This window comes from Papio anubis, chromosome 8 (assembly GCF_008728515.1).
Source record: "Papio anubis isolate 15944 chromosome 8, Panubis1.0, whole genome shotgun sequence".
Taxonomy (NCBI): domain Eukaryota; kingdom Metazoa; phylum Chordata; class Mammalia; order Primates; family Cercopithecidae; genus Papio; species Papio anubis.
The window spans coordinates 74,980,199-75,051,181 of record NC_044983.1 but is presented as its reverse complement, the minus strand read 5'-3'; the positions used below and the strand labels follow the sequence as shown (position 1 = coordinate 75,051,181).

At 37.4% G+C, this 70,983-nt stretch overlaps 2 long non-coding RNA genes across 4 annotated transcripts; both read left to right on the top strand.

Moving 5' to 3' along the window:
• The first annotated feature begins 13,955 nt into the window (after positions 1 to 13,955).
• On the top strand, positions 13,956 to 47,846 carry LOC110743967. Of its 2 annotated transcripts, XR_004185859.1 has the most exons (3): positions 13,956 to 20,102; positions 39,097 to 42,050; positions 45,597 to 47,846. It is a non-coding gene; the product is annotated as an uncharacterized LOC110743967 (long non-coding RNA). The 2 variants fall into 2 exon arrangements; XR_002523869.2 differs by lacking the exons at positions 39,097 to 42,050; positions 45,597 to 47,846 and adding an exon at positions 23,334 to 23,573.
• An 8,820-nt stretch (positions 47,847 to 56,666) lies between these two features.
• On the top strand, positions 56,667 to 69,492 carry LOC103886913. 2 transcript variants are annotated; one of them, XR_002523868.1, is made up of 4 exons: positions 56,667 to 57,180; positions 57,568 to 57,652; positions 68,011 to 68,056; positions 68,667 to 69,492. It is a non-coding gene; the product is annotated as an uncharacterized LOC103886913 (long non-coding RNA). The 2 variants fall into 2 exon arrangements; XR_002523867.1 differs by lacking the exon at positions 56,667 to 57,180 and having other exon boundaries at positions 57,429 to 57,652.
• Positions 69,493 to 70,983: the final 1,491 nt, after the last annotated feature.

Sequence of the window (70,983 nt, the reverse complement as noted above, 5' to 3'; positions counted from 1 at the left end):
TCTACATTTTGCTCAAATGTCACCATCTTTGTGAATCCTTTCTTGGTCACTGTTTCTAACATTGCAATGGTTTCCTCAACTCTTGTCCTGCTTTTATTTTTTCCTTAGCATGTATCAGCATCTAATATACTATCTATGTTCTGATTTTCCCACTGGAATGTGAACTCCATAAGGGCCAAATTGGCTGGTAATAGTGTCTCACACATAATGGATACTCATTGGATATTTGTTGTATGAATTAAATGAATGAATGAATGAATGAATGTGACCATATTTAATTTCCCTGAAGATGCAGAGCTTAGTACTGCCTGTAAGTCTCCATTGTAATATCTCTGTTCAAAATTAGGCATCTGTTATTTTAAAGCTCTATATTAACAATCTGAAACTCAAATGTATCTCCCACGGATACAGGTTTTAGTTTGAACCTTCTATAATGACATTTCCCATTTTGTTCAGATGTTCTGTGTGCTCCTTAAAGGTTTCTTCTGCCCATGGTTCATATACATTCCTATTTTTGTTCACAAATGATGCCATGATACCAGACTACTTGGTGACCTAGTCGTCCTTCATTTTGCTCTCAAATGGATGTGGAATTGAATGATACCAGTGTTGCTTCCTTGATGCGGTGAAGAGAAGAGTAACTAATTGGTGTTATCTAATTGGTGAGTCAGTTTGCTGACTGACGATGCCGTTAGTGGCATGGTGTCATCTCAAACATGAAGTCAGAATGGTAGGACATCACAAAGGCCAGTAAAGGATAGGAGAGATCGATAACTCCATAAATTTTACAGAGCTTACGCATGAGCACTCTGTCACTGAGATCTTGCAGAGTGAAAACCAATCAAATATAGAGACAGATCAGAACATCAAACGCTTGAAACAGTGGCAAGAGCATTGATTTCAGTAAGAAACAGATTTGGATTAAATCCTGCCTCAGCGCTTACTAGCTATTCCATCTTAGGCATGTTTCCAAGGAAATAGTTGGGCTGCTTTGATTTCAAAGAAACTTAATAGTGCTGTTGTAGTCTCTGCCTGCTCCTGCTCCCCAGGTAGTCCCTGACCTTCTCTGTCCTGCGATGCTGACCCGGCAGACTACCCAGCTGGGCCCCTTTGCCAGTTTAATGTTGGTGGAATTTGGCACCTACAGGAGATGAGGGAGTGACAGGAGATAATGCGTAGGGTCTTCCGTCCCTGCTCCTTCCCTGCTTCAGTGTTCATGTCTGCCTATCCAGCATCCCCCAGGAGCACATTCCTGTGAGTCCAGCTTTCCTCTGTTGCAGTCTCACTGAGCTACAGTAACACCATTTCCTCTCTGTGTCCCTTTAGCCAGAGGAATGGTTAGAGCTTCCCACTGTTCATAGCATCTGGGAACCTATATCTCTGTAAATATTAATCTCATTTAAGTTTTTCTCTGAATGTCTGGGCTAATTCTATTTCCTTCCAGGAACTTTTCACAGCAATTCAAATAGGCTTAATGAAATTGCTCTTACAACTTGAGTTTGGAGGAATGGTACATCCAGGCTTAGGTTTGGTTAGATCAGGTTCAAATGATGTTACTGGGGCTTTGTCTTTGCTGGTGATCTCTGATTTTATTCTGCATAGAAGTGTGTGGCATACACCAGGCAAGATGACCACCAGCAGCTTTAAATGCAAATCCTCTTCTCTGAGCAACTCAGAATGGAAGCTTTCCTCCCAAAGTTTGTATAGAAACACATAAACAGATGTCTTAATGGCTAAACTTTGCATATGTCCACTCTTACAGCTGGGAGAGTGAGGAAGCCGTGACAGAAAGTTCCCTTGGATACCATGGAATGGGGAAGCATGGTTGAGATGATGCTGGTGGATAAGAACAATATGCTCACAACATCTAGCTTTGATATCTCTAAACTGGAGCTAAGATCTATCTCATAGATTTCTTGGTAGGATCAAATAGCATAATGGAGATTTCTTGGCATTTGATTGGCACACAGTAAATGGTAGTCATTATGATTATTTGAGCTATGTTAACTGTGTGACCTTTATTTATCACCAAATTTCAGTCTTTATTTCTATAATTGGTATTACCATTTTATGTTTTCTGGGATTAGTGTTCATTGCTCATGAAGAAATAATGGAAACGAGATGATTTTCAGCTTCAAAATATTAAACATTATAATTGCCTATTATTTTATGATTTAAAAATGTTTTTACATACTTTATTGTTTAAAATATAATCAGCAACCCCATGAGCTGGGCATGATTGTCACCACCACCTTTCGAAGAAAGAAATTCAGATTTAGAGAAATTAAATATCTTGTCCAATATTGCACAATTGGTACACAGCAAACTTAGGACTCAAGGTGAGTTATTCTGAGTCTAAACCTTGTATTCTTTCTAGAATACTATATAATTATGAGTTTGCTTATAGAAAGTATTAAATTTTTTAAAGAATCAAATATTCGAATGGCATGTTTTGAAATTTAACAGTAGTTTGTCTAAATTTGGGCAATATTTTTTATGTCAGGAAGTATTTTATGAATCAGGAAACATTTAATAAAGCATAAGGAGCTATACCATTATAAGAAATTTTGATTTTGATGATGGGGATGTTTTATGCAAACATGAAATGCACATGCTAGTAAGTATGTAGGAACATAAAAAAGATAAGTTTCACCTTCCTCTCAGTTTTGCTGACCTGCAGTAAAGACACCAAATGGAGATGGAACCTCCTACGATTTGTGTCTTATAGAAGTCATATTTTACAACTATTGTTCTTTTGAGGTTGTGAGCTTCATGTCGTTCCATGTGTTTAAAAATAGGTCAGAAAACCATTTTTTTGTGATTTGGCAAGGATTTATTTGTATTGATTAGGATAAGTGAGAAGATCAGTAATTTCTACATTGGGGCTCTTAATGATACAGATTCTTGGGCCCTTCCCTGGAATCAAGGAGGTCACTGGACCCTAATTTGTGAGTTACTTTTAAAAGCTCTTTTAATTCTAAGCCAATAGTTACAATTAAACCATTTGGTGGGAAGGGGGAAACTAATATTGATAAAGCATATTTATATAACTATTAAGTTTTCTGATTTAGTGGGTAAACACAGAGAATCCAAATCTGCTATTTTACATCAAACAAACTAATATTATAATGCAGATTCTGATAACCACATCTCTAGAGAAAAATGCTTTATTCTTTCAGTTACTGTTCACTGTATAATAACCACCTCTCACTTCAAGTCTTAGTGCCTTATTTAATTTTGATATGCCCTGGGGCGACTAGGACACTATCAAGCCCTCATTCTTTGCTCCAGGGTTTCTTAAATTACCTGCCTGTAAATCTCAATGTGCAGTTGCCTTCGGTTCCCATGGCAACCTACTTGATGTCAATATATGTTTGAGCATAACCAGGTCACTTGGAAACCAGAAGATATCCCTAAACATACAGTAATAAATAAAACAAATGCAAAGTGGATGTTCGAGCATTATTATTTATTTATTGTTAGGCTTACAGATGAGGAAAGAAAAAAAAGTAGATTGACAACAGGCTTTAAGATGTGTGCTGAGGTCTGGGCTCAGCTTTACAAAGCTAGAATGAGAAAGTAGATTTTTGATCTCTGAGATGACGAATCGTTGAGTTGACTGCTGTTGGAATAAGAAAAGCTCTAGTTGCGTATGACATGTTGAGTTTGTCAAACTCTTTGTGATGCGCTGCATTCAATAAATCAAATGCAGAGGCATTAGTAGTGGGCTATGGCTCTGCTAGCTGAGGCTTTGGAAATCGCAGGATGCAACGTCTCAATTTCTGCTGTGGAACTTGATAATGGGGCATTCCATAATGAATTCCTTACAAGGAGACTTGCGTATGAGAAGGCAGAAAGCACACGTATCTAGAGCTTCAGTCACTGCAGGTATCAGGAAGAAAGGCACATTTAGAATACACCTTTACACACATAATTTTTTTTATTTACTCCTCCAGAACTTTTGAGGAATAATTTGCATACAGTAAAATGCAAATATTAGAAATGCAGCTAAATGATTTTTTATAAATGCATCTACCCAAGAACACATCACCTCAAATAAGACACAGAACACTTCCATTGTTCCAGAAAATGCACAACTACCCCTTTTCAGTCAATGTCCTTTTCCCAGCGGCAACCAATATTCCTATTTTTATCATCATAGATTGATTTTGCCTATTCTAGAACTTACAAATAAAATAATACAGTGTTCATTATTTGGGCATGGCTTCTTTACCTCAGCATAAAGTTTTGAGGTCCATCTAAGCTGTCCTGCGTATGGGCAGTTTCTCTCATTTTATCGCTGAGTAGTATTTTACTGTATGAATATACCAAAATGTAATTATTTATTCTTCTATTGCAGGTTATTTGGGTTGTTTTTAGTTTTGGGCTAATATTAACAAAGTTGCTAAGGAGGATTTGTATACCAGTATTTGTGTGGAAAAAAAAATGTGCTTTCATTGGGTAAGGACATTGCCTGAGTGAAACTGCCAGGTCATAGCAATTTCATAGTGCATGCAAACATATGCCTTTGTTTAATTTTATAAGACACTGAGAAGCGGTTTTCCAAAGTGTTGTACCATTTTACACTCACAACAGCACTTTTTGAGAGTTCTGGATGTCCTATATCCTCGTCAATATCAGATGTGTCATTCATTATATATGTAGTTGTAATAGTGAGGATCTAATGATGTTTTTGTGATTTTAATTTGCATTTTTCTGATGACTGATAATGTTGAGCACTTCTTGTATCCTTATTTGCCATTTTTATAACTTCCTTTATGAGTTGTTTTCTCAGATCTTCTCTCAATTTTTTTTATTGGCTTGTTTGCCCTCTTTTTTAGAATTGAAGGAGGTCTTTATTCTGCATGAAGAACCCTTTTATAGATGTATGTGTTGTGAATGTTTTCTTCTAGTCTGTGTGTTGTCTATTCATTCTTATGACTGTCATTTGATAAACAGTGTTTTCATTTTGAGAAAATCCAATTTATCAATTTTACATTTTATTGTTGGTTATTTGTGTCCTACTTAAGAAATCTTTACCTAGCCTAAGCTTGCAAAGACATTCTCATATTTCTTCTTTTCGAATAGCACCTTCCAATAGAATTTTCCATTTGCCCTATTCAATACTGTAGCCCTTAGCTATGTTGGTTATTGAGCATTTGCAATACATGTACTGTGATTGAGTAGCCAAGTTTTAAATTTCATTTAATTTTAATCAAATTTAATTTTATATGGCAATATGTGGTTATTGACTCTTGCATTGAATACCATAGTTCTGAAACCTTTGTAATTTTAACTTCTACATTTATATCTATAATCTATCTCAAATTGTAAATGTTATTAATTTCATTATTTGTGTTATTTGAGATAGCAGTAGAAATTAATTTTTCTCTTTATTTGTTTATCCAGTTGTTGTTCTAGTACCATTGAACTGTGTTGTCCAAAACAGTTGACCATTTATGCATTAGTTTATTTTTGGTCCATAGATTTATATCTGTCTTTGCATTCAAATACAATATTGACTCGGTAGAATCTGGTAATGTAAGTTCATCAATTATTTTTCTTTTTCTAAATTGTTTTGGCTTTTCTAGTACTTTGCATTTTAATATACATTTTAGAATCAATGTGCCAATTTCCACAAAAATGCCTTTCTGGAATTTTGATTGGGGAAATCTGCATCCATAGGCACTTTAAAGAAAATTCTAAGAAACCCCTTTTCACAGACTGCGTGTTTCAACTACTCAATTTACCATTTTGTAATCAGTGAGATATTGTCAGGTCCTGGATGAATTCGAGAGATTTATAAAGGGACAGATATTTATTGAGAATTATTTTTCAGAAATATTTTTGTTTAATTCTTACAATAGTCTATCCATGTTACGGTTGAGAAAATGTATGTAGAAAGATTAAGCAAAATTCTCAAGGACACAGGCAGGACTGAATTTTAACCTAAATTTATCTGATTTCTCCACTTGCACTTTAATCACATTTTTACTTGCCCAATTACAAAGAGATAATTTCTTGTAAATGACATATTGACAGTTTTCAGTTAGTTTCTCACATTGCTGCTTCCACTCCTGTAACATTTCTCCAGAGTTAATTTTGGGGTGAGGAGCCCCGCTAATAGCTCAGTCTCCTTTACTGTTTGGTTAGTAACTGGGCAGTTGTTTCATTATTATGAGTCTGTTTAGGGACTCATTACAGAATAATGTGAACATGGTCTAGACATGACCGATGCATATGAGCATAATACACCTAAATGTACCTAATGGCATTACTTAGCTTTGAATAATTGTTATCTGTTGCGTCTGAGGACAAAAACCAAACAGAAACTGATAATGGTTTCTAGAGTGCCTCTAATATACAGCTTCTAAGCCTGGCACTCAATTCTTTGCATGTAATGATCAGTCAGAGTCATTTCCTTCCATAAAATCATGGAAGTTTAAAAGACTATGATCTTGAAGCTCCTGTTTCTTTGTTCTCTAAAAGGAATAAGTTTCTTTAAAATAACTTTTCATTGTATATCAAATACATGCCTTCTTTCTTTTTATAATTTGTATCATAATAACTAGCTTTATTTTACTTTAAAAGTAAAGCTTTATTTATTTTAAAAGAAAAGTCAGGAACTAAAACCTAGTGACACGTTTTTGTTGTTGTTGTTGTTGTTGTTGTGTGTGTGTGTGTTTATTTTTTGAGACAGAGTCTCGTTCTGTCACCAAGGCTGGAGTACAGTGGCAGAATCTCGGCTCACTGCAAGCTCCCTCTCCCGGATTCACGCCATCCTCCTGCCTCAGCCTCCCGAGTAGCTGGGACTACAGGCGCCCGCCACCGCGCCCGGCTAATTTTTTGTATTTTTAGTAGAGATGGGGTTTCACCATGTTAGCCAGGATGGTCTTGATCTCCTGACCTCATTATCCGCCCACCTTGGCCTCCCAAAGTGTTGGAATTACAGGCGTGAGCCACTGCGCCTGAACAACCTAGTGACTTTATTGTTGGCTATGTTTTTAGCCTCGTTAGAACTCATTTTATGTATTAATAGAAAAAAATGTACAGTTATTCTTTTCTAGGATATTGGTTTTATCTGTTACTACTAGGGTCCATCCTACTGTGGCAATCTACCCGATATCATGGCCAATCTGACCTTCAAGAAGTTAAATAGTCTTAGGATTGCTATTGTTTAGTGTAGCCCTGACATAAGAGTAGCAACTGATTGGAATAAAACTTTGTTAGCTGGGCCCAAGATACAGAAACAGAGAGCTAATTATATATTTTTCTTTTTTCTCTTCTCTATAAAATACCCTGCCTTAATTTATACAGGTAGGCTCACTTCCTGACAATCCTTTGGTCTCATCTTCATTTCCTTCTTTCATTACAGATATTTGTATGTCTTACCTTTTTTTTTTTTTAGCTTGTTCTATGTTATCCCTACTTGCAGTAGAGGGGTGATCTATTTCCATCTTTTTTCCTCTCTGTTTGCTGATGCTGTAAAAGCACAACCTTTTTGTTAGAGGCAAAGATAAAGAAATCAGAAGCAAGAGGTTCCAAGTTAAGATTTTGAAGACAGATTATCATACAATAAAGATTTTTTCTTTTATAACTAGACACTTTTGAGTGATTAGGGAGAACTCGAAAGACATATAGGCAGTATTGCTATTTTTTTCAAAATTAAGTATGTTTAGGCTTTGATGGAAAATAACATTATTTGGGTTTTCAGTTGGAAGAAGCTAGATGTGAGGGGCCTAAGTAGCCATTCTGAGGCGGAGAAAACTGGTACTTCATAATGCTCTTTCACGGTCAGGTGAGTGGGAGATATTTTTCTTGAATTACTGCGTTCCCCAGCATGTGTCAATATGGGGATCAAATTAGCTTTAGTGGTATTTGAGTACTGGAGTCTCAGCGTAAAAGTTTGCATAGCGTGGTCAGGATATGGGAACCATTCACGCTTGAGTTCCATAGGCATCTGAGCTGAGCCTCACCTAGCACCAAGCTGGGTAGATGTTTAGTTGTGAGTGTGGTTGTGTAGCTCATATCCATGTACTTGGCTTCAAATTATCCAAAGAATGATAGAAAGATTCAGATAGATAGAGCTGGAAGATCATATGGAGATTTCTCAAACAACTAAAAATAGAACAACCATTTGATCCAGAATTCCACTACTGGGTATCTCCCCAAAGGAAAAGAAATCGTTATATCAAAAAGATACCTGCATGTGTATGTTTATCATGACACTACTCACAACAGCAAAGATATGGAATCAACCCAAGTATCCATTAATGGATGACTGGATAAGAAAAATGTGATATAATATACATATACATATACACACACAAGTATACATGTATATAAATGTGTATGTACGTATATGTATACACACACACCATGAAATACCATTCATACATATACACACATATATGTGTATATGCAAATATGTATATGTATACACATACACACCCCATGAAATACCATTCAGTTATGAAAAAGAATGAAAATCATGTCTTTTGCAGCAACATGGATGAAGCTGGAGGCTATTATCTTAAGTGAAACAACTCAGAAATAGAAAGTAAAATATCACATGTTCTCACTTAGAAGTGGGAGCTAAATAATGTGCATGCGTGAACATAGGGTATGGAATGGTAGACATGGAGAATCGGAAAGGTGAGTGGTTGATGAGGCTCAGAAAGAGAAGTGGATGATGAAAAACTATTTAATGGACACAGTGTACACTATTTGGGTAATGGCTACACTAAAAACCCAGACTTCACCACTAAGCAATATAGCCATGTAACAAAATTGCACTTGTACCCCTAAACTTATACAAATACATAAAAGAGAGAGCTGGAATTCTAATATCAGAGAGGTGAAGTCCACCCCGGAAACTCAGCAGTTAGGAGGCAGAAATTAAGCTCAGGAGATCTTACCATGCCAGAATTCTATGGGTAAGCTGATACAGAATGGAAATAAAGCAGTGTAGAAAAGGATATGAGATTTTGTGCTAAGTTCCAAATATTTAGGGGTGATGAATTTGTGATGGTGAGTGGTTGGGGTTAGCTTAAATATTTGAAGAGTTGGAGAGTTTTAGGATTAAATGAGTTAAGCCAAGAAGAGTATTTAGAATAGTCACTGGCACATAGTAAATTCTCACTAAATGTTAGTTTATTTTAAGATGTTTGTAATTTTTAGCCCATATCCTACTCCCATTTCATATAGCAGCATAGTTGCATATCATATTACATAGAGACAATTTGGGCTCTAAGTCATGCTTTTTAAGCTTTTCTTCCCTATAGTTATATGCAATTATCCATTATTACTTTCTGTTTCTCCACTTCCTCTCCTGAGTCAGAGGAAGAGGTTATTGATGGTTCTTCATCCTCACTTAGCTATACAGAACACACACACACACACACACACACAAATTAGATTTTGTCAACATTAAAAACATTTTGTTTTCAAGAGTTAAAAAATAAAAAATCAAGCTACAGAATGGGAGAAAATATTTTCAAAACATATATCCAACAAAGACATATATCTAGAATATGCAAAGAACACTTAACAACTCTTTGATAATAGTACAAACCTCCCAATTAACAAGTAAGGCAAAGATTTGAACAGTCGTTTTACCAAATACATTTTGTATGTATACAGTAAACACAAAAAGTGCTCAGTATCTTTACTCATTAGGGAAATGCAAACTAAAAGGGGATACCACTACACAACTATTAAAATGTCTACAAAGAAAAACACTGTGAATACTACGTTGAGGAGGGTGTGGAATAACATGAACTCATACACTGTTGGTAGAAATATAAAATGATACAACCACTTTGGAAAATGAGTTGGCAATTTCTTAAAAAGTTAAGCATACACTCGACCATTCCACCCCATGTATTTACCCAAGAAAAACGCATGCACCCATTCAAACATTTGTACACAAGTATTCATAACAGTTTTATTTGTATTAGACAAAAATGGAAACAACATATAAATGGATAAACACATGGTGGTATATCCATGCATTTTTCACTACAGTTCGAAAACACAGTTTATGACTTGATCAAAACGAGTTTAATGGTGACAACTTAAAGTATGGGGGCATTTTTCCTGTCTCTGGTGTGGTGTGCGCTGCAGCCTGGCAAACTCTTACCTATATTTGAGATGCTGCTTGGTATCTCCCTTTGGTGATCTCTTACTCTTTGACCCCATCACAAGGTTCATTACTGCCTACTTTGGGACACTGTTATGATAAGTCAATTTACTAAATTGCGTAGCTGATAATTTTGTAACAAAGACTATACGTTATTCATCATTGGTTCAATTTTCTCAACTACTACAAGAATAAATAGATGAATGTGTGAATCCCTAAAGAAGAGCTACACATGCCTCAAATGTTCTACTGGTGGGTGTGTGACCATACATAACTGGACTGTCCCATCTGGGCTGCTTAGCTGGTCTAAGTTTGGCTCAAATTTTTCAGGAAAGTCATGGATTTAGATTTAAACAAAAGATTTTCTAGAACATAAAATATTGTTTCCTTGATACAGGACAATATCCTGAAAAGGTCAGAGTAATAAAAAATTTGGAAACAAAAGAGTAGCTTTGCATAAAATCTAAGGTGCTAAACGTCATTAAAAAGCCAACTTCTTGTTCCAGCCTGGCCCTCAGGCTGTGTCTTGTCCAGAATACCAGGTGGGGTCAAGGACTCGACCACTTTTCCAGTGATACAATAAGGGCTGGTAACTGACAAAATTCAGCTTAACAATTTAACTTGTAACCTATTGGGACAGAAGAAGCTAGAAGAAGCTTTTCTGAGAGTCTGATGAAAATTAGCAGGTTTCTTTTTAATAGATTTACCTAGGTATACTCATAGTTTTACATGTAATTTTAGGGACTTCGCTCTTCTCCAAACACTTATGATAAAAACCCTGCATCAAATAATAATAGGATAAGGTCTCATCAGAATAATCAGGATAATTTGAGGAGAATTTATTAACAAAGTATATTAGATTCTTTGACTGAGGTAATAAATTATCATAGACTTGGTGGCTCAAAATAAGAAAATATTATTCTTAATTCTGGAGACCAGAAGTCCAAAACCAATATCACAGGACAGAAATCATGGTGTTGTCAGGGTCATGCTCTGGAGACTCTAGGGGAGAATCTGTCTGTGCCCATTCCAGCTTTGGGTGGCTTCTGGCATTCCTTGGCTTGTGGCTGCATCACTTCAATCTCTGCCTCCGTGGTCATCTTGCCTCCTCCTCTTCTGCCTGTATCTTTTCTTCTGTTTGTTACAAGGACACTTGAGATTGCCTTTAGGCCCACCCAAGTAATCCAGGATAATCCTCCCATTTCCAGATCCTTAATTTCATCAGATCTGACAGATACTTTTTTTATATAAAATAAAATTTGTGGGCTCTAGAGATGATTGGGTAGCCATTATTCAACCTCCTACATGAAGGGACTATTGATAAAATAGGCAAGGTCTAGTAGGAGATCCACAGGGGAGGAGACTGGCCAGGACCATAGGTTCTGCTTCCACACTTAGGACTGAAAGGGTGAATGAAGGTGTGGTTACTGGAGCCTGGAAGGAGAGAGTCATACAGAGAAGACCTCCTTGAAAGAAACGATATACCCCCCTTTTTAAGGGCCACCACCAGCTCTAGACAACTTGGGAAGGAGGGTGGCAGGGAAATAAGTGACCTGATCCCACCCTCTTCTTCCTCTCCAATCTGTTTCCCATCAACAGCACTCAACAGGAAGCAAGTGGGCACCGGCTCATACCTATTGATAGAATTTATGCAGGTTAAACTTCTCAGGGTAGACAGTGGGTAGAGAAGAGTGAAGAGTAGTTCTGGAAGGGTAAATGGAAGATAGTAGGCATTCAGCACAGTGGAGCATTGTGTATAGGAAATTTTCATAGTTTCTTTTGTTGCAGATGTGTCAGATTTGAACATCTATGCACTTGCAGAGTCATTTGTCTTTCCAGGCAACCCACCAAAATAACTGCCAGGACTCTAATGCAGCCTGGAGAGAAGGTACTTTTGTATCTTTTGTTTACCAATGTAGCTGGTGGCTCTAGAACAGTGTCTGGTACATAGTATATGGTCGATAAGTATTTGTTGAATAAATGGAACTGAAATATAGTCTACAAGTACCTGCTGGTTACCCTCCATGTTACTTCATATCTCCTACCAGGTACTTATTTCCCCTACTGTCTCCTTTGCCTAACACAGCTGCGGTTGCTGCTGCATCCTCTGTGCTTTGGCAATGGCACAATTCCCTTCTACACTCATATTCCTGTTGCAGGCTTGGTTCTTCTAGCTCCATTGAGCATAACTGACTAATTCAGACAGGTTCAGCTTCCTTGAGAAGGTTTGCACAATTAGAATTAATTCTATTACATGAAAATTTTGAAGGAAGTGGAGAGAGGACACCTTTATCTATAATGGTTTGGGTAACTGTCTTCACTTGGAATTTTAAAAAAGGAATGACTACAGGAATTGGATTTTTTCCAGCCTATGAGCAGAAGCCTGCTGAGAGAATTTCTCACAGTACCAAAGGCCAGGAAAGGACCTAGGAGTGTAACAGCCTCTGAAGGCACAGTGTTACAGGAGCTCACAATAGCAGACTGAGCAGGACACCTGTCTCTTGTCAGTCAGGATAAAGCTCCTGAAAGCAACATGGGGCTGAGAGGCAGGCTAGGTGCCACAGGGTCTCTGTGATGTTGGCAAGTCTCCTCAGGTGCTGTCAGATTGGAGGTCAACCACCTCCATCACTCACTTTGATTTCCAAGGGGCTGCAAACTCTTAGAGTTGCAAGATGGGGAGCCTCTTTCAGTAACCATTACTGCCTTTGTCATCAAGATAAGGACCCTCAGAATATCAGATACCTTGTGATCCACTCCCTTCCTACCTCCCCAGGCTCCTCTAAATTTATCCTATTCTCCAGCTGTAATACACTTCTCCAAATGATGTCAATTGTTTCATGTCATTTAGCACCTGTATATTTGTGTTGCATACCACTTCTGACTCCAGTGATTTAATTGAAATGATGATTTAATACCCAGGACATTTGGACAGTCCCATCTTTTTTCTGGATCTAAATTAGCCAATCCATTTATCTTCATATTTTACCAAGTAGTGAATTGCAACACACACACACACACACACACACACACACACACACACACACCCTCAATGACATATATTTGAGCTTTACCTAACATTGAATTTTACCCCAACCTTAAAGTTAATTAACATCTCTGAAGTTGGCTGCTTCTCTTAAATTTTATTACTATCTGTGACTTAACCTCACACCTGAACTTACTCTTGACCATCACCCAAATCCCAGCCTCAACTTGTTCCTGAGTGAAAAAATGAGTTAAAGCAGAAATCAGTGAATTAATCGCCATATGTAAAATTCTGCAGGGAGTGTAAACCATCGTTCTTAGAGGAGTTGCTTAGCTGAGCTCATAGGTGTAGATTTTGGCAACAATTCTTGAAGGACAAAAGGATAGACTTAGTATTAAATAAGATAATTTCTAAACTTAAAATAGCAATTCTCTTTAAATAGGACAAAACTCAAAAAGGGTTAGGGATGATTCCTTAAACATCACTTAAACAGAAAAGCAGACAAATCCAGGATGATAAATGCTACTCAGAGGCTGTATTATTCTGTTCTTGCATTGCTATAAAGAACTAACTGAGACTGGGTAATTTACAAATAAAAGAGGTTTAATTGGCTTACAGTTCTGCAGGCTGCACAGGAAGCACGGCTGGGGAGGCCTCAAGAAACTTACAATCATGGCAGATGGCCAAGAGGAAGGAGGCGTGTCTTACCTGGCTGGCCCAGGAGGAGGAGAGGGAAAGGGGAGGTGCCACACACTTTTAAACAACCGGATCTCATGAGAAGTCGCTTACTATCATGAGAAGGGCAAGGGGGAAGTCCATACCCATGATCCAGTCACCTCCTACCAGGTCCCTCCTCCAATATTGGTGATTACAATTTGACACGAGATTTGGGTGAGGACACAAATCCAAACCATACCAGAGGCTAACTAAATTACTCCTCCAGCCTGGCCTTGACATCTTTTTCTGCCCAGTATTGCCCTTGATTCAATAGGACTTGTGTTTCCCATTTGGTGCTTGGCATACTAAATACATGTATAAATTACTAAACTGAAATTAAACACCATTATTCTAGGCCTTTTTAAAGTAATTGTTTTGAAAATCTGAGGAAAGTCACTTTTCCCCCAGAAAAATGCATATAACTACATACACATGTAATTTTGCCTTCTATTTCAGAAACTTCAGTGAGCCACGGACCCAATATTTAGAAACCACGAATTAGAGATATTAACTACTCTAGGTAACTGGCTCAGAGAGGAACTCTGTTTATAGAATATTCTCCAGGCCAGTTCTCCTTCTTCTGATATTTTTAATTCTGGGTTTTTCTTTCACTGAATACTCTTGTAACTCTTATCTCTGTGGTCATCTAAAGAGCATCTCCCTTAGGTGATCTACAGCAGAAACATCATGAATTATGTAGACTACACTTACCTGAGGCTTCTTTCACTATTTTTAGTTCTGCGGAGGGACATTATATATCTGTCCTCATGAGATGATTTTGTGAGATAATTAAACCAGTTTGTGGCCAGATTCTTGCAGCTACTGAGCATCTTGAAGTTGTAGGCTTCTCTCATTCCCTATATACATATACACACATATCACCGTCACCAGCACTATATTTAGAGATATCATCATTTGAATAAAAATACCTTTGACTTATGTACGCTATCTCTTATATTTCACTAAAATGGATAAAGTAGTAATTATACTCATGTTATAGCTTAGACAACTAAAGTATTGATCATATAGTCAATTTCTCAACAATTCACCACAAATCTGTGATGGCTAAGATTAAGACCCAGATCCCTGGTACTGGAATCACCAACTTTTCCACCAGTATTCCTAGCTGTGATTTGGGTCTTTTTGTTTTTTATCACCCAGTCCAACTCAGTCCCAGAGGGCTCCATAATCCTTCACCATTATGCCCTCTGAGGAAAGGGCATTTCAGCAATGGCTTTGTATTACCCCATGTAAGGTCAAATTCCAGGGCTGGCTTATTCACTTCCAATGGAGAGTTGCTCAGTCACATAAATTTCAAATTCCTTTAGATTTCTTGCACAATCACACTTTCCACCCTTCCTTTGCACCTCAGGAGCAGAGTTACATTCTTCTTCGGTTTATACCCTAGAAGATATTTTATCATTGCTGGTCTCTACAACCCCATGTCTGTTTTTATCCTCAAATCTCTTCTCCTAGGCAACCATTCTATTTAATATGTATCTATTTTTTGATTTGTGTATTTTCTACAAAACGTATATTGCTTTGTGCATGTGTTTTTAATGTAAGTTATATTATACTATCGTTGCGTTAGGATAATACCAGATGCAATCATAAATAATGTCCAAATTTTAGTAATTAAGCACAGTAAAATTTCTTGTTCACAGAACAGTATTATTGGTGTTGCTGGTTGGGTAGCTCTTCTCCATGCAATTATTAAGAAACTTTGTGTCTCCACCACCCAATGCAAAGGCTCCCAATATCACCCTGAGAGTGGCTTTATTCAAGACAATTGAAAAGGGAACAGAGCATGGAGAATTGCCAAGTGTATACAATATTGTTGTAATCCACTTCTCTTTTCCCTGGTGTTTCAGGCACTAATTATCATAAAGGATTCCTTTTTAACCACTAATTCTTCAATTACCATTAATACTGCGCCCGGGAATTATGGAATACATGGATTGTGTATTACATGGATTGCCTTTGAAATGGAAGGCTTCTTCAGAAAATAGTCAGTAGCTGAACAAACCTTCACTCATGATTTTCATTTATATATTAATTCATTCAACAAATATTGCTTTTGAGTTCTTCACTTTGTCAAGTACTGTACTTTTTTTTTGAGGAAAAAAGTCTTATATGATAATTTTACATAAAAATACAATTCCCCAAACAAAAGAGATGATACAAAAGTTTTACGGTTTATTGAAAGTATCAGAAGAAATACTGCTTGAGCTCAGAAGAGGGTGTAAATAATTTTGACAAAAAATTTAGAGAAGGGTTTATATTTATATTTATTGCATTTAGGCAGGAGAGGAAGGAGGGAAGGACATTGCAGAAAAAAAGAGTAAGGTTACAAGGCTTGAAGGCATGAAAAAGCAGAGCCCGTTAATGGGATGGCTGCAGCATTTGGGACAGGGGACAGATATGTAGGATCTGAATGTCAACTTAGCAGTGTGGACTTAATTCTGCTACCAGAAGTCTAGAATCGTAAGTAGTCTCTAGAGAATACCAGAGTTCAAGTGTAGTTTTGCAATTCAGTTGAAATTTGTACACTTGAATTTCCTGATTTGTAAAATTCCCTTGGTGATAATGCTTGATTTTCACCTGGCAATGTCATTGTGAAGCTAAAAAAAGGGATGTAAAATTCTCTTACACAGTTTACAGCTCTTTATAGCCAAGAGCTGTTATTATTTCTATCACTCATTGGGAAATATGGCACCTAATGAGCTTCAGCCATTATGCTGTGCTACCTTCCCAGAGTTTACATCTTGTGATGCCTCTTATGCAGTTAAAGATATACACAAAGCAAGCCATATACTATTTACAGTTAAATATAAATAAATATGTTTTTAGCTGCATAAAACATGACTGTGTATATACTAAATTTATTTTAGTGGTTGCTGAGGATGGCGAAGTTGGATTTAGGATGATGGAGTAGATGGGGCTTTGAATGTATTTGTCATTTCTTCTGTGAAAAAAGAACTTGAACCTTTATAACAAATGATTATCAGCAATATATGGTGTTTATTTATTTTTTTGTCAAATTAGTTATAGTTTTAAAATTTCTTACAATAGAAAGTTATAATTAGCTTTCATTGAATAGGTTGCAGAACAAATGTGTAAAATATGATAAATATGATCCCGATTTTGTAAAACACACATATAAAGGACAAAGAATATACAATGATATGTTAGCAGTGGGTTATTTTTGGGTGGTGGGATTATAGGTAGGTCTTCTTTCCCTTTTATGCTTTGAATAATAGTTATTACAATAGCACAACAGTGAAAATAACGAAAAAGTGATTAAGTTATATTCCCCCAAAGCCAGACCTGATAGATCCATACAGTCTAACTTTAGAGGGAATCATCTTAAATTCTTCCTTTCACCATCTCCTCAATGAACAGTCTCTGAATCTTTTTTATCTTCTTCATTTGCACCACTTTTCCCTAGTTCAGATTAACAATGTCTCTGCTGAAGAGTAACAATAGCCCTGTCACTAGTTTCCCTGTTTCTAACTAATTCTTTCTAATACACCCTGCACAGGGTGGCTAAGTTGTCTTTCTGAAGAGCCAGGCTCTTCATGACCCTCCACTTCCAATAATCTTCAGGATAAAGTTCAAATTTATCAGAAAGCACATTAACACCTTCTTGGCCTCATTTTTGCTTTAATTCTGTGCCTCGTATCTCCTGCAACATCTTCACCTTGACTCCTTTCTCCAGTCATAGCAAATACCCCTGGAGCACAAATGATAGGAACAAGCTGGTGCTTCTCCTATAATACACTTGTCTCCTTCCCTGGTTCTCACCCTACCCCACTCTCTGTCCATTCTGCTTGGCTGACACCTCTCCTCATCTTTTACAGGTTAGTTATTTTATAAAAAACATTTACTGAACTATGCACACTTAGCTGAGATAGTGGCAGCCTTCTGTTTTCCCACAACTTATATTCGTAGTATTATACTTATCCCTCTGGGATCAATCACTGATTTTTCTGCCTGTTTCAGAAAAAATCTGAACCAGATTTTAGGTAGCTGTAGGGTAGGAATTCTGTCCTAGTACTTTAGTGCCTAATCCTAGGAAGTGCTTAGCATTTTGTTGAATGAATTAATATAGTTTGGCAGCTAGCTGCCTTTTTAGACTGGATTTTAAAGAGGACATCCTCCTGACACGTTGGTGAAGGACAACTGGGCAGACTTGCCAGGAGGATCTTCCTGCAGTGAGGAGGCTGGGTTTGCATGACTCAGCCGCAGATCACTTTTGCTTCAGATCCTTCTCACTTCTGCAGTACACGGGAGAACTGACCTACATTCAGAATCACTTTATAATTCCAGAATTAAACTCAAATGTGTAATAGGAGAGGAACTTGACTCAGTACAGGCAAACAACAGTGTTCAGAAATTCTGGATATAGAATAAAGAACTGAAGAAGCAGGAGTTTCTGACAACAACAGTTCAGAAAGTAGGACAGTGTAGACAAAGTTCCTTGGAGGAAAAAGGGATTCAATGACTGGAATTTTTGATCTTTTCCACATAGTTCCTTATGTGAAAATGATATTTTTGAATCTTTTTGACTATGGGGAAAATGTTGGTGGAATATTCCCTTGCTTGGAGTTGTTCTGCTATATGTGCATTGGTTGTACCCAAGGATGATGCTTAGTAGTTTTGAATACAGAAAGCTATAATGTGATACCAGCAAAAGACATAAATCTAAGTCCAGCCATGGAGGTGGGAATTACTGTCAGGTTCAACTTTGGGTTGTGTATTCTAATTATATAATATCACGAATTTATCAAGCTGGACATAGTATATGTTCGTGATCTAAAATGACTTCAGATTTTTAAGAAACACCAAGCAAAACTCTTCTCCATAGGTCTTCTGCTCTGGAAGAATCAGCCCCAGAGCTGATGCTATGTCCTCATCAAAATGTAGAACTGGCTGCACTGGAAGACACCCTTCTCCTTCTACCAGGGACCCAGACTGTCACACAAGGTAGACAAAAGTTCCCTGATGACCATTCATCCTCCAATCACCACCATGGACACCGAGCCCAAAGGTGATGAAGCAAGAGTATCCAGCAAATATCCAGAAGCTGAAGGCATTTTTAATTTCAGTCTCAAGTTCATTCTTGCATTCATTCAGACATTCTCTCCTTTAAGACACATTTTTTTTAAAAAAACTAATTTTCTTGGCCAAATCTCAGACTGGGCTTTGAGATGTAATCAATGCCAATCTCTGCTACAGTTTGCTTCCCTCAATTTCTAATTACTTTAAAAAACAGCTCCCTCTTTGCTTCAAATTAATGTTTAATAAAGAGATGCCAATCAGATCTTATTATCAGTCTTCTTATTTTTAAGTAAAAAATGATTATTAAGTGATGGTGCATTATGAAATAATAACTGAAATAATATTAATAATTAACATACTCAGTAGTTGCTGTGAGCCATACACAGCTTTCAGCATTTTAAATACTCAAGTAAGTTTACTACAACTCTATAGGTAGGTGTTATTATTATTCTTGTTTTTTAGATGAGGAAACTGAGACACAAAGTAGTTAAGTAATAGCTTCTTCTAAATTTATAGAAAACCCTATAGCAATAGTTAACTAGGGCAGGTACTACAACTAATAGTAGCTAGAGAAATCAAGCCAGAGATCTTAAGTGACTCTTATGAATAGAAAAAGATAAAGAAAAGTTAACAATAAGGCATTTGTGGTTATCTCTGGATTATAAGAATGTGGTCATTTAATCTTCTTATTGTGTTACCTGAATCTTTAACTTTCTACCGTGCATACATAATGCTCATGTGTTAACCCATTTTGTATAGTGATAACATAATACCTAAGAATGGGTAATTTATAATGAACAGAAATTTATTGGCTCAGAGTTCCTGATATTGGGAAGTCCAATATCAAGGTTCCAGCATCTTATGAGGGCCTTGTTGCTCTGTCATCACAAGGCAGAAGGTGAGAGAACAAGAGGAGGCTGAAGGCTCCTTTTTATTATGACACCAGTCCCAACAATGAGGGTGGAATCCTCATGGCCTAATGACCCCTTAAAGGTCTTTTCTAATGCTGTTAGAGTGGCAATTAAATTTTGACCTAAGTGTTGGAGGGTACAGATGTCCAAACCACAGCAGCTTATCAAGTAATAAAAGTTTATTATTAATAATAAAGATAACCTACTGGAGACATATATAAAACCTTCAAATTATAGAAGAACTGTTGGAGCAGAGAAGAGAGGATAACACCCACCGTTTGGGGGTCAGGTAAGGATTTATAGAGAAAATAACCTGGCATTGGTCTGGGAAGAACGAAGAGTTTATGTGGCAGAGAAATGGTGGGAAGGACATACTAAGCTGAAGGAATGGGGTTAACAGAGATAGGAAAGAATAGGACTTGCATTGGATGAGAGTGGGAGGTAGGGTATCAGGGAGTCATTGGGGAGATGAGACTGGCACCCTAGTTTGGATTGAGAAACACAGGCTTTAGAGGCAGAAGTTCTGGGTTCAAACCCATCATTGCCACTTTGTCCGCTGCATGAACTTGGGGAAGTCACTTGGGCCTTTTCTACTTTGATTTCCTCTAGTTAAATGTGTATTGTGGAGATTCCTGTCATGCTACCTCAATGGGTTATTGTGAGGCTCAAAGGAAATGTAATATTATAAAGATTATATAGATAGACATTATATAAATGAAGGCATTGTCTACAATACCTATTGGAAAATGTCTTGCTCTGTTGATACATTATGCTCTGACTCTCAGCTGCTTTCTGATCACTTAATTCTTTATCATTCTGGGTCTTGCCCCTATACATTATGGTAAGCTGGAGGGACCAAAAACTGCCGCTTACATTCCTTTTATCCCGTCCACCACTCAGAACAGGGCTTTGTTCTTCATTGTTCAAAACATGCTCTTTGTGGTTTGATGGCATTTTAATCTGTGTTGCTACGCCAGTATAAGGGCCATTCATAGGTAAATAATTGTTTTTTCTCTGGAGATGATAAAGGTTGGTTAATTGGAATATTTGCATGCCTCTCTCAGTCTCCCTGATCTGTAACCTACTGTATATAATTATATAGAACTTTCCAAAGAATAGTCTACTCACTGCCCCGATTTTCTCACTTCCCACTACTTTTTATTCCATAGCCTCTGGTTTCCATCTTTTGAAACTCTTCTTATAAGGTCACCAGTGACCAAATAATCATCAAACTAAAGTGGTCTTTTTGGGATTTACTTACTTTGTAACTTTGTTTTTTCAGGTGACACTGCCAAGCACACAGACTACCTTTTTTGGCTCCTGAGACCCCTCATGTTCTATATAATGTTACTAATTCCTTGCAAGACATCCTCTTTTCCTCCACAATCTCTCTAAAATGTTGGGGAGACTCTTCCCCCTGCATGTACTTCTTGACTAATCTTTTCTGTTATAATAGTTTATTCCTCAATTTTGTTGGTCAACCAAATTTACATCTATAGCCCCAAATATTTTGACATGGTCTGGCTCTGTGTCCCCACTCGAATCTCATTTTGAATTGCAATCTGAATTATAATTCCCATGTGTTGGGGAAGGGACCTCCTGGGAGGTGATTAGATCATGGGGGCACTACCTCCATGCTGTTCTTGTGATAGTAAGTGAGTTCTCACGAGGCCTGATGGTTTTATAAGGGGCTTTCCCCCACTTTGTTCTGCACTTTTCTCTCCTGCTGCCACTTGAAGAAGGGCGTATTTGTTTCCCTTTCTGCCATGATAGTAGGTTTCCTGAGGCCTCTCCAGTCGTGCAGAACTGTGAGTCAATTAAACGTCTTTCCTTTATAAATTACCCAGTCTCAGGTGTTTTGTCATAGCAGCGTGAGAATGGACTAATAGATATGTCTAATGAAATACAAACTTGTATGTGCAATTGCTGCCCTTATATCTCCTCTTAGCTGTCCAAAAGACACTTAAAATTTATGTTCCCAGAACTGAACTCATTTTTGTGTCACCTCTTATATTTTCTGTCATCTGGAGGCAGTAACCTATGCAGTTATCCAGGTTAGAAACATTGTTTTTATGTTGTCTTTTTCCTGTCTCCTACATCCAATCATTGTGTATTCCTGCCCATTTTTCTCCTGAATATTTCTTGAATTTTTCCCATTTCCTTTGTTTCAACTACTACTACCTTATAGAGATAAATCACTTTTATCACTTATCACTCATCGTCATCTCTGCCTGGGTTTGTCAATAGATTTCTGATTGTTTTTTAAACCAATTTATTCCCCACACTACTTTTGAAACCACCTCCATGTGATACATAACTTGTCTGCTTAATGCTAATTAGCAACAGGATAATGCCCCACTTTCTTAACATGGTACTTACATCTCTTCATGATCCGACTTTTACCTATGTCTCCAGCTTCAAATTAGCAACAGGATAATGCCCCACTTTCTTAACATGGTACTTACATCTCTTCATGATCCGACTTTTACTCTATGGGTGTATTTGTAGCCTGTGTGTGGGTAAAACGGGGTTCATGTGTCAATGCATAGTAGTGCCTCTCTTCCACTCGAGGTGTACCAGGTCCACCCCAACGACCTGGCCCTTCTCTGAGCCTCCTGCTCTTCACCAGGTCCAGTTTCTCCTGGAGCCTTTTCTGTGAGGTGGGTGGGGTATTATCTTTGTCAGCAGCAAGGTTATAGTGTCCACTCTAGGTCATCTGCTGCCAGGGCCCAGAGTTGAGGTTGAGGGATGTAGCATAGATTGATCAATAGTTGGGCCATTTTTTTCTACTATTCCTGAACTTGTGAAGAAGACTGATTCCTGATATCTGTTCCCTGAGTCCATGCTGACCACTTCACACCCATGCCAGAAAACGATTTATATTAGTCTGCTCAAGCTGCCATAATGAAATATCACAGACTGTGTGGCTTCAACTACAAAAAAATTGTTTTCTCACAGTTCTGGAAACTGGATAGTTTAAAATCAAGTTTTTGGCAGAGTTTGGTTTCTAGTGAGGGTTGTCTTTCTGGCTTGCAGAGAGCCACTTAGTCCTTAGGTGGTTTTTCCTTTGAGAGCACAATCTCTCCAGTGTCCCTTCTTATAAGGAGCTAATCCTATTAGATCAAATTCTACCTTTATGAGCTCATTTACCTTTAATCACCTTGTGTCCCTGTAGGCCTATTTCCAAATACAGCCACATTGGGAGTTATAGCTTCCATGTATAAATTTTGGGGGGATACAAACATTCAGTCCAAACACAACCAATTTTCATAAGTCTGTGGAATGGTAATCACCAGGCTGAGCTGGAATGACAGCTGACTTGTGAATGCTGCTGAAATCTGCAGTGGAGGCAGGTCAGGCTCTGGGCCTCAAATGTAGCGAGACGTAAACTTTCAACTAGTAGTGAATGTTGGGTAGGAGAGAGGAAGGTATAATTTGGATTTCATGACCTACGTAAAGTTATATTCCTGTTCCAACTTTTTGTTAACTGTGACTGGGCTCCTTATTTACTTCCTTGTAGGTGTGGAAACGAAAAGGCCCAACTTTTTAATGAATGGCTCAAGAACTTTCTCACATCTCTTCTATATTGTAGTTACTATACCAGCCAAGCAGATAGATCACTTCAGGTTCTTTAATATACAACTAGATCTGCATTAAGAAAATGAAATTAGAGGATTTGATACTAGAGAAGCAGATCTGGACAATGGATCTAAAAGAAAGTGCCAACTAGGCTGGCCTCTCACCTAATTTGGAAAAAAAATGTATAAAGTACATGGAATCAAGTAAGAACATCACGATATTTCTCTTATAGTTTGTAAAATGCAAACTAAAGTGTTTTACCCTTTTTAAAACCAAGATAATTATTTTCTCTTTTCTCTAATGTATTTAGCAGTAAGATGCTTATAGTATTTTAATGATTGAAATTCATGGTTTAATTTCTCATGCAAAGTCATGTTCTTTGAGTCTTACTGTTTATTTGTCTTCAGTTTTGTTTTGTGAACAATCATAATCTTTTCTTCCTCCCACTCTCCCTCCCTCCCCCTCCCCCCTTCCTTCCTTCCTTCCTTCCTTCCTTCCTTCCTTCCTTCCTTCCTTCCTTCCTTCCTTCCTTCCTTCCTTCCTTCCTTCCTTCTTTCCTTCCTCCTTTCTCCAGTTTCCTTACTACCTCCCTTCTTCCTATCTCTCTTTCTCTTTCCGTTCTCTTTCTTTCCTCTTTCCATCTCTCTCTTCCTCCCTTTCTCTTTTTACAAACTCGTATTTGTCAGTTTTTGATTTTTTTTAAAAAATAAAAGCTTTTAAGGAAATGATCAACTAATATCATTTGAAGTCTAAGTTCATGCTGTCTCTTGATATTTATTTAGGTATTTCTGCATTGTCATTGAAGGCTAATACGTTTTATAAGTTTTATATTTCTGATTCTTAAAGTTTAGGGGTGAGGGCACACCCTCAAATTGGGGTTTTTGTGATGCATTATGGTGGTGAGGGGGCCAATGTCAAATCCTTAATGCTTAATTTGGAAAAGGATTTGAATGTAAAGGCTCTTGAGGGTAAATGGCTTATCTTCTTGTCCTTGACAAATGATATGAGAAGTGAAGTGATCTAGAGTTACATTTGTCAAGCTTTAATGTACATATAGAATACTTAGAGGTCTTATTAAAATTTGGACTTTGATTCTGTAGATCTGGGGTGAGGGCCAGGAATCTTATATTAGTCAGGGTTCTCCAGAGAAACAACCAATAAGATAAACACAGAGACACACAGACACACGCACACTCTCTCACACACACACCCACACACACACATATACACACACACATATAAATATACATATATAAAATGTAAGTTAAAATGATATACATATTTATTTATTTAGAATAATTGGCTCACACCATTATGGAGGCTAAGAAGTCCATGATCTGCCATCTGCAAGCTGGAGACCCAGGAAGCTTGTGGTGTAACGCAATCTGAGTCTGAAGGCCTGATAATCAGGGAACTGATAGTGTAAATCTCAGTCCGGGGACAGGTGAAGATGAGGGGAGATGTCCCAGCCCATACAGTGAGACAGAATAAAAAGAGGGAAAGCATTTCTTTCACCTTCTTCTACCTTTTGTTCTACTTAAGGCCTCAATGAATAAAGTGATGCCCATCCTATTGGGGAGGGCCATCTACTTTCTGAGCCCACTGGGTTCGAATGTGAATCTCATCTGGATATACCCTCACAGACACACCCAAAATAATGTTTTATTTGGGCACACCATGGCCCAGTCAATTTGACTTGTAATTAACCATTAGAAGTCTGCATTTCTACCAGCCCTCAGGCGCTGCTGATGGTTGTGGACCGTGGATCACATTTAGAGGAATAAGGCTCTAGAGCCCTGTTGTCTAATAGGGTAGCTCCTAGTACATGTGATTAGTTAAACTACAATCAGTTAAAATTAAAATGAAAAATAAAAATTTCAGTCACACTAGCTATAATGCAAGGGCTCAACAGTCACGTGTGAGTAATGGCCACCATACTGAATATTTCCATCAAGGTAGAAAGCGCTACTGGACAGTGTTGCTGTGGAGAAAATAATGTTACATGACATACTAGAAGATTCATGCCCAAATCTCACTTTTGTAACTTACTAGATTTATCAATATTAGATTTCCTACCTATAAAGGTGTATTTCCTCATCTGAAAAGTGACAATAATAACGATAACTTCCTCAGAAGGTTTGGGAACACTTGAATAAATTAGTTAGCAAAGTGATTGGCATATTATAGATGCCCCATAAACTATATATCTAGTTGTTAAGAGATACTGCAGCTCTGGAGCCAGACCGTGTAGGTTAGAATCTTGATATCTTGATATTGCCACTTACTGCCTCTGCGACCTTAGTTAAGTTACACAATGTCTTTGAGTTGCAGTTGCTTTATCTGTGAAATGATTATAATACTAATAACCTACAAGATTTTTAAGAGCATGGAATATCTGAATATATGTAAAGCTCCTTGAACAGTTAGTTTCTGGAATATAGTTCTAGAAACAGGGAAGAGCAAGAAGAAATAAGCAATGAAGTGTTTTTGACATCTAGACCATTTAGAAAGGGCATTCTTAATTCAGAGAATTTGTAGATGGGTTTCAGAGAAACTGTGTGCTTTCTGAATTTAAATCAATTAAAATGCATATGTATTATGTGCATTTTTCTGAATTCCTGACAGGTCTGAGATAAAGAAAAAAGGAAAGTTTCTGTTTTTAGAAGGGCTTTTATAACTGAGAGAGCCCTTTATTCAAAAACCACTTCTGGTCAGCAACTCAACCTCCCTGATGACTTTTCTGAGAGTAGAGTTTGTACTTCGATTTGGGGTTCTGAGGGCTATAAGAAATTTATTTTCCTGGAAATTAGAAATTTTGCTTCTGTTCTTTGCACGTCAGTTTCATCATCTGTAAACTGGGGTTATTGGATTGGAGGATTTTTAAATAACACTGGAAATCTGACATGTGTTATGACTCTAATGCAAATGAAGTGCTGTTAGTAAAATATTCACTATATCAGGAAATTTGGACAGATTTAAAGTAAAAGCTTGACCAACATGGCTTTATCAAATCTCTTTAACATTAAACAGAAAACCTATAGCAAGGAGCTCTCGAAATGTTACCAGATCTCTGAGCAGGGAAGCGCTGCTTGCTGCCTAGCAACCTTTGAGGCTGTAGAGTGCAAATAGAAAACTGCAGGACAGCTGAACCAAGCAGCTTCAAGAGGAGCCATAACGAGGCAGCTCGGTCTTTTCTGCAGAAGGGATGCTTTAGGATACAATAAAGCAGTGCTTAGACAATGCAGCAGAGTTTTGGGTGTGGTCAAAATCTCTGTTAGCCACACTGAGTATACAATAAACGGAAGTGTGACATCCTTTTTAGAACAAGTAAATCTGAAATAATTGGAATCTAAGATTTATAGTAAACAGGGACATCTCTGCTATCAATAGCTTCAGCTTTAAATAACTATTTACACTTATGTGATTTTAATCATTTTTGCCACAAAACATTTGTACATAACAACAACCAATTCTTTTTCTTTCGAACTCAAAGATCTACGAAGTACATACTTTTTTAAAATGATAAGTTTAAGTATAAAATTGCTAGAGACCACATCCTGAGTAATCTTATGAAAAAATAAAATATTTTTGATTTATTCTCTTTTTATTCACACTTGTATGTGCCAAAACATTTCTTCACATCCCAGTATGCTTTCTTAAGACACGATTTGTTTTTGTTCCTGCTAACATTTCCAAATAAGAGTAAAATTCATCATAGTATAAAAAATGCAGGCAATCTAATTATTTTCTAATCTAGATGAAATTTGTAAACCACCTATCATCTGCCAGTCCTATCATGGTGGAATATTTATATATGGTTCAAAGGAATGGGAAGGAAATTGCTGCTTTCAGGATCTTTCTGGTTATCTAGTTTATTTAGAATTATTCTCATGTTCTCGTCATGATTTTATTCTCAGCTAATGTTACTGACCCAAATATTTCTAAGTGACAGATTGTTCTGTCTTAGGCATGAAATGTAAATTGCTTTCTCTTGACTGTCTGAGTCAGGAGTCACATAAAATCTTTCCTGGAACTCTGATTAAGACGGTAGTTGTCATCCATCTCTGACTCGTATGTAGTGTGTGTTTGCCTTTCATTTGACCTCTGTTCTAGTTAGATTCAGGATCTTTTTTTTTTTTTCTGAATATTACTAATAATATCTTTAGTTTACTAATACATATCAATCATAAGCTGACAACAAGGGCCAGAGTAATTAGAGGATGTGCAGAGAGCTCCCCAATTCCCTGACAGTAGCACATATTTCTCCAGAGCTTTTGGAGTGGGAACAAAGAAAAGGAGGTCAGTATTTAACAATGTAAGGAGTGTACAAAAATAGAAAAGTTTCATCTTGGTTAATTTTCTTCCCTTACCTCTACCCGGGGAATGGGTTGGATGAAAAGAGATTGCCTCCAAATACTTTGAGATTCATTACTTTAACAGCACAGACAACTAAACCTAAAGGTTTTAAAAAGCCACACTGTTGTGACTACAGTGTGAGAGTTCTTTGGGGCCAAATTCTGTAGTTTCGGTAAAGCTGAAGGTATATAGTCTGATCTCTTAGAGACATCCTAGCATGATAATTAAGAGTATGGACTTTGGAGTCAACAGATTCGGTTCGAATTCTAGCTTGTTTTGACAAATTACTTAACCTTTGTATCCTAGGTTTCTCTTTTATTAAAAGGGTGCTATGACAATTACTTACTGAAATTGCATGGATTAAGTGAGATAGTGATCATAAAGTACCCAAAACAGTGCCTGATCTAAGATAAGCATTCTTTAGGTGGTAGATGTTATTAAAAATAATGTAACTAAAAACTTTCTTCTGGAATGAATCCAGTATGAAACTGTCGAATAGCAAAACCCCAGTAAAATTAGCAGTAGACAATATTTAATTACAGCTGCTGGAACCAAAGAGGAATAAAGTGTGACAAGGAAACAATTGTGAAGGAGGCATTGGTGATGAGTGAGAGATTTTTTAGAGTAGTGTCCAAAGAGGATTTTTTCCTTTCCAGGGGCCCCTAACCAACCCTGCTCTTCTCTCCAGCAGTACATGCAGCATCCTGTGGTAGACATTACCCGAGGGGGACATGCAGTGCTGCAGATGTACCTTTATCACTTCAGCATTGCATACATCATAACAAACGTAGCTACAATAATGAAGATCAAGACATGACAAGTTAAAGATTGCACACTGAGCAGTTAGAGAAGAAGAAACAAATACATTTCACAATAAGCACAACAGCTCTGATTTAATGAAGTAGACCAGCATGGGTCAGCTTGGGACACAGATCAACATGGAATGAGGAAGCAGATGAAAACAATGACTCAGAGCAAGAGTTATGAGAACAAACTAGAAATGACTAAGCTTGGCTTTAGTGATGAATGGATACTAGCTGTAATTGATGAATGCAGAGTAAAAGGATGTAGTTTAATCCATAATGCAGATGAAATTCTTCTCAAGTGGTTCTTTTCCTTACTTTTTAAAATATCTCAAGTAGGTAATTCTGTAGGCTCTTGAGTGAAGAAATACTATCAAACTCCTCCTTGTTTTCTTTTTCATATTTTTTCCTAAGGAGGAAAAGTACTTGATAATTTGATACAAATTATGAAAATTATGAATAAATGAAATTATTTGAAATGTACTTAGTAGAAGGTAAAATCACTGAAGTAAAACACAAGTGGTTTAGAAAAACTGACTGTGGTCCTGTGTCCACCCCAGTTCATCATAGTTCCCTTCTCTTGGATTTTAAGAAAAAAGTTCCAGCTAACAATTTGCTGTTACACTTATTTTCTTTGCCAGATATTTCTCTTAGAGACTTTTTGGGTAGGCATGGCTATGTCCTCGGGACAAATTCAAATGTGGACTGCCCTGGCCACAATACACCAAAATAGCATTGTAATCTCATCTCAGTTATAACACAGTTATGAGAATGGTTCAAACCTTTATTCAATTTTTGGAGGATAATTCTTTACACTGAAGATGGTTGGAAAGGCATATGTATAAAAATAAATGAAAGCTGCATTTCCTTACTGTGAGATGGAATACAAATAGAAGTACTCTCAGTGTGAACTTGGTGTTAGGCAATGCTTGAGCAAGAACATTAATCAGGACTTTTGCACACTATTGTGACTTTCAGGTGAGATTTAAGAATCTCTTTTTATCATAAGAACACTACTTTGTTTTCTGAGAATATCTCATGCTTCTCTTCTTCTACCCTGACTACACAGCCTTAAATCCAGTCTCGGCCTCTTTCTTCACTGACAGTTGCTACAGAGACACCTGCTGAAGGATTGCTTAGAAGGAGTTGAGAGCTTGTAAAACCTATTTGAGGATTTATCTCTCTTCTAAATGGAAGCATTTTAAAAAATATTGGCAATGGCCGGGCGCGGTGGCTCACGCCTGTAATCCCTGCACTTTGGGAGGCCGAGGCGGGCGGATCACGAGGTCAGGAGATCGAGACCATCCTGGCTAACACGGTGAAACCCCGTCTCTACTAAAATACAAAAAATTAGCCGGGCGCGGTGGCGGGCGCCTGTAGTCCCAGCTACTCGGGAGGCTGAGACAGGAGAATGGCGCGAACCCGGGAGACGGAGCTTGCAGTGAGCCGAGATGGTGCCACTGCACTCCAGCCTGGGCGACAGAGTGAAGACTCCGCCTCAAAAAAAAAAAAAAAAAAATATATATATATATATATATATATATATATATATATATTGGCAAATGGAGGGCTTTGGGAAGATCTTTAAGCAGTTGAACAAGTATTTTGGCAACAGGAGAAAATACTAGGAATAGAAGTGTGAACTCAATATTTGTCGCTATCCTTAGAACAGTTTATATTTTTCTAAATATTGGCTCTTGACCCATTCAGGAAATCAATTTAGTGGCTTAAACTATACAATTAAAAAAAATAACATTAAATAGAAAATAACAAAAAATATCGAAGTGTATCTCACGTGCTGTTCCATGAAATTTGTTTACAATGAATAATACAGATTTCTGCTCTGTGAGTAAAAAAGTTTGAAAAGCCAACCTCCCTAAAATATATCTTTCATTAAGTTCCTCAATTACATATTCTACAACCTTAGATATGAAGCCACTTCGGAATTATGATCTACTTCCTTCTCCCTGACTTTCACTGCAAAAGAAACTCCTAAAGATATTAGATATCAGAAAGATATAGACTCTCATGGCCTTGACAATAACTCTGTTGGTTATTACAGAGAGACCAAGAAACCCATGTGGCCATTGGTAACATGGGGCTTTGTCATGGACTGAATCAGATCCCCTCAAATTCATATGTTGAAGTTCTAACCCCTAGTGCCTCAGAATGTGACTGTATTTGGTGAGGTTAGAGGTAATTAAAGTTAAATTAGGTCATTTGGATTGATCCTAATCCAATATGACTGATGTTATAAGAGAAAATTAAGACATGGACACACACAAAGGGAAAACCATTGAAGACACAGGGATGAAGACAGACATTTATAAGCGAAGGAGAGAAGCCTCAGAGAAACCAGCCATGCCAGTACTCTGACTTCTAGTTTCTAGAATTGTGAGAAAATACATTGTTGAAGCCACTTAGCCTGTGCTAGTTTGTACAGCAGTCCTGGCAAATGAATACAGCCTTAAGTAAGGCCTATTTTTATTTAACCATGGTGGCACAACTTGATCAAAAATTTGCTTTACAACTTCCTTTATTGTTTTAGCTCCTTTCATGAGCTGTGTTCCTTGGGTTTAAAAAATGTACTAGCTGATATTACTGTATTCCCTAGTCAAAGGATTAATGTTTACTCCTGAATTTAACCATGGATTGCCCAGGGCACATTTTTGAGTGTGCCAAGTTAGGATCTGAAGAGGTAACATCAACCTCGTTTTTCCAGCACTCACTGGACTTATCCAAATTGCTTGGGGTTGGCTCTCCTTTTTTTTTCTGGAAACAAGGCATTTAAAGTTATTATCTTGAATATCTTGCTTAATATGCATAGCTTTGGACTGTCTCCTTTCCCTTTCATTAGCACTTTTTCCTAACTCTAGGAGTGCTGTTTATCCATCTCTTCTTCCAACTCAGGAAGTCTATGCTTGTTTATATTTCATCCTTCACCCAAAATAGAAATTCTTGCCCGTCTGTCCTTTTAAGTATTCCCATTGCTAGGCAGATCTGTACTTTCACCCTGCGGTTCCATCCCCCCACCAACTGAATATCTTTGTAACACCATTTCACTGAGTCCTTGAAAATCCCTCTTCTGTCGTATGCAAATTTCCATCTTCAAACTCATAACATGATGCTTTTTCTCTCTTCTTGATACCACCTAACCTGGCTTTCTTGCTCACATCACAGTGAGTTTGCAGCCAGGAAGGCATATCTTCTCAGCCATGCATCCTCTTTGCTTCTTTAGTGACTTACTCACACCTTGATTGTAACACCTGTCATATTTCCATAAGTGTTTGTTTACATGATTGTGTTTCTTGTGCCTACACAGTTACTCTTTGGAAGACGGGGGTTTGTATTTAAGAACTTGGCCTTTGGAATTGGATTTGGTTTGAATTCCTGCTTGGCAACTATAAATTACATGAACTTGGCAAGTTGCTTAACTTTGATTCATCTGTGAAATGCAAATAAAAATTATACTGCTCTTTTAGGATTTGAGAATTTAATGGGATATATTAGTCAGAGTTCCCCAGAGAAACAGAATCAGTAGAATTTATATACACATACAGAAAAATTTATTATAAAGAATTGGCTCACATGATTATAGAGGCCACCAAGTCCCAAGATCTGCAGGGTGAGTCAGCAAGCTGGAGACCCGGGAGAGCTGATGGTGTAGTTCCAGTCCAAAGGCTGGAAGTAAAGACCAAGGAAAAAACAATGTTTCAGTTTGAGTCTTAAGGCAGGATAAAAGTCAATGTCTCAGTCTGAGGGCAGCCAGGCTAGAAAAGAACTATCTCTTACTTGGGGTAAGATCAACCTTTTTCTTCTGTTTAGGCCTTCAACTGATTGAATGAGGTCCACCCCCATTAGGGAGGGGAATCTTCTTTACTCAGTCTTTTGATTTATATGCTGATCTCATCAAACACTCTCACAGAAATATTTAGGATAACATTTAACCAATTATCTGGTGACCATGTGGCCCAGTCAAGTTGACATAAATAAGTAATCATTGCATGACAGTAATGACTACACTGAACTTGGCACATGGCATGTCACATAATTGCCATTCCTTCTATAAATGTGTATGGGCATTCCCATCATATCTATGTATCCCAGGTTTAGGGAAGTACCTGTCCTGTGCTTGAGAAATGTTTGTCAAATTAACGAGAAGACAAATCCCACTTCAGAATTATATTATTTCTAGCAGATTTTGTCTGAGGATAGTGTTTTAAGGTTCATCCAAGTTTTGCATCTATCAATAAATAGTCCATTCCTTTTTGTGCTGAGTAGTATTTCATTGTGTGGAGGTGTCACAGTTTGTCTAACTTGCCACTCATTAAAGGACATTTGGGTGGTTTCCAGTTTTCGCCCATTACAAATCAAACGTCTATAATAATTGTGCATAGTTATTTGTGTAAATAACTTTTAATTTCTCTGGGATAAATGCTCAAGGTTGCAATTACTGTGTCATATGGTAAATGTGTATTTAGTTTTATGAGAAACTGCTAAAGTATTTTGCAAAGTGACATTTTACATTCCCATCAGCAATGTATAAGATATCCAGTTTCTTTGCATTCTTGCCAGCATTTGGCATTATTTCTATGTTTTATTTTAGTTGTTCTAGTAAGTGTGTGCTTATATTTCATAGTGGTTTTAATTTTTGCATTTTCCTAATGGCTAATGATATGGTTTGGCTGTGTCCCCACTCAGATCTCATCTTGAATTGTAGCTCCCATAATTCCCATGTGTCGTGGGAGGGACCTGGTGGGAGGTAATTGAATCATGGGGGCAGGTCTCTCTCATGCTGTTCTTGTGATAGTAAATAAGTCTCATGAGATCTGATGGTTTTATAAAGGGGAGATCCCCTGCACACGTTCTCTCTTGCTTGTTGCCATGTAAGATGTGACTTACTTTGTTCCTCATTTGCCTTCTGCCATGATTGTGAAGCCACTGCAGCCACGTGGAACTGTGAGTCAATTAAACCTCTTTCCAGGCTGGGCACAGTGTCTCACACCTGTAATCCCAGCACTTTGGGAGGCCGAGGGGAGCAGATCACCTGAGGTCAGGAGTTGGAGACCAGCCTGGCCAACATGATGAAACTCTGTCTCTATTAAAAACACAAAAAAATTAGTAGGAGGTGATGGCACTGTAGTGCCAGCTACTTGGGAGCCTGAGGCAGGAGAATCGCTTGAACCTAGGGAGTGGAGGTTGCAGTGAGCAGAGATCATGCCACTGTACTCCAGCCTGGGTATCTCAAAAAAAAAAAAAAAAGAAAAAGAAAAAGAAAATAAAATCTTTCCTTTATAAATTATCCAGTTTGGGGTATGTCTTTATTAGCATCATGAGAACAGAATAATACAGCTAATAATTTTTTTTTTTTTTTGAGAGAGAGTTTCACTTTGACAGCCAGGCTGGAGTACAGTGGCGCTATCTCAGCTCACTACAACTTCCCACCTCCTCCGTTCAAGTGATTCCCCTGCTTCGGCCTCCCCAGTAGCTGGCATTACTGGCATGCACCACCATGCCTGGCTAATTTTTGTATTTTTAGTAGAGACGGGGTTTCACCACATTGGCCATGCTGGTTTTGAACTCCTGACCTCAAGTGATCTGCCTGCTTTGGCCTTCCAAAGTGCTAGGATTGTAGGCATGAGCCACTGAGCCCACCCATAAACACTTTTTATATGCCTACCTGCCATACATATCTCCTTTTTTGTGAAATGTCTCTTTTCCCATTTTCAAATTGAGAATTTTTTAACTTTTGAGCTTTAAGAGTTCTTTTTTTTTGTTTTTTTTATTTTTATTTTATTTTTATTTTTATTTTTTTTATTATTATTATACTTTAAGTTCTAGGGTACATGTGCATAACGTGCAGGTTTGTTACATATGTATACTTGTGCCATGTTGGTGTGCTGCACCCATCAACTCGTCATTTACATCATGTATTCTAGATACAAGACTTTTGTCTGATACAGCGCTTGCAAATATTTTGTCCCAGTCTATGGCTTATCTTTTCATCCTTTTAACATCCATCTGTTGAAAAATATTTCATTCCGTCAATGAATTTCTTTGCATATTTGTTTAAATTTCAATTTGCCATATTTGTGTGGGTATATTTTGGGGTTCTATACCAACTATATTCCATTGGTCTATATGTTGATCTCTCCACAATATCATGGCTACTGTAGTTGTATGCTAAGTCAATATCTGATAGAATGATTTGTCCAATTTTATTCTTTTTCATAATTGTTTCAGTTATTATAATTTCTTTGCCTTTCTATATGAATTTTAGAATAAGCTTGTCTACATGTAAAAAGATCTTGTGAGGGTTTTGGTAGAATTTGCATTAAACCTACCAATAAATTTGGAGAGATTTTACATCTTTGTGATGTTGATTCTTCCAATCTATGAACACAATATGTTCATTTACTTAGATTTTTTAAAATTTTCTATATCAGTATATTGTAATTTTTAGCATTCGTATCTTGTAGATGATTTTTCTTTTTTCTTTTAGGTTTTACTTATTTCATTTTCTGGATGATGATATTGTGTTTTAAATTTTGTTCCCCGCGTGTTTGTTGCTTACATATAGAAATATGATTTATATTTGTGTGTTGATCTTGTATTTTGTGACTTGCTAAACTCACAGTTTCAGGAGTGTAATAGTCAATTTTCATGCTGCTGATAAAGACATATCCGAGACTGGGCAATTTACAAAAGAAAGAGGTTTAACTGGACTCACAGTTCCACATAGTTGGAGAGTCCTCACAATCATGGCAGAGGCAAGGAGGCAAGTCACATCTTATGTGGATGGTGGCAGGCAAGGAGCTTGTTCAGAAAAACTCCTCCTTATAATAACCATCAGATCTCATGAGACTTACTATCACAAGAACAGCAGGGGAAAGACCTTGCCCCCATGATTCAATTACCTCCTACCGATCCCTTCTACAATACGTGAGAATTCAAGATGAGATTTGGGTGGGGACACAGCAAAACCATATCAAGTAGGTTCTTTTTATTTAAAATGTGTTACCTAAAAATGTGTAGATTCATTGGTATTTTGTACATAGACAATCATGTCACTTGCACATAAACGCAATTGTATTTCTTCTTTTCCAATGTGTATGTGTTTATTTGGGAAATAATATTGTTGCTCCATACAGCATAAAAATCTTTTCAAGACCCTTCTCATAACAGCTATTCCTGTTAGATAATATTAGTGTTGCCCGGTTGATGGGAAAGAGCTTCAACCTTTTGTTGTTGTTGTTGTTGTTAACTACTTTATGAGAAAAAGCAATTTCTATGGGAAGCTTAAATTGAAGAGCAAATGTCATTTACTTCTCTTTTCACATGTTTGTGAGGACAGATTTCTTGCTCTTTCAAAACAAAATCCCACCATGAGTATTGGCCTGCCCTGTTCTCACCTAGCTGCAGAATCTGAAGATTTTACTCAATCCCTGGATTAGTCCATGATCAATGTGAGCCAGGCTCCACTCAAAACATTCAAAACAGTGTCTGGCAACTGGGATTAAGATTTCTTAGCTGTGTTAGGTGCCTGTTGTCCTTCTGTGAAATTTTCACTGATCCTCCCATTCAGAAGGGTTAAGTTTTTTGTGAGTTCCCATAAAATACATAACTCCTTGAGAGCGCTTTATCACATCCTTGCTCTGTCTATCTCTCTATCAACTGAGGGGGATACCTCTTCCCTAACTTTTTTTTCACTGAGGCCGTAAGAAAGAGTTCTGTAGCATTCCTGGTTTATTTTCAAACTTCTGCTGAGATAGGAGCCTGCTCCAAAACATATACTCCTTGGCAGAGCTCATATACTTTGGTAGGTTTTTATTTTATTTCTTTCTTCTAATTGATGGATATACAAAGCTACTGGCTTATATTAGGAATGTCAGACAAAAATGATGTCCCTGAAACCAAGACTAGATTCCCCACCTGTCTACCGTCTCCATCAGGGTCATGAGGCAATGCCTCGACCATGAGATTGTGACTCTTGGAAAGATCCACTGCTCCACATCAGCTAAAGAGACACTATAATCTGGATAAGCGTACCTTCATTTTAGAAATTACTAAGTCTCAATACTTGTATATTTTCTACTCCTCCATAATTTGTCTGTGGCGTTGTATCCTCTCTCACAGATGAACAAGGGAAATAATATCTCTGCCTATTTTTGAGATTGCTGAGGTTATGGAAGTTCATTCTCCACACTTTATTAAGAAAAAATGTATTTTTTTCACTTGTAATTTTATTTATTTATTTATTAACTTTTATTTTAGGTTCAAGAGTACACATGTAGGTTAGTTATATAGGTAAATTGCATGTCGTGGGGTTTGGTGTACAGATTATTTTGTCACCCAGGTAATAAGCATAGTACTCAATAGTTAGTTTTTTGATCCTCACCCTCCTCCCACCCTCCATTCTCCAGTAGGCCCTGGTGTCTGTTGTTCCTTTCTTTGTGTTCATGTGTACTCAATGTTTAGCTCCCACTTGTAAGTGAGACATGGTATTTGGTTTTCTCTTCCTGAATTAGTTTGCTTAGATAACAGCTTCCAGCTCCAACTGTGTTGCTGCAAAGGACATGATCTTATACTTTCGTGACTGCATGGTATTCCATGATTTATATGTATCATATTTTCAGAAAAAATGTATTTAAAACAACTGCTTAGCCTGAAACAAATTGTGGGGTCTCTTATTATGGGATGCCCACTAGCTAGATTAAAATACAGTTTCCTTGTTCAAAAGAATAGTATGGACCTTAATATCTACCCAACAGTAAGGTAAATACTTAAACAAAGTGATGTATAAGACATGGTTTCAGGCCTCTTGGAGTGTGCAGTCCAATTGAGAACACAAAATGCACAAATAGAATTCATCCTGGCTCTATGATAAAGTTAATCGCGATGTAGGCCCTCTTGATGCCTTCTTAATGTTACCCTTTATTCTGGAATGTTTCTTCTGGGTAAATTTCTAAGCTGTTATTTTTTTGCTTTAGTTTTCCCTCTGTATGTACCAAATGAGTCATTTTTTAAAGTGTGACATAGTCCCATCTGGTAAGCAAGCAGATGTTGAAAGGTGGTAGGATGACCCTGCCAATCAGGAGCTCTGCAATGACTTCTCTGTCACTAGTTGTCAGTCTGTGAATCCTTTTAACTGAAAAGTCAGGATAAAAAATGACTGCTGTGTGGAGTTTCCTGTTGCTGTGTTACCACACATCATTTGCAAGTGGGTTAGCTACAGAAATGCCAGTTACCTACAAATCATTTTAGATTGCTGTGAGCTCTGGGCCAAACACCGTGAGTATCACAGAATGGACTCTCCCTCTTTTGATAACCTTGCAGACTTCAAATTACATTCCACTTCATTCAAACATTTGCCATGTGTAAGATTTTGTCCTGAGGGCTATATAAATAAACCTTACTCTAAAGGTACATTCAGTTTTGAGAAGTAACTATACACAATGAACTCTATCACAAGGTGTCATGTAGAAAGTGCCATCAAAGAGGTGCCAGCAAAAACCCATAGGGACCCAGAGGGAGAGAGATTTAATCTTGGACCTGGAGCTCATGAAGGAGGTGCTGAAATTGGAATGAATACTGTAGTCTGGGCAAGGTGGTCACAGGTATATTTTGTCAGGAGGGTTTTCCAAAACAGAGAAATAAAAGCACAGAAGTGCAGAGAAAATAGAGAATAAAAGCACCTAAGTAGGAGAGAAATGTTGCTGGGAGATGATGGGTAAGTAACTGGCTGGATTTAGGGAGCTACAGAAGGCCACTGAACATTACAGATAGTGCCTAGAAATGGGGGGTTTGGACATTGTGTGGCAAATAAAGTGTTCTTAAATAGGGGGTATGTTCATAAGTTTGCTGTTTGAAGAAAGTAACTCAGGAAGCAGTGGAGGGCATGAATTGGGTGGACAGAGAAAGACAGGCTTCCCTTGGGAGCTGTTGCCTATTCATGTTGGACATAAAAGAGGCTTTCTCTGAAACAAGAGTATGAAAATAAAAAGGTGAAATGAGCATTTGAAGCTTTGGGGGTGACCAGAGCCCTCAGGTATCTTTTTTGGGGGATGCTTGGTATCTAAAAGGGTAGCAGTAAGATATTAGATCATCATTGTCTAGAAGAAATGTAATTAAGGCCACAAATGTAAGCCATACATGTAATTTAAAAATTTTAATAGCCACATTGAAAAGGAAAAAAGAATCATTTGCATTTAATTTTAATAATATATTTTAACTCAAATATTAAAATATTTCAACATGTATCAACTTAAGTATTAATAATTAACATAAACATTGATATTAACATTCAATTTAATAATTAAAAAATATTATAATTCATAACAACTAATTTTTAATGATATTTGTCTTTTTTTCTTAGCAAGTCTTTGGAGGTAGTGTGTACATTGGCTACCCTATTGGACTGCACAGCCGTATACACTTTTACTAATCTACTTAGTACTAATGTACTATCTACTTAGACGAACTGTATTAATCTGTATTAATCTACTTATCTTATTGTATCATAAAAATTTGTTTCGGTGATTTGAGCTCCTAGAAGAGTGGCCTAGTTTTATGGTGGCCTAGAGTTCATAACTCATTCTTCACATTGAGAGAACTGTGAATGGCCCTTCCTCATCCAGTGAAGCAAATGTGACTAAGAAAAGTAAAGGTGGGTATCTATTTAAAGGAAAAGCAGTCATTATATTTAAAAGACACTTACACACATATACTTATTGCAATGCAATTCACAATTGTAAAGATATGAACTCAACCTAAGAGCCCACCAATTGATGAGTGGATAAAGAAAATGTGGTATATATGTACACCATAGAATACTAGTCAGCCTTAAAAAAAGAGTAGAATAATGTCTTTTGCAGCAACATGGAGGAAGCTGGAGTCTATTATTCTAAGTGAGACCACTTAGGAACCAAACACCACATGTTCTCACTTATAAAGTGGGAGCAAAGCTATGGGTACCCAAAAGCATTCAGAGTGAAATAATGGACACTGGAGACTCAGAAAGGGAGAGGGCAGAGGGGGATGAGGGATAAAAAGTCACCTATTGAGTTTAATGTACACTATTCAAGTGACGGGTACAGGTAAAGCCCAGACTTCATCATTACACAGTTCACCCATGTAACCAAAAACCACTTGTATCCCTAAAGCTATTGAAATAAACAAATTAATTAATGAAGAAAAAGTAAAGTAAATGGTGTTTCCTTCATCCCATATTTATGCAAGGTACTCATAGACAAGGAATTGATATGGAGAAAGTTGCGTGGATCCACTAATGACAGATTCATTAGAAATACCTGTTTTCATTGTTCTAGAAAAGTTTCATATCTGAAATGTATTTCTCCATTGGAATCTCTGCTTCCCTGTCTCTCAATTATTTTATACTTTAGTTATTTTAGACACATACCCTTGCCCAAAGGTAATTTAGAACCTAAGCTAAAACGTGTGTCAGATGACTTGAAATTGTGCTTGCACAATGAAGGGAAGTCCTTCAGCAAAATAGTAATTGAGGAAAAGAGGGTCGTGTTAACAAGAAAGAAGGCAGTAAACACTATTCGAACATCCTGTAAGGTACATTATGAATATACCAAAACTCTAGAATGTGGCCCTGTGTCTAGTACATACTGGATGTTTTTTCCTATGCTATCTCATTTAATGATTCTTCATGACCAGATGAGACTCAGAAGAGTAAATAACTTGCTCAGGGTCACAGAACAAGGTGCAGGTCTTTCTTGGTCTACAACCCACACTCTCCTTGCTCTACTACATTTTCTCCTTCCAGATGATCTAGGAAAACATGCATAAGAAAGTGAATCTGAACATACTTGGAGAGCTGCAGCATTAGTAATATTTTCTTATTCTGGATGCCTGATGCACAGCATATTTTTAAGATATTGTGTTCAGGGTCCAAAAATATGAAAGGAAAAGACACAGACATTTTTTATAAATGAATAGGGAATGAAAGATGGTGATTTCAGGTTATATGGAAGACAGTGACAGAGACACTGGGAGCCGGGAGGTGTTTCTGTCATATCAGGAAAAGAGTCAGAAGTCTGTAAAAGGAGAGGGAATTACATAGCTGCCAAAAAACACTGAAAAGAAATGGGAGTGGCAAGTTTCAGGATTTTTTATTTTTTCGGAAAACTTATGGCTCAATAAGATCTAATTTATTAATTTTCTCATGTCTACTATATTAATGCTAATATTTCAGTCTGCACCTATGAATATTTCATGGAAACAGCGGCTCTGATACTTTAGAATTAAGAAAAGTAATTTGGAGGTTTCCTAGGCAATGAGTGAAAATGAGAGGAATGCAATATAACAATAGAACACAACTTTCCATAGCTGCTGAAGAATGATAAACTATATAAAGATTTTTCTTCTGTAATAAAATATTTTATGTCAACACATCTTTCACACAGATAAATGGGTAGATAGAAAAAAAAGGATGGATGCAAATAAAAATCTGCATGAAAAGCAAACAAAATTAATTCCACTCCAGGAAGTATAACTTATTGTACAAACAAAATGATACGAAATGGCATCCAAAAATATTACTGGAAGTTTGAGATTAAATGGAAAGTAAACATTTAATTTAATTGTCATACATTATTATCGAAATTATTTTTGCATTAAAATGTGTGTGGTTTAATGAGTTCTGGTTATATTTACCAATGACTTCATTTGCTCTTCAGATCATTTCAAGTTATGGAATTTTATTGTGGCTATTTCCCCAAATTTAAACCAAGGTCTTTTTAGATTTCTAACATTTGGAAACTTTGATTCAAAATTGTAAATAACATAGAAGTGTAATTTAAAAAACAATAGAAATGTGGTAAAGATGACATGATATAATGTGGATGTAGCAGAAAAATTCCCCATGTGTTTGCCACCTACAACTCTGTTAAGTAAACTCTTAATATACTGGAAGGTAGCAGATATCAGAGAAGAAAGGGTATTCCTGAGTTGGATGAAGAGTGAACACTGGAAAAGTAACTCATTATCTCTGAATAGGAGTCATATCAGTCCCCTTTTGTTTATCTTTCTAGTACAGTTCAGGAATCTATAGTGTGACCTCCTGATATTCTTTTGTTTGGAACAATTTATTCTAGAACAAATTTTGTACTCTAGTATCTTAAAAATGGGCAAATAGGCATAGAACATCAAAAGAGAGACATTCAGAAGGAATAAAGAAAGATGAGTCAGTTGGTATGAGCTTCAGGGAGTCTCTTAGAATTAAATCAGTTCTCCCTGAAGTACCAAAGGCAAGATAGTGACAACATAATTAGAGCTTAGCAGTAAGAATGGGCTCTAAATTTGGTGTTTACCAGGAGACACCTTTCTCCCTTGGGCTCAATCTAATTTTCTTCTAGAAAAAAAGCCAGTTTAAGGCACTTTGTGAAAGATCCACCCTCTTGGTTTTCTCTTTCATTCTAGAGTGAAGAACTTGTGAATTCTGAGGAAAAAGAAAATCTAAAGTATGTGAGGTAATTTTCCCCAAAAGATTGAATGAAAATCTAGAATTTGAAAGATAATAATAGAATTTCTTTTGCTGATAAGATTTCCTGCTTTTCTGTTACCTCTACCTTCTTTTCTTTCTCATTCTGTAAGATAAATGAAAAACCAAAACAACAAAAATACCTCATTTGCAGTATTGTAATGGTCTTAGTCTTTTAAAAAATTATGGAATATTTGAAATTTATAGAAAAGTATAGAGAATAATATTATAATGAACTTGCATTTAGCTACCAAGTATTTTTCAAATACTCATATTCTGTCATATTTCCCTTTAATGAAATCATAAATTTTTGAGAAATTTAAGCCTCCTGGATACCCTTCTGTGATTCCAGCCCCGTTCTTCCCAAAGATGAAGTCAACTATCGGTAAATTTTATATTTAGGTTCCTATGGAGGAACTCTATGAGCAGAATTACACATGCTGCCTTTGGGTAGGCAGATTGGTAAGCTTCAGAGTAGAGCACATTAAGTTGGAGATATAGGTCCCCTCGTGCAGAAGGGGTTCTACTTCTGGACAGAAGCCCAGAGAAACTCTTGTTTCCGTGTGCAAGGAGACATATAGAGTTCATTGTAGCATTAAGTGTGTAAAGTGGAAGTAGAGAGAAAAGTTAAAAAAGTATAGAAATGTATCTTTAGGATAGATGTAAACATTTTGTCTAGCTGTACGTTTTCTAGGCTTTATAACAGTTGGTTTGATGAGCAGTAATCATACCTTCCTACTCAAAGTGTGGTCTATGAAGTACAGAAAGGACATCTTATGGGAATGCATATTAAAAATGCTGAATTTCAGGCCCCAATCCAGGTTTACTGGATTAGAATCTGCCTTTTAACAAAATCAGCAGGTGACTAAAGTTTGGAAGCATAGATCTAGAGCAGCTACTCTCAACTTCTGTGTCTCAGCAGGGGGTGTGTCATTATTAGCTGCGAGATGAATCATAAACACATTATTACCATTAATAAATAAAGTACAAACTTTTTCAAATGATTTTAAAAATAGAACCAATTTGAAGTACTTCACACAGTATCATCACTGAAACTCATGTGCATTTCTTGAGCGGGAGAATGAGAGTTGAGATGGGGCTTTTGAGACAGGAATGTGTGCCAGCACATTGCAAACATGTGAGCTAGTGTGTTGGGAGATGCTATAGAGAGAACCATGTGCTTTGTGGCTGTTGGAGGGTAAGGTAGAAACTGTAATAGAGTTACAATCCCAAGGAATAGATAACCCAATACTCTTAGGGAGGACTATTCACTCATTGAACCTGTATACTTATCCCTGACACATGCCACCACCTCTGCTAGACCCCAGGAGACAGTGGTGAATGCCACAGATTCAGTCTTTTCCCAATGGAGCTTATGGTCAGTTGCTCAGGGGAGGCAAATATTCATTAAGTATTACTGTTCAACAAATTTTATGAGAAGAGAGGCATGAGTCTTATGAAGACAGAAAGAGAGAGAGAGAGAGAGAGAGAGAGAGAGAGAGATGATTGATAGGATGGATCAATGATGCAGAGATGGAGACAGAGAGAGTGAGAACATATAGCAGAGGCACCTCTCAGAGTCTGCATGCCAGATGTCCAGATATTAGAAATACCTGAAAGGTTAGAGAGAAGAGAAATGTATGATTTTAGCAGAACATATGGAATGCTTAGCAAATGTAGATGCAAAGAGAAACAAGGAAAAAATACTTTGGGGGTATTGGCTTTAAATAAAATGACCAGACAGTTTCAAAATGTTATTATTTACTGTGTTCAGATATACATAAAAATCGGCTATACAGAAAGGAAATCGGCTATTTTTGAACTGCCTTTTGGAAATCTTGATTTTAAAATTCTTCACTTTTATTAAGATTTGGTTTCTGAGCTTTCAGGTTAAATCCTGTGCTTCTTTCCTGGTGCATGGAGTTGGAACCAACTTTCTTTTCAGTCTCTTGGGGGGATTCCCATAGTCATTTATTTGTAGAGAGGAGAACACTTTAGGCAGGGTTTTTGGTTTTTATTCCTTTTGTTTTTGTTTTGGTATTCTCTCTTACCTACTACTGTTATTGTGCCAGACTCCCACTGTGGTAGAAAAACACGGGATAAGTGGGCTGGTAAAGCTTCCCTGTGTGGTGATTTAGGTTTTTAGGTTTTAATTAAGAATGCAATGGTGTCAGGAAACTATACTCTACATATATTATATATTAATCTATATATGTACTATATAACATATCATATATTACATAGTATATATAGTGTATATAATATATGTAATACCTAGTATATATGGATACACATGTAAATATATATTTTTGTGTGTGTGTGTGTGTGTGTGTGTGTGTGTGTATTTTCTTCCAGCATAGTTCTTCCTTTTGCTTAGTGCTCCTTCTCCCATTCTAAGTTCATTAACTTCTTGGAGAAGGGATAAGAACCGAAAGAGAAAAATCAAACTTAAGTTTTTCCTCCAGGTTTTGAATTTTGAAAGTCCAGCTTAGCTTTCAGAGAGGAAAGGTGAAGAACATGATGTTTGGGAGACTCTATTAAAGAGAACATATCAGGATTCTCTTGTGATCAGACAGGATAAGGGTCCTCTGATCTGCAGGATAGAGCATCAGCCGGGAAGTGAGAACAGTCTTGGGCCCTTAACAAGGTGGAGGAATATTTCCTGCACTTCCTATGAAGCTAGTCCTTGGGAGGTTAATATTAATCCCAGATACGTTTTGGGGCCTAAGGGCAGAGAAGACCTAGGCCTTGATTCCTGGGCAGAGTGTGGACGTTGCAGAGCGCCAGAGAGCAAATGCCTCCATGATGGGTTTAGGAAGAGGGACTTCAGTCTGACAGGGGAGTTTATCTTCCCCAGTTTAGTGCAGTACAAAATAACAATTTCTGGTGGCCCAAAGTGGCACAGAAGTTAGATGGTGCTGCAGGTAGCTTCATTTCCATGGCACTATCTGGTGTAAAAGCTGCAGAATGGGTCCATGAAACCAGAAGAGTACAGAAGTGCTGAGAATGAGCTGGACCCAAGCGCACCTGCCATCAGGAAGCATGGCTGACACCTGTCTGGTGGACTGACGGCCAGCCATCTGTTGGGGATACAATCTCTCATCTGATGCCAGATGCATGTTCTCCCAGGCCATATATCCAATATTCGCATTGTGTAAACCCTCTAAAATTTATATGTAACCTCAGGATAGGGAGATGACTAAAATTTAGTTTTCACCACTCAGTAGAATGGGGACTCAGAGTAGAAATGGAGTTATTTTAAAAAAGTTACATTTCTTCACAATAAAATTTTGCCTTAAAGTTTATACTCATCACAGTGTCTTTCTCTGTATTTGTGTTGGAATGGGGTTTGAGAAGAAATATATTTAGAGGAGAAAGGAGCTTTCTTCCCTCTTCTGTCCTTGTAACTTCAGGGCCTTGGGCTATTAACAATGGAAGAATTACTGTTTCTTCAGCATCCTGTCATATTTCCCAAACCTGTCCATCAATATCTTGTTTTCTCCATTGCTTGCCATTGGAATTGGAAACAATGAAGACAAAATTGAAACCAGATATAGGTCTGAGGATACCTTCATCTGCAGATAACACCCACCTCACAGAATTCTACAGGTATCAGAGATCCTATTAGCTCCTAAACCCACTTATCTTCCTTTTTGAAGTCCAAGTTATTTCAAAGGTAAGGACACAAAATCTTTGCAGCTTAGTGAACAAATGGCAAACACGTACAGGGAGGAAAGAGATGGAGAAAATCTAGGCAAAGATAAAATGGATTTAAGAATTCAGTTGGAGGGAAGGGGAACGTGGAAGTGAGATATTCTTGTTGAAAGTGCATACCAGCTTGATCACCAATAATTTCGCCTGTCAAGGAGAATGTATTTTTTTCATATGTTTGTCCAAAGCCAACTATATGCCTTATGGAGATTCTTTGTTATGAACATGGGAGCATTTGGGAGCAGCCTCTAATTCTCTGGGGAGCTGAGAATTATACTTGCCTTTTTAAAGCTTTTTTTCCTTTGCCAATATAGATGCTGACCCATGGAATCCTCTCGCTCTTCTTGCTCTGCTCCGGTGTCACGGACTGCTTAGCCATTCTTTGTCAAATAGTAGACAGAGGGCCCCACAGGGTCACCATTCTCTACTCAGAGCAACAAAAGTAATTATTTTGATGACGGAGAGAAACATTCTGTCGTTATCAGATCTTCACCCTCCTTGCTCCAAAGTTCACTGTTGAAAAAAACCCTCCATGGGAAACCCTCTGTAACCCCTGAGGAAGTTTGCCACCTGTGTTCACCATAGGAACTGGCTACCACTCTCCCAGCGAATTAAATGGGGGGAGGGGGTGTGATAAAGTGGGGCCACATTGTCATGGAGAAGACCCATGGATAGTCTTCTACACGACTCACAATCACAGGGGAAATCACCCTTGGTTTGTTTATGTCTAAGGTAGATGCTCGTCTAGAAACTAACACCACAGCACTACTCACAACAATTTAGAGTGGTCCATGGCAAACACCAGGGAGACTTCAGGGAAGGAGGGGAGGTGTGTCTTCCGCCAGGTCTCTGATGGCAGCTTTTGTTTATGTGAAGCCAGCTCAGCACTTAACTGTGCTGACTCCAGCTCCTGTGATTAGTTTCTGACTTTAGGGAATAATAAAATAGACAAGGCAGGAGCAGAGAGCTTGTGCGGGGGTAGGGGCGGTGGTGGAGAGAAGAGTATGGACTAAGTATAGGCGGCTCAGTCTCCATCTGTTTGCCTTTCTTCTCTGTTTCCTGCCCTTTAACCTGTAGTTAATGTCCTTAAATCTTCGCTGAATGAATGAATGTTTAGGGTGAAATGGTGGATTAATCTTCAGTTATGTTGATAGTTAAGTTATTCACAATAATATAACCATAAGTATTTGGTCTGGTGTTTTTCATCATTTGCAGACCTGCGATTTTTATGATTGCATTATCTAACTATTTTATTAATAACTCAGCCATTATGGTGAGACAAAAACCTTGTTCACAAAAATAACTATGGATCAAGCAATTCCGTAGTTGTGTTTTGCTATTTCTAAGAACACAATTTTAGGCTCCATAAAGGGAATCTCTGTACATGGCAAGATTAACCAAATCTCCCCCTCCCCACCACTGCAGAGAGCATTTGGCCTCTGAGAGAACCCATTTGGTGTTTGTACCCCCAGTGATTGGTGGCTCAAGGAGAGCCATTATTCCTTTATATGACAGGGGAATACTTCCAGTTGAAGCAGGGCAGGAAGGAAACAACAATTCTAGCACAATAAGGCCAATGTCTTATTTCTCAGGTAGGAGAAAGACCCTGTGATGGAAACTACTTTTCTCTTTTGAGATTGTACTCCCTTTCCTTAGGCAATTCTAAAGGAACATGGCTGCAACCATCATTTGACTGGAGCTTCTCCTGGCTTCTTCTACTCATGGCACACAGCTCATGGCTTTCCCTCGGATACAGTGGAAGCCTGGACAAAGGAAAACTTTCATCATTAACATTTTGTGGAAGTCTGAGGTGGCAGAGTTTGCAATATGCACGAAGACATGAAGACATCAATAGACTTCTTTCTCACATGGGAATGGTAGGTTTTTCCCATAAGTAAGAGAGAGGTGGGGAAAGCTGAGCTCTGCAAGGAGAGGGAGGATCAAAATGCTGCTTTGGGAAGGAAAGGGAAGGGTCTGGTTAGGAAAATTGGGTTAGGGAACAAGAAAATTCCCATGAAGTGGAATACTATGCAGCTATAAAAAAGGATGAGTTTGTGTCCTTTGTAGGGACATGGATGCAGCTGGAAACCATCATTCTTAGGAAACTATCACAAGAACAGAAAACCAAACACCGCATGTTCTCACTCATAGGTGGGAACTGAACAATGAGATCACTTGGACTCAGGAAGGGGAACATCACACACCGGGGCCTATCATGGGGAGCGGGGAGGGGGGAGGGATTGCATTGGGAGTTATACCTGATGTAAATGACGAGTTGATGGGTGCTGACGAGTTGATGGGTGCAGCACACCAACATGGCACAAGTATACATATGTAACAAACCTGCACGTTATGCACATGTACCCTAGAACTTAAAGTATTATAATAATAATAATAATAATAATAATAATAAAAAAGAAAAGAAAATTCCCATGAAGAAAGTTTCCTCCAAAGTCCTGGATGGAGACGTTGTATTTTCTAATGCCTTTGTGTGGTTAAGGGAACAAGTTAATTAAATAAAGTTACAACTCCTGGTCCTCTTTTTTTACCCTTTTAGGATACCTACTTGGCTTTTTTTTTTTTTTTTTTTTTAACGGAGTCTCACTGTGTCACCCAGGCTGGAGTGCAGTGGCGCGATCTTGGCTCACTGCAACCTCTGCCTCCCGGATTCAAGCGATTCTCCTGTCTCAGCCCCCAGGGTAGCTGGGATTACAGGCACGCGCCACCATGCCTGGCTAGTTTTTGTATTATTCTTTTTGAGACGGAGTCTTGCTCTGTCGCCCAGGCTGGAGTGCAGTGGTGCGATCTTGGCTAACTACAACCTCCGCCACCCGGGTTCAAGCGATTCTCCTGCCTCAGACTCCTGAGTAGCTGGGATTACAGGCACCTGCCACCACGCCCGGCTAATTTTTGTATTTTTAGTAGAGATGGAGTTTCACCATGTTGGCCAGGCTGGTCTCAAATTTCTGACTTCAGGTGATCCGCCCATCTTGGCCTCCCAAAGTGATGGAATTACAGGTTTGAGCCACAGCGCCTGGCCACTTACTTGGCATTTTTAAAAGGATTATTCAAGCCTCTATTGGAGCTCAAAGTGTATTTGAGAGTGAAAGAGAAGCACGGTTTGGTTGAAAAGGGGAAAGCCCAGGTCTCTGTTCAGGGACCTCTGGCTGTCCCTCTCACCTCCTTGTAGGTTACCCGGCAGAAGATGCTGACCATCAAACACCCCCAGAGAGATGATAAAGCTCCTTCCACAAACTTCCCTTCTCAAGGCACTTCTGCCTGCATTGATTCATCCTTCAGGATAGCAAGGGGGTCACTGTACAACCTAGTCCATTGAAACCCATTCTCTATCCGCATCTCATGAACTTCTTTGCCAAACACTAAAGGTGTTCTGTGGGTCAGTGTGATTCTGGAAGTCAGAATTTTTGTTGTTTGCTGTTTTTAATAAGCTAAAACTTGAAGAAAACAGTAGCCATCCTCTCCAATCTAAATTATATCTTTATGTGACACTCCTAAATGAGAAATATTCCAAAATAGAACAATGGAACAGAACAGAGTCCTCAGAAATAATACCACACATCTACAGCCGTCTGATCTTTGACAAACCTGAGAGAAACAAGAAATGGGGAAAGGATTCCCTATTTAATAAATGGTGCTGGGAAAATTGGCTAGCCATAAGTAGAAAGCTGAAACTGGATCCTTTCCTTACTCCTTATACGAAAATTAATTCAAGATGGATTAGAGACTTAAATGTTAGACCTAATACCATAAAAATCCTAGAGGAAAACCTAGGTAGTACCATTCAGGACATAGGCATGGGCAAAGACTTCATGTCTAAAACACCAAAAGCAACGGCAGCAAAAGCTAAAATTGACAAATGGGATCTAATTAAACTAAAGAGCTTCTGCACAGCAAAAGAAACTACCATCAGAGTGAACAGGCAACCTACAGAATGGGAGAAAATTTTTGCAATCTACTCATCTGACAAAGGGCTAATATCCAGAACCTACAAAGAACTCAAACAAATTTACAAGAAAAAAACAAACAACCCCATCAAAAAGTGGGCAAAGGATATGAACAGACATTTCTCAAAAGAAGACATTCATACAGCCAACAGACATATGAAAAAATGCTCATCATCACTGGCCATCAGAGAAATGCAAATCAAAACCACAATGAGATACCATCTCACACCAGTTAGAATGGCGATCATTAAAAAGTCAGGAAACAACAGGTGCTGGAGAGGATGTGGAGAAATAGGAACACTTGTACACTGTTGGTGGGATTGTAAACTAGTTCAACCATTATGGAAAACAGTATGGCGATTCCTCAAGGATCTAGAACTAGATGTACCATATGACCCAGCCATCCCATTACTGGGGATATACCCAAAGGATTATAAATTATGCTGCTATAAAGACACATGCACACGTATGTTTATTGCAGCACTATTCACAATAGCAAAGACTTGGAATCAACCCAAATGTCCATCAGTGACAGATTGGATTAAGAAAATGTGGCACATATACACCATGGAATACTATGCAGCCATAAAAAAGGATGAGTTTGCGTCCTTTGTAGGGACATGGATGCAGCTGGAAACCATCATTCTTAGCAAACTATCACAAGAACAGAAAACCAAACACCGCATGTTCTCACTCATAGGTGGGAACTGAACAATGAGATCACCTGGACTCAGGAAGGGGAACATCACACACCGGGGCCTATCATGGGGAGGGGGGAGGGGGGAGGGATTGCATTGGGAGTTATACCTGATGTAAATGACGAGTTGATGGGTGCAGCAGACCAACATGGCACAAGTATACATATGTAACAAACCTGCACGTTATGCACATGTACCCTACAACTTAAAGTATAATAATAATAAAAAAAAAAAAAAAAGAACATGAAAAGATAAAATTTAAAAAGTAAAATATTACATTTGCAAGTGGTTAGAATTTCATTAGGCAAACTTCTGTTTACTTTATACCTGTCTTCATTATGGATTAGATATGTAACCTTATTTTGAAGACTGTGTTTTTTAAACCAGTGCATTTCTTTGCTACCTTTTTGTTTTCCTGGTAGGAAGTCACATCTGTTTCATGTATGATGTAATTATGTGTGGAATTGCTTGATATGGCAAATTTAATTGACAGGCCCTCATTGATTTGTTATCCTGCATGTACAATGGAAACCTGAGATCAGTCTGTTGAGTCTAGTTCCTTCTTGCAATTATTTCTCTTTCTTAAACAATTGATATTACCTTAGCAATTGTATTGTTAACTTGTTGCTCTGGGTCTCTTTTTCAAGAATTTGAACCAGATTCAGTTTTTGCCTTTGCACATTTTTTAAATATGTTAGTTTGTTAATTATAGTCCTTGCCTTAAAGTACGAATTGTCTTTGGAGTTGCAACTTACCTGCACAATTTGTGCTTGGAAAATCAATTGTTAATCTTCTGGAATTTCACCTAATACATATGGTCAGTTGGCTCATGGCAAGGACCTTTTTTTATGGTACCATTAAGTAAGCTTTTAATCATATGGAAAATACTCTAATATTGGCTAATGTATTCCATGTTCTTAAGCTTCTTGAATTTAATTTAATCAAGAATAAAGTAGAACAGTGGAGACATAAATGTTTTTTTATTTCAGTAAGTGGGTTGTCTCTCAAAATTGATCTGATAAAATATCGTTTGGCAGATTTGGTCAATCAGTGAAATACATGAAGTTTTCCACTTATTTTGAACTCTTTCTTGTAATATTAAAATGTCTGATAGTTCATTACAATTAGTAGACCAGGAAGGAGCACTGGGAAACTTGAAGGGCACTATGAGCAGGTCACCTTATGAACATGAGGAGAGAGGGCAATGTATAGAATTCACAACCTGCAGACCCATGTTTGAGCACTATAGTTTGATTTAGTATAGCTCCTTCAAATGCCTTTCAAGGCAGGAAGCTGGACAGGAGTCTAGAAATGTGCAAAATGTCACTTCCCTACTGTCGTCTAATTGCATCATTTTATAGTTAAGCGATATGGGAATTCCATGTGAGATGGGTTAAGATAGAACTGCCAGTCCTTTATATAGAATCCCAAACAGCAGATTTTTTTTGGTTCTTAACTGTGACTTGATTGCTTGAATGGTGGGATAGGAGTGTTTGAAGGTCATACACATTTTTCATATGAATTATGTAATCTAGGGACAAAAAAAATCTGTATATTGGTGAATGTAGTTTACCATTAAATACTTAAATAGTTTCTTCTGATTTTACTCATGGACTGGTGAAATCTTATTTGGCAGGTTGGAAGGTCAGGGGGCAGGAGGTAGAACATTGGATGTAAAAAGTAAGATTATTTACATGAAAGTGATTCGTAAACCCTCAAGTGATGAGCAGATTATAGTTGCCATTATTATTTTGTCTAATTTCTTCCCTCATAATCTGCATACATTTTTGGCTTGCTAAATCACCTTAAACTCAGAGGCAGTATTCTCTAGTTGATTTTCAATGTAATTGAATTTTCATAAAGAGCAAGATGGCATAGTTACTTTGCCTTTTAATAAAATGAAAGGCTCAAATCCAAAATGTATTGCATGCAAGAGAAGTACAATTTCTTTAGAAAGTTCATAACTATGATCTAAAATATAGTTTGAATAACTAAGTGTTTACAATATCATGGAAATTTTACATTGTTTTTGAAAGTTTCAACTAGGAATGTGACTTTGGCCTTGCAAAAAATATGTATCCTTCTGCTTAAACAGTGCAACTGTTATATGCTGCCAAATAGAATACCTAGTGTATTAGTCCATTCTCACATTGCTGTAAAGAACTACCTGAGACTGGGTAATTTACAAAGAAAAGAGGCTTAATTGACTCACAGTTCTGCATGGCTGAGGAAGCCTCAGGAAACTTATAATCATGGCAGGAGGTGAAGGGGAAGCAAGGCACATCTTACATTGCTGTAGGATTGACAGAGACCGAGAGAGAGCGTGAGAGTGAGAGCTAAAGAAGCAGGATGTGCCACACACTTTCAAACAACCAGATCTGGTAAGAACTCAGTCACTATTACAGAACAGAAAGGGGGAAGTCACCCCCATGATCCAGTCACCTCCCACCAGGCCCCTCACTAGACTTGTAATTGGGGATTACAATTCTAGATGAGATTTGGATGGGGGCACAGAGCCAAACCACATCACATAATTTTGCAGAAAACAGTGTCAATTGACTTTAAAAAAAAATTATTTGTATCATGGAAATTTCAAACTAATAAAAAAATGGATACGAAACAGTAAAATGATCGCACATATCCATCATCTAGATCCAGTGATTTTTGAAATTTATGATACTAGAATTTTTGGAGTAAAAGGCTATAAATTTCAGGTCATGTTGTTATTGCCATGTGTCAGGGTATGTTGGCAGATATACAGAAAATACATATATATATTTGTCGTCTTTTTATATATTTCTAATATATGTATGTATTGGTTTAGACACACATAGATATATGCACACACATACGCACACACACATACACACAAACACACAAACACTGCAGAACAAATAAACAGAAAAGTGAAATTAAAGCCTAGCTGTTATGTATTCAGCCTACATCTTGGGATACCAGTCAGCTATTTTCCAATTCCAGTCCATGTGTTAGCTTCTGGCCTCTCATTTGATCCCATCCTAAATCTGCATTCTTTGTAGTGACAGTTATAAAACATCCTTCCAACTTAACAAATTTACATCTGCTGATTCTATCTGAAAATAACTTCTAGAGTTGTCTCTCCCCATAAATTTACTGAAACAACAAACCTCATTACACTCTGCAATTGTGGTTAATTCACACCTATTACCATAGGTTTATCCTCTAGCATAGATGACCATGAACAATGTATATTTCCCTTCACAAACCATAACCACTAGAATCCTCTAGGACATACACACGTATGTCCTACTTCCCAGCCTATGACAGATGAACCTACTTACCTAACACCACTCACACAAAAGTTGGCAACCTCACTGAGGAAAAAAATTAGCCTAGGCAATGGATAACTGAGACATGGCAAAAAACAGCACACAATAAATAATATCAAACTAACAAATGTTGGATAAAACTCCCCTAAATGTAACCAACTTTTCGGATGTAACAGGTGAATGTGGAAGAGGATTTCAAATTCCCACCACGACTCCCTTAACCTCAACCTCAAACCTCCTGCTAATGGTTACTGTTATAAATACAGTCCAGTTTTTATTTTCATGTAAATTACTGAGAGTTTTATAGCCTTTCTCTAGTCTCAACCGGGGGTGAATTTTACCCCTTAGAAAACATTTGGCAATATCCACAGCTCTTTTCGGTAGTCACAATTGAAGGGGTACTATCAGCAGCTGATGGATAGAAAACAGAGACATTGCTCAACATTCTACAATGTGGGCTAGCCATCCAAAGCAAATATTTATTAATCTGGCTCAAAATGCCAGTATGCTGAGGTTGAGAAATCCTGCCCTAGGCATCCTCCTTTAAATGAGCAGGGGGACCACCGTTGGAAAGCCCATTCAAACCCTGTGAAAGGGGCCACGGGTGCCAGGCACAGAATTTTTTGATAAGCGTTTTTGGGTGGACTCTGGAAAGAAAAAAGAGGAGAATATTGATTTCCTTCTGCTGCAAATAGACTCCATACTGTGAACATATGTTTTTCCCAAATGACAAATCATGGTTAAGCAGCTACTTCTTATCCATCTTTCTGATGACTCCTCATTTCCACTTGGCCCTGGGAATTGTCACCTCCTTGCTGCTGGGTTTTCTGGCTGAGGTTCTTCCTGCAGGTGTCTTCTAAGAAACACCTGGAAGATTTGGCCCCATCAATTGTCCTTCACCAACCTATTTGCTTCATCACTATCACTGCTGGTCAACATGAAACTTTCCTTTCAGCATTACAGTGAAAACAAACTTCACCTTGCTCTCTGCCCTGACATTGCCCCTGCTCTGATGTTGACCATGAAACTTACCCTTGCCACTTTGCTGAGTTGCTCCTTTTAAAGATCCATGCAGGGTTTCTGGTTCTACCTCTACTTCCAGATAATGGGTAATTGACATTAAGGTGTTCTTGTTGTAGATGCCAGTCCCAGGGCAGCTGGGAAATATCTCCTTATGGTATTACCCAGACTTCACCATAAGGGACTTTCCAGTGCTGTGATTTGCCCCTTGCTCAATATAGTTTATGACTCAGCCTCCCTCCTTAGGGCTTAGGTAGGAGGAGGTGTTTCAGTTTTATATGTATCTGCATTTCTGTGTTTTAATTTTCCTTTGTCTGTAGTGGGAGACATGGTCACACACTAAAACAGTCTAAAGTTTTTTTTTTTTTTTTGTCATTTAAAAGAACATTTCCCAAAGTGAATTCCATGTAATTGCAGCCCAGTGAGATCCTTGAAGATGTTTTGGGAAAAGGATTTTATAGTCAAATTTCTTTTGGGTTCTTTATTGCCAAACTTCTCAAAAGCTCTAAGACAGTAATAAGTACTGAGAGAAGAAATGGAAAGTATAATGTCTCCCACATTTATTTGAATGTAGATTTTTTCCTATGGGAGAATCTTAACTACTGCTTAACCACAATAATAAGATGGAAAATTACATGGAAGACTTATATTTTAATTCTATAATTTATAAAGACAATTCAGTTATTGTGTTCTTGTCTTCTATGGAGGGCAAGGCTAGATCAATAAGAAATATCCCAGGGTAATTTATATTTGCTCCCTCAGGGGTTTGAGAAATGCAAAGAATTGAATGAGAGTCCCTGGGGAAGTGAAATGTCTTAGGAATGTGAAATTAAGTATTTTTAGGAAGCACAGGTAAAGGATCATTTCCTAAAATAGCATTTTCTTAGCTTAAAAATCCACATAACTCTTTCTAAAAGAGAATCTCAAAGTATTAGAAAATCCATAGAATGTCTTTTAAAAATTACTTATAGAAAAGGAAACTGAAATTAACTGTGTATATTACTATAGTATTTGCAGAACCTGTAGACTTAGGGGTTACATACTAGTTGAAATTAGTTTATTTGTATTCTCTATAGTGTTCTCACTGCATACTGAGCCATGTGCAATGTTGTACCATAGCTCCAACTCATGAGACTTTTATATAATAATGAATTCTTAAAATGAAATATAGAAATATTTATGCTCTGTATGGATCTAGATATGAGAGAGCCTACGTAAAAGCTGTCTACATATATGTGACTTTATCTGCACAAAGGTATTATATTTATGTGTGTGTCTACATTTATCACAATCCCTAAACATTTTGAAAACTTCTTTTGGGATTATCATTGTGCTAGAAACTGTGTGTATAGATTTAATAGAGAAAATTCTCAGTTATTCTGAAGCTTCCTTTGTCTCTAGGATGCAATTGAGAAATCTTGCTAGTGATTGGGAAAAGGAGCTACAGGTAAACAAATTGAAGAATGTAAAAATGACTTGCGAAGCTTTACAACTAAGTTCAAACTCATGTTATTTTTTTTAGACTAACAGGAAATAGCTTAATAGGCATAGCCTTGAGGCATGCTGTGACCTGTGCATTATTGCTCAAGGGGGAAGGGGATAAAGGTGAGATTCACTTGAGAAAGTCACTCCAGTTGTTGGATTGGTCACTAAAAGGTCTCTTACTGAAGAAACAGGGCCTGGGATATTCAGGGTGTTATATCTACAATTAAGTGGGGAGGGGGGAGGGAGGAGGGATTGCATTGGGAGTTATACCTGATGTAAATGACGAGTTGATGGGTGCTGACGAGTTGATGGGTGCAGCACACCAACATGGCACAAGTATACATATGTAACAAACCTGCACGTTATGCACATGTACCCTAGAACTTAAAGTATAATAATAATAATAAATAAAATAAAATAAAATAAAATTTTAAAGTGGACATAAAAAAAAAAGAAAATTATACCTTTTGATGCACCTGGAAGAGGCTTGGTTCATGTCCATTGTTATTAATTTTGATTGTTATCATAACAATTATAATAATCATTAATTACAATTATTAATGAGACCCTCTTCTAGTCTCAAAAGTGTCCTGGTTTGGGTAACAAATAATATTCTCTCCTAATTAAAAAGGAAAGGACTTGCGGTTTGGGAATAGTTCAACCCAAGTTTGAATTCCAGCCTTTATGTCTATCAGGTAGGTGATCTAGTGCTAGTAACATAATCTCTTTGAGCTGCAGTTTTTTAATAAGTAACACGAAGATAATAATTTATTCAAAAGCTGTTGAAAGTCTTATATAAATGTAAAATATGCAGCTGAGTACCTTGCATATGGTTGGCACTAAATAAATCACTGCTACTTTTGCTATTCTGATTGGTATTTTTATCCAAAAAGGCTCAATTCTAAAGGAAGAGCAAGATAACAGAAATCTAGGTAAGTGGTGTTTTTTTTTTTTTTTTTTTGAGATAGGACTTCACTCTATCACCCAGGCTGGAGTGCAGTGGTGCTATCATGGCTCACTGTAACCTCCATCTCCTGGGCTGAAGTGATCCTCTGACTAGCCTCCTGAGTAGCTAGAACCACAGGCATGTGATACCATACCTGGCTAATTAAAAAAAACAAAAACAAAAACAAACAAAAATCCACAAAACCTTTTTTTGTTGAGACAGGGTCTTGCTATGTTGCCCAGGCTGGTCTTGAACTCCTGGGCTCATGTGATCCTTTGACTTCAGTGTCCCAAAGTGCTAGGATTGCAAGTGTGAGCCATGGTGCCCAGCTGAGGTGATAACTGAAGCGAGGTTCTGGTTATTCTAACTCCAGGGAACAAGATGGGAACAGGAACCAAGGACATGGAAGAGAGTGTGCAGCTCCACATGGAAGAGCCTGGCCAAATCTAAGGCAAGTGGTAAGAGACCCATAACAATGAGGTTATTCAAAGATACAGGCCATAGAGTGTATCACAAAAATGTGTCAGTAACCCAGTTCAATGAGCCAGGAAAGTATAGAGAAGTTGTGGAAAAGAGTTGCCACTGTAGTGCTCAGGATACTGTGAGAGGCAGCAGCTAGCACATGGGCACCGTATTTATCAGAGCATTATGAATTCCCATTTCCATCCCATGGTGGACTCAATGTCTTCCAGCCTGGCACAGCATCTGGGTGTTTTGTATGCATGCCCTTAGACCTTGTGGTTGAGTTAGGGAGGGAGGGGCTGACCTAACCAAAAGTGATTTCTTTGTTCTCTGGTTGCATAGTGTGCTTACATTTGGGAGAGCAAAAAAACATTTTCATAGCAGGAATGCTTCAGAACTTGACTAAATGATATGGTATCCAATGGCTTTTGGTAATGAAGTGTACACATTTTATGCCGGTTATGTATGCAAGTAAATGTTGTTGAAATAACCCTGTTGTTTCAAGAAACAAAAATAGTCTAATCTTTTATAAAATGTAGTAGCATTTTATGGTAGTGTTATTTTTATAAAAGCACCTACAGTTACAGAATTCTACCATTCCCTTCTCCTGTGTGCCTAGTCTGTACAATCACAATGTCCTTCATCAACTGACTTTGAGTTAATCAAAAGCAAGATTATTGGGCTGGGCCTTCTCTAATCAGGCAAGCCCTTAAAAGATGTAAAGAGATTCAAAGTGCAGGTGATTCTTCTGGCCTTGGAGGGGCCAACTTCAGTGTTGTGGAGAGGGCCATCTGGCAGGAAATATTGGGTGGCCTTTAGTTGACAGCCAGCAAGAAAACAGGAACCTCCATCCTATAACTGTAAGGAACCAAATTCTGGCAACAATCTGAATGTGTTAGGAAGAGAATCCTGAGCTCCAGATCAGAATGCAACTCCAGTCAACACCTGGATTCCAGCCTTATGACCCCAAGTGAAGAACCCTATCATGACTGCTCCAGTCATCTGAAACTGTGAGATAAGAAGTGAATATTGCTAAAATCTACTAAATTTGTGGGAATTTGTAATACAGCAATGGAAAACTAATACACAATTATGCAAGTTTTACTATGAGTTTTAAATCTAATGGTATTCAACTACAATTTGAAACCAAAGGTAAATTCTTTGCTTCATATCTTTGGATTCAAGTAACTTTAATTGAGACTGAGAAGTTGAATAAGAGCCTATTCCATAACTGATCAAACACTTTAATTTAAAATTAATTCTGAAACCAAATGAAGTCAGCTGCATTAGGGTCATTTTTCACAATTTTCTGAATCACATAAAAAGTGACTTTAGAGAGTTTATTAAAGCTATTTTTCTTTAAAAGCTTTTGTTCCAAATTTATGGAAGAAATTTCATAGACAATATGTTTCATGTTTGCTAAATATCAGATCATATTTCTGAGCTATGTAGCCTTGCTAGATACTGAGTATTTCAGAACATTTTGTATATTAGATAAAGTCCTTTTGCAATGCCTTTTATTCACAAAATATGTATAAATCTGCAACCATGGAAGAGTAAAAAACAAGAAGATGTACATCTCTTTTTGATGGGTGAATAGGATAGATCTATTTTGACCTAGATTATAGATATTTTCAAAGAAGCATTTAAGTTAGTAAAACTAATTAATGTATGACCATGATGAATTCCTACCCTTCTGTTGACTTTATGTCTGAAGCTTTTTGTTTTGTCATATGCTGCCTGTTGTTAGGGCTTATTTATATTTCATGAGATACTGAGATTGTCATATTTTTCAATCTAAATGCCAGGTTTTATTTTATATAAAGTCATTTCCAGAAGAAGACCATAATGTAAGATGAATTTGTACTAGGTTTACATCTTTTTGGATGATTCAGAAGGGAAATGTACCAGAGATGTAATAGAAGCTCTTCTAATCTAAACTAAGTTTACTGTGACTTTAATTTAAAAGTTTTATTTTTCTAACGTATGTGGGAGTAAGTCCAGGTTTGGGACTAGCAAGGTAATGGCGTGTTATCTAATGGGAATGACATGTTGGATGGGAACCACTTTTGCTTTATTTTACTGCTGTCTTGGCAAGAGATTGTGAGTCAGTTATTTCACCTTCATTGCGCCACATGCCTTTTTCTCCTTTTACAAATGTCCTTCTGTGAAAAGGCCCATACATTCAGCAGCCTTCAAAATGATTTTATCCATTTTTTGACTTCAAAGTAAGTGTTTGAAATAAGAGGAAAGGAAGAAAATAGCTTATGTAGTAAGGAAAGGATTGTATATGATTGAGCTTGACAATACGGCACTTGATTAGCTCTAATGTTTTTATACATTTGGGTAAAAAAGTGCAATGGTTTAGTTTGCTTTATTAATCTGCTGTTTTAAGTCGACAATACAATTCCATCTTTGAAAAAATATTTTTTTCCCTTGCTTCCATTGTCTTAGACTCTTAAGCAACACATGAAAGATTGATTTATTATTCTATAAGCAGCAAGAAACTTTAAAGGAAATTGATTAAGCATTTCTCCCCCTTCCTCTCCCCTGGAGCCCCCTTTGCCACAAAAGCTCTCAGAAATGGAATATTATTGAGGCTGCCAGTGGGTTCCATTAGTTGCACTGCACCTTGAGGTTCACTAATGAAGCTAGGATGTGTTTTCTGTCATTAATGATGATTCAAAAGAATGCTTAATTATCTCTTTGCATTGATTGTGGTTGTCCTCTTTATGGGTTCAGCAGTGAGTATGTTGTATAATATTTTTCTTTTGGAGTTTTTCTGTAATACTTGACATTTTGTTATTGATGGTCATTCTAATTTGTCAGAAAAATACTGAATCAGTCTTCCTGCTTATTATTTGAGGGAAGATGGTTTATAGATATTCACATGTAGTTAAAGTCACCCCTTTCCCAACATACTGTGGGTAAACACCCAGGATACTGCACAGGCTGCTAAGCTTCTCTTTTACAAGGAATAACACAATCTTGGAATATATTTAAGTGCATCTAGCAATGGCAATATTCCTCCCTTTGTTTGGAATTGAGGCTACTTCTTTTGTAAATATTTTGTATAATTACAAAAGCCTGATGTTTAGTCATGTGAATGCATTTTTAGAGCTATTAGAAGGTACTTCACTCCCTAAAAACACGTGAATGTTTTTCCTCCTTTATTTATGGTTATTTTGTTTGTTTCTAACTCAGCTACATTTGGCAGAGACCTAAAATCTGTTCAACATCCACAGTCTGAGTCACTTCAGGGTTTGGCCAACATTCTAATGAAATGACTTTGGCAGAACATATGTTTCACTGAGCTCCTGTAGATACATTTCCCAGGAAACCATAACCTTTTTCACAATATAGTGAAGAGCATGAGGCCTACAGAACAGATATAGCAGGGTCAGAGAGCGTAGTTCAGCCACTCCTGGTTGTGTGACCCTTAGTAGGATGCCGAAACTTACTGAGTTCAGTGTCCTATCTGTAAATGTGAATCATATACCTTTCACGTTTCTTATTAAATAAGGTTAACGTAAGTAAACTGTATGGAATATGTACATAGCATATGTTTTCTATATCACTTATAACATATATGCATATGTAATATATGTAAAACATTGTTTATGATGCATGATAGTCCTTCAAATGTATGTCGTCTTCAGGAGTAGGTTCTTCTTTTTAAATTTTCCTATGTTTTCATAAAAACAATAACTAAAAGCATCATCTGTGACTTTACAGAAATTGTCAAATGAACAAATGAATGGTGGGTTCTTACCTACTCTTGCTCTCCTGTTAGGATAACTGTAAAAAATTATAATATTGTAATTTCTATGAGTAGTCAGAGCTTTATTACCACAATGTATTTATATACATATAGTATTACACTGCTTTAGGATGAATTTAATGCTGAAGATGTGTGGAACTGAAACATTTCATTGTTTAATTTCCTAGGAGAGAGATAATTATTTCCATTTGTTTATTTGTTTACTTTTTCAATAACAGGAGTAGGGCTAGCTTAATGATTATTCCTCTGAAAGTTCTGCTGATGGTCACTTATAATATAAGCTGTGACCATAGAAGATGGGGACATCTGGAGAATAAATGCTAGTCCCAGCCAATTAAACACTGAATTCCCAAATAAGTTATAAGTTAAATTTTTATCACACACAGTTACGTTTCTTTTTGAATAGTACCTAGAATTCTTTAAGTGTTTATTCTTTTGTAATAAATACTCATGTGTTATACAATATAGCACTTCCTTAAAAAATAAATGGGAATAAAAGAATGATTTGAGGACATTATCACAAACAGATATATTTGAAGGAGGGAAGATGTTTGAAGAGGAGGAAGGAAGAATGAGTGAAGTACAAATAGATTTCTCTTTTGAAGCAGTGAACTCAAGATGGAAAGAGTGGGAGTAAGGCCTGAGGGGAGGGGCTTCACAAAGCCTATTATTAAGGCAGTGGGTGGAAGGGATGTGTCCACTCCCATTACCCAGGCATGAGAGTTAGGATGCTCGCTCCCTTTTCCCACCCTGTTGGGTTAGGCACTTCAGTAATGTCTGCACTTAACAGAAGGCATTTGGAAAACATGTGGACTGTGCAGGAGGAATATTGGAATATAAAGAAGAATTTGTCCCCTCTGACCAGGAAACTAGAAAGTGTCTTGAGGATAGCAACATGGGGAAGCTGGGGAGGCAGATGGTTTCAAGTGTCAAACAGCCAAGAGCTGCTGACTCCTGTCCTCATGATGACTTCAGAGTGCTGTGTGATTATAAAGCAGAGTGAAATGTTTAAACACTCTTTCCTTTGAGGGACATATTAATTCAATGGATCTGGATGTAAACATATTAAAATTTGGAAATACGGTTCTTTCAAGCTCCTTTTCAAGAGAAAGGTATAAAGTCTCAGTCAATCTGAAAAGGGAATCTCTTATCATACCAAACACAGGAGTAACATATGTTTGTTTGGACAGAGGAAGCCATGAGACATCTCATCATATTCACATTCAAGGCCCATCTGAAGCTAAACTGGTGACATTCAAGCAGTGTCCTCAGTGGAATGCTTTCTGTTAGCAGAAACTTACAGCATTGTTTTTTATTATTTAAAGCTACCTGGAGGGATACACTGTATCCACCCACCTCCGCCTGCTGCCTGATCTGCTGTGCCAGTTACAGTGCTCTACAAATTTAGGCACTCAATCAAATAGCGGGCAGAATGCTGTATGAAGAGAAATACAGAAGCAGAGCAGTTAGCCAGACATAGCAATCCAAATCAACAGCATCATTTTTGGAATTAAAAGAGCAGTTTATATTTTCAGAAGTAAGAAGTACAAAAGACAAGAGATCCGCTGCTTGGGCTATAGCAGCCAACACAAGACACGTGGTGTGCACTCCTGTTTTCCACCTGCATGCCTCAGTTCATTACTTTATGGAAAAGGAGCCCGAGAGGACCTGTTTAACTTTCGCGCCTGTTAATGCGGGAGGAGCTGGTGACATTTGTCTTTATGGACCCTCCCTAGTCACTGGATGGTTGTTGGACTTTCAGAGCTCTTTGTGTCTCACACAGGAAATAAAAGAGAGGTCCTGAGCTTGAACCTTGTTTCCAGAAGTTGGTGAGATACTAACACCTGGCTCTGCCTATGGAGACTTTGTAACTTTATTCTTCTGCCCTTGTGACACCGGAGATGGGAGCCATATTACAGATTTGCCAGTTTTTAATCAGGATTTCTACTAAAATCTGGGAACAGTTTCAGATTTGTCAGTACATTCATCATTATTGTTAGTAATTCTCAGAATTTCCACTTTTGGAACTTACTTGTTTTCTAAAAATCCATCTAACAAATCTCCTTGTCTTCAAGTTTTCTCAGTAGGAAATTTTTGTAGTTTTATATATCCCCTTCAAAATATGCTCATCAGATTCTCTTACAATCTGAGTCCCAAACATGAAGATTCCCACTTCATGTTTGTCCTGACTGTGACTTCCGTCTGATAGATTTGCTTTGTGCACAAAAATATTCCAAAAATGAATTTTCAATAGTTCCAGTGCCTCTTACCTCAGGTTAATGCATGCTTATATTTAAAAATATCACATAATTGTAATTAATGGAATGGGTATACAAAAAGTATCAACACTGATTCATGTTTAGTGTATAAAAATGCAACTTAAAATTCATTATAACCCACTAAAATAATTTTGAGTACGTTAAGAATTTTCAAAAGCTGTTCTACCCCAATCTTTTCTTCAACAGTTGTAATGTTGAAGTAATGAAGAATTCTTTTAGCCTCACCAAGTAATTGATTCAATAATCCTAACTGGATACCCACATAATGACTATGTCAGTCACTGACAGTACGGCTTTCCCAAAAGGCATTTACACTTGGCTACCTTGTTATTAGAATTCTGATTTTGTTCAGATATTTTGTTCATGTATTTTAGAGAGTGGAACAAATACTTGAAGCCAATATACATTTTCATTATTCTTGCTTGATTGAGCAAGTCATGAAATTCCGACCAATTGCAGGTGAGGGGAAGTTCTCTAGAAAGTAATTTATCTTCACTTTTAAATAGATATTTTGTTGTTTTTGGTGTTATTATTGTTTTGCACTTGGATTTTGTTATGTAGGATCACAAAGGTTGGATATATTGTAGTCATCCTAAGAAAATGAGAGGAGAAATCTACAATTGTCAAGGCAGAGTGATCTTAACATTAAAGTGCTGATATAACTGATGTTCTACTTTGTGACTTGTTGTGCAAGGCAATATATTTACCTTGCATATGAAAGCTTTAAAACATATTCACTGAGGTATACTTGACATACAATAAACTGTTCTTATTAAAGGTGTATATGCAGATAAGCTTTGACATGTGTACATATCTATGAAATCACCACCGTTAATATAATGAATGTTTTATAACCTCCTGACATTTTCTTATCTATGTGTCTAAAGACAGTTTTAATGCAGTTATTAAAACATTTTATTTATGTTGCTTTATCACACTGACTACAATATCTAGTACACTGTTGAACAAACGTGGTGAGAGCTGACATCTTCACCTTTTTCCTCATCTTTGCATTCAATCTTTTACCAGTAAATATGATGTGAGCTACAGGATTTTTGTAGGTACTTTTATCTGATTGAGAAAGTTCTGTTATTAGTTGCTGAGAGTTTGTTTCAGGGATTGATGTTGGATTTCATCAGATGTTTTTCCACATCTATTTAGATGGTCATGTGATTTTTTCTTTTTTAATCTGCTAGTAGAGGATATTACATTAATTGATATCTGAACATTAAACTTTGCATACCTGGAGTAAATCTAACTTGGTCATGGTGACTTTTTAAATATAATGTTGGACTCATTTTGAGAAAATTTTATTAAGGAATTTCCACCTATACATCTGAGAAATATTGGTCTAGTTTTGTTTTCTTGCAAAGTCTTTATCTGGTTTTGTTACAAAATTAAGTCTGGCATTGTAGGTTGACTTGGTTGGTGGGTGTTCCCTCCTCTTCAGCCTTCTGGAAGGAAATAATTTATTGCTTTTGTGTTTTCTATTTTCTTGATTTCTGCTATGGTTTTTATGATTTCCTTTCTTCTACTAACTTTGGTTTTCATTTGTCCTTCTTTTTCTAGTTTCTTATGATGAAAGCTAAAATAAGTGATTTGAGATCATTCTTTTCTAATATAGGTATTTTAATTCTATTTGCTTTTCATTGATGCTTTAGCTGTACCCCTCAAATTTTGATATGCTGTGTTTTTGTTTTTATTTAGCTCAATATACCTTCTAAGTGGACATTTGGAAATGTGCCATTTGGTTTCAAACATGTGGGGATTTTCTAGGTATGTTTATATTACTGATTTAAAATTAAAATTCTAGTGTGATCAGATACATACTTTGAATGATTTGACTCTTTTAATTGAATATACATATTCTTTATGTCACAGAACATGAAATATAAGGGTAATACTCTGTGTTTACTTGGAAAGAATATATATTCTGTTGTTGGGTGAAGTGTTGGTTTTCATTTTTTTCTTGGGCAAGACAGAAAATTCTCTTCCTGTTACTCCATCTTGGCCAGAAGTCTAAATTCTCATATAAACCAGTTTTGGTTGTTTAGTTGTTATTTTTATTTGCAACTAAAAGCAATGCTGTGCATGGTGACTTGAAGAAATGTCTGAAAGTTTTGAAAATTCCTTATTTGGCAAGAAAATCTACTTATTTATTTAAATAGCTTTCTAACATTCCCTTCCCTCACTCATAATTGAGGGGTAGGAGCACACCACAGTTTATTAGTAAAAGTTATTTAAACATATCCAGAGGTCTTCTGTGTTACATTTGTAAGGAAGAAAAGGAAGTAGTCTTTTATAACTGACTTTTTATACGTAAATGTGAGCTAACTTTGAGGCTATATAGCATATATGCAGCAGAGCTTGTTAACTGAAGACTTGTGGGCCCGTTCGGTGTGCAGGCATGTTTTACTTGGTCCCCACTATCTTGATTCCTGTGATGTTCTAAAACGATGTAAATGTTGGATGTAAATGAGAGTCTAGATTTCCATCTTCTCTTAAGTCATTTTGAATATCTGGAGATTCTCTTAAATGACTGCAAAGCTCAAAGACTTGGAGCCAAGCGGTGGTTGCCTCCGTTAGACGGAGCATGCGTTCTCCAGCTTACCACTGCCTCCATCACTCGGTGTAGTCTCACAGGCAGTACCTTTCACTCACATGCATCATGTGCTTATAATTGAAGGGATTTGACTTTGCATTTTCTTCAGTGTAGGGGTTACCTCTGAGTTTGACCCATGTTCACATTACTGTCGAGATTCATTATAAAATGACTAGAAGAAGCCTCAATTTCAGTGAAGTAAAACAAATGCAAATTCTCTTTATTTTTGTTTCTAATTAATGTCTTTTTGGGGGAGAATTAAGGAGAAGAGGGATTCCATCTGGGATTTTTTTCCACCTCCTTAGCAAATGTGAACAGTTTCTTATTCCTCATTTGCCTTTTGTCCACCATTTTCATAAAAAGTGGGCATAACACAATTTTTAAAGCATACCTTTTTAAAATTTATTATTATTATTATTTTTAGATGGAGTCTCTCTCTGTCACCCAGGCTGGAGTGCAGTAGCATGATCTCCGCTCACTGCAAGCTCCGCTTCCCGGGTTCATGCCATTCTCCTGCCTCAGCCTCCAGAGTAGCTGGGACTATAGGTGCCCGCCACCACACCAGGCTAATGTTTTGTATTTTCAATAGAGACGGGGTTTCCCGTGTTAGCCAGGATGGTCTCAATCTCCTGACGTTGTGATCCACCCGCCTCATCCTCCCAAAGTGCTGGGATTACAGGAGTGAACCACCGTGCCCAGCCAAAGCATACCTATTTTTAAAAATAAACTGACAGTTTTTTCTTTTTTTTTTTTCCCCTCCTGGGACTGGCCTCCTCAGAATCTGCACTCAAAACATACACATACTACATGGTTTAATGATGATTAGGACTAAGGAAGGCTTAGTTTTCCTTATGTAGGAAGGAAACTGCATTGTGCAGTGATACTTGAGGGCCAGTTTTTGATTACTTGCTAATGTTATGGATTTGTTTGTATTGGGAGATACTTCATTGTGGTTATTCTACACCTTTCATCAAAAATGAAAACCAACACTCCACCCAACAACAGAATATATATTCTTTCCAAGTAAACACAGAGCATTACCCATATATTTCATGTTCTGTGACATAAAGAACATGTATATTCAATTAAAAGAGTCAAATCATTCAAAGTATGTATCTGATCACACTAAAATTTTAATTTTAAATCAGTAATATAAACATACCTAGAAAATCCCCAAATATTTGAAACCAAATGGCATGTTTCCAAATGTCCACTTAGAAGGTATATTGATAGTTGGAGGTGCAGACTATCTTTTAAACTCCATTTTGGGATTAGGAGGTGGAGTAGCTCAAGTTATTACGTTTGCCTGCCTGATTACAATGTTTTTGGCTTAAATGAATCTTATTAAATTGTAAAAAGGGAATGTCAAAGCTGAAAATTCCAAATTCCTGTTTTCAGATATAAACTATAATCTGAAAATCACACTTCATAAGAAATATATGACTTTCATCTTTTAGTCTTTAAAGTCTCTGACCATTTTCCTGAACTTTAAAATGTATATGTATAAATACGTATTGCATATTTGTGGCACTTAACCCAGTATTCACACTTCTATAAATTTGGGTGGTAGTGTCTAGGAAAATAAATATTAGCTAACAAATAATGAGTGCTATTAGCTAAACACAAGTAGTTATTTTATTTAATCTTCACAACAACCTCTAAGGTTACTACTGTAATTATTTTATTTTACAGATTATGAAACTATGGCAGACCTAGATTAATTTGCCTAAAGACACAAGTGAGTATCCAGTGCCTGGATTCAAGCTCAGAGACCATGGCTCCAAAACCTGTGTTCTTAATTTTCAATCTATAGTGCCTCTTTAAGAAGTGAACGTAGGTAGTGAAATACAATTGATAACACCCAGGAATTAAAATTTAAGCTATTATAAGCATATGGGGAGATCTTGCAATTGGTATTTAAGCTCTGATACAAAGAAGCTGCTAGTTCAGAAATGACATTGACCAGAGGCACCCGAAGAAGTCAGAGATAGAGAACTGAGGTGACAAAAAGAAATGAAGACTCAGACCAGAAACAACACAGAAACACATCTTTGTCATTTCCTTTTATGTTTCACAGAACTGCACTTTAGTTATATTTATATATCAATTGCAGATTGCTGGTGGGTGCATAGACTGAGTACACACATAAACACACACACACCCACACCCATAGAACTTTTTAAATGTACATGTTCAGTAAAATGTATACGGTTTATTCTATTAGGCATTTAGTCACTTTTTTGGTTGACATTGTAACATCATGATATAAAAATGAAACAATTAATACAAAGGTTCTTGACATGGGGAAATTGTCCTGGATTATCTGAGTAGACCCAATGTAATCACAGGGTTCTTAAAAAAAAATCAAAGAAGGAAAGGTAATGATGGAAGCAGAATCAGAGGGAGATTTGAAGATGCTTGCTTCTTTGAGGATACTGGTTTTGAAGACGAAGGAAAGAGCCATGAGCCAAAGAACACAGATGGCCTCTAGAAGCTGAGAAAGACGAGAGAACAAGCTTTACCCGAGAGCCTGCAGAATTAATGCAGCCCTGCTGACACCTTGATTTTGGCTTGATGAAACCCATTTAGGACTTCTGACCTTCAAAACAGTAAGATCATAAATTTGACGTTTTAAGCCACTGAAAAGTTTGTGATAATTTTTCACGAGTACCAATAGGAAACTAGTAGAGTCAGTGTGGGTAATTGGTTGGAAACAGTAGTCCCTGAGAAAAGAGCTAGCTATTGCTTCACACTCAGACATGGCAGTAGAGGGCAGGGGGTGTTGTGGAAGGGCCATAGAAAGACTAAATAAGTGTGACTTTTACAACTGTGTTTCATTTCCAGAATATCATGAAGAAACTCATGATATAGTCTCTAATAGCACAAGAAAATCAGATTCAAGGTTTAGTTTTAATTTCAAGTTTTTTAATTAGTTATTTTATATACTTTTTTATGGGGTCTATGAGTAATTTAGTTATATGGATAGCTTGGCCAGTGGTGAAATCAGAGCTTTTCAGATATCCATTGCTCAAATAATGCACATTGCACTCACTAAGTAATTTCTCAAAATCCACTCTCTTTCCATCTTCCCACCCTTCCAAGTATCAATTGTCTATCATTCCACACTCTATGTCCATGCGTACACATTGTTTAGCTTCCACTTATAAGTAAGAACATGTAATATTTGTTTATCTGTGCCTGAGTTGTTTCACTTAAGATAATGCCTTCTGGTCGGGCACGATGGCTCACACCTGTAATTCCAGCACTTTGGGAGGCCGAGGCGGGTGGATTATGAGGTCAAGAGATTGAGACCATCCTGGCCAACATGGTGAAATCCCATCTCTACTAAAAATACAAAAATTAGCTGGGCATGGTGGTGCATGCCTGTAGTCCCAGCTACTCGGGAGGCTGAGGCAGGAGAATGGCGTGAACCCAGGAGGAGGAGTTTGCAGCTGAGATCGTGCCACTGCACTCCAACCTGGGCGACAAAGTGATACTCTGTCTGTAAACAAATAAATAAAGTAAAAAATAAAAATAAATAAATAAAATAAAATAATTAATAGCCATTCTGACTGGTGTAAAATGATACTTCATTGTGGTTTTGACTTGTACTTTCCTGATGATTAGTAATGTTGAGCTTCTTTTCATATACTTTTTGACCATTTGTATGTGATCTTTGGAAAAATGTCTATTCGTGTCCTTTGCACACTTTTTAGTGGAATTAATTGTTGTTTTTGTGGTTGCGTTGTTTGAGTTTCTTGTTTATATTGGATATTAGCTCCCTGTCAAATGAATAATTTGCAAATATTTTCCACCATTCTGCTGGTCGTTTGTTCACTCTGTTGATCACTTCTTTTGTTTAATTAAGTCCCATTTGTCTATTTTTGTTTCTGTCGCCTGTGCTTTTGAGATCTTAGTCATGAATTATTTGCCTAGACAAATACTCAGAGAGTTTCCCTAGGTTTTTCCTATTTTTTTTCTTTAATACTTTAAGTTCTAGAGTACATGTGCACAACGTGCAGGTTTGTTACATAGGTATACATGTGCCATGTTGGTTTGCTGTACCTATTAACTCATCATTTACATTAGGTATTTCTCCTAATGCTATCCCTCCCCCTAACTCCCACCCCACAACAGGCCCCGGGGTGTGATGTTCCCCACCCCGCATCCAAGTGTTCTCATTGTTCAATTCCCACATATGAGTGAGAACATGTGGTGTTTGGTTTTCTGTCCTTGTGACAGTTTGCTGAGAATGATGGTTTCCAGCTTCATCCATGTCCCTGCAAAGGACATGAACTCATCCTTTATTTTTATGGCTGTGTAGTATTTCATGGTGTATATGTGGCACATTTTCTCAATCCAGTCTATCATTGATGGACATTTGGGTTGGTTCCAAGTCTTTGCTATTGTGAATAGTGATGCAGTAAACATACGTGTGCATGTGTCTTCATAGCAGCATGATTTGTAATCCTTTGGGTATAAACTCAGTAATGAGATGGCTGAGTCAAATGGTATTTCTAGTTTTAGATCCCTAAGGATTCACCACACTGTCTTCCACAATAGTTGAACTGGTTTACACTCCCACCAACGGTGTAAAAGCATTTCTATTTCTCCACATCCTCTCCAGCATCTGTTGTTTCCTGACTTTTAAATGATCGCCATCAT